Source organism: Impatiens glandulifera, chromosome 6 (assembly GCF_907164915.1).
Source record: "Impatiens glandulifera chromosome 6, dImpGla2.1, whole genome shotgun sequence".
Classification (NCBI taxonomy): Eukaryota; Viridiplantae; Streptophyta; class Magnoliopsida; order Ericales; family Balsaminaceae; genus Impatiens; species Impatiens glandulifera.
The window spans coordinates 5378530-5450618 of NC_061867.1; the positions used below are offsets into that span (position 1 = coordinate 5378530).

At 29.8% G+C, this 72089-nt stretch overlaps 6 protein-coding genes across 16 annotated transcripts; 3 read left to right on the forward strand and 3 right to left on the reverse strand.

Annotated features, from left to right (window-relative positions):
- The first annotated feature begins 15366 nt into the window (after positions 1–15366).
- LOC124941185 (pentatricopeptide repeat-containing protein At4g19440, chloroplastic-like) lies at positions 15367–18948 on the forward strand. Of its 4 annotated transcripts, none has more exons than XM_047481472.1 (3): positions 15367–18166; positions 18265–18376; positions 18453–18948. In XM_047481472.1, exon 1 carries the CDS (start codon positions 15554–15556, stop codon positions 18059–18061), a length of 2508 nt encoding a protein of 835 aa, XP_047337428.1. In that variant the 5' UTR covers positions 15367–15553; the 3' UTR covers positions 18062–18166; positions 18265–18376; positions 18453–18948. The 4 variants fall into 4 exon arrangements, with proteins under 4 accessions (XP_047337428.1, XP_047337427.1, XP_047337426.1 ...); XM_047481471.1 differs by having other exon boundaries at positions 18505–18948; XM_047481470.1 differs by having other exon boundaries at positions 18265–18367.
- Positions 18949–20278: 1330 nt separating this feature from the next.
- LOC124941423 (chaperone protein dnaJ GFA2, mitochondrial-like) lies at positions 20279–27373 on the reverse strand. The gene is made up of 18 exons (XM_047481749.1): positions 27120–27373; positions 26919–27027; positions 26780–26842; positions 26332–26417; positions 26163–26246; positions 26033–26071; positions 25321–25425; positions 24463–24504; positions 24286–24373; positions 23769–23833; positions 23605–23679; positions 23006–23078; positions 22435–22526; positions 22281–22352; positions 21652–21708; positions 21407–21455; positions 20711–20777; positions 20279–20508 (listed from the first exon to the last, which is right to left on the reverse strand). The coding sequence occupies exons 1-18, from the start codon at positions 27204–27206 to the stop codon at positions 20403–20405; spliced, it is 1359 nt and encodes a 452-aa protein (XP_047337705.1). The 5' UTR covers positions 27207–27373; the 3' UTR covers positions 20279–20402.
- Positions 27374–35079: 7706 nt separating this feature from the next.
- On the forward strand, positions 35080–37726 carry LOC124941609 (pectin acetylesterase 8-like). Of its 6 annotated transcripts, none has more exons than XR_007099641.1 (13): positions 35080–35192; positions 35400–35524; positions 35634–35716; positions 35795–35924; positions 36004–36083; positions 36161–36247; positions 36321–36445; positions 36530–36590; positions 36667–36720; positions 36803–36889; positions 36967–37072; positions 37206–37341; positions 37422–37563. XR_007099641.1 is itself a non-coding variant. In XM_047481951.1 (13 exons), the coding sequence occupies exons 2-13, from the start codon at positions 35480–35482 to the stop codon at positions 37560–37562; spliced, it is 1164 nt and encodes a 387-aa protein (XP_047337907.1). In that variant the 5' UTR covers positions 35080–35192; positions 35400–35479; the 3' UTR covers positions 37563–37726. The 6 variants fall into 6 exon arrangements, 5 of the variants coding, with proteins under 5 accessions (XP_047337907.1, XP_047337905.1, XP_047337906.1 ...); XM_047481951.1 differs by having other exon boundaries at positions 35612–35716; positions 37199–37341; positions 37422–37726; XM_047481949.1 differs by having other exon boundaries at positions 37199–37341; positions 37422–37726.
- A 3005-nt stretch (positions 37727–40731) lies between these two features.
- On the forward strand, positions 40732–48704 carry LOC124944089 (lysine-specific demethylase JMJ18-like). Of its 3 annotated transcripts, none has more exons than XR_007099798.1 (13): positions 40732–41023; positions 41848–41906; positions 42110–42181; positions 42258–42335; positions 42418–42897; positions 42973–43200; positions 43960–44121; positions 44231–44599; positions 44677–45319; positions 45402–45526; positions 45839–46033; positions 46132–46462; positions 48420–48704. XR_007099798.1 is itself a non-coding variant. In XM_047484552.1 (13 exons), exons 3-13 carry the CDS (start codon positions 41898–41900, stop codon positions 46405–46407), a joined length of 2637 nt encoding a protein of 878 aa, XP_047340508.1. In that variant the 5' UTR covers positions 40732–41023; positions 41659–41718; positions 41848–41897; the 3' UTR covers positions 46408–46668. The 3 variants fall into 3 exon arrangements, 2 of the variants coding, with proteins under 2 accessions (XP_047340508.1, XP_047340507.1); XM_047484552.1 differs by lacking the exon at positions 48420–48704 and adding an exon at positions 41659–41718 and having other exon boundaries at positions 46132–46668; XM_047484551.1 differs by lacking the exon at positions 48420–48704 and having other exon boundaries at positions 46132–46668.
- A 10182-nt stretch (positions 48705–58886) lies between these two features.
- On the reverse strand, positions 58887–60442 carry LOC124943000 (F-box protein CPR1-like). Its single transcript, XM_047483568.1, has 2 exons — positions 59228–60442; positions 58887–58910 (listed from the first exon to the last, which is right to left on the reverse strand). Exons 1-2 carry the CDS (start codon positions 60440–60442, stop codon positions 58887–58889), a joined length of 1239 nt encoding a protein of 412 aa, XP_047339524.1.
- Positions 60443–67044: 6602 nt separating this feature from the next.
- LOC124943001 (F-box protein CPR1-like) lies at positions 67045–68637 on the reverse strand. The gene is made up of 2 exons (XM_047483569.1): positions 67405–68637; positions 67045–67068 (listed from the first exon to the last, which is right to left on the reverse strand). Exons 1-2 carry the CDS (start codon positions 68635–68637, stop codon positions 67045–67047), a joined length of 1257 nt encoding a protein of 418 aa, XP_047339525.1.
- Positions 68638–72089: the final 3452 nt, after the last annotated feature.

A 72089-nucleotide genomic window follows, 5' to 3' on the forward strand; every position in this document is an offset into this window, starting at 1 on the left:
CTAAAACAACAACAAGGTTATTACTCATCCATCTCCTCATTTTTTTTTTTATAGATGTTGTGTGTTTGTGTTGTACCCCTATAATCATCTATGCGATAAATAATTGTAATTTTGAAAGAGATAAAAATCTACCATAGTTATATAGTTAAAATGTAAATAATATGATAGACATTACAAGATATAAAATATGATATCGTAATACAAAATTCGTAATATGGTTGAATCGGCCGACTATACAGGACTTACACCAAAACGACGATTATTCCCTTAGTGAGAATGAATTGAGAGTGATAATAAATGCAATTGTATTTGAAGACGAAATCAGTTTATTAGTCAAAATAATTTTTAATCCAAATCTAAAAAACATAACCTAATTTGAACCTTAAGCGATCGAGAGTTTGAAATTAGTTATCAAGAGTATTCAAATTTCGACCCTAAAATAAGAATTGTTTATACTTTGAGTTAGGTTTTCGCCTTCTACTACTTGAAATATTCAAATCATTTCAAACAAAATAAATATAGTAAGGAGCAATTTCAAATAAAATAAATATATAAGGATCAATTTAAACCAAAATCATGTATAGGGAGATGTTTAAATTTTAGTTGAATGTAAAAAAAGCATTATACATATATTAGCCCCTTATATATATTGAATTTATGCTAAAATAAAGAGACAATAAAGAGGTGCTCAATTAATTAATTTGGTTCCTATTGGCTATTGAGTGTGAATGATACAATGATAATTGTTGTTTTATAAAATGTAAATATAAAAGTAATTGTACATGTTATAAAAAAAATTATGATTGAATTTGCATTAAGAGGTAAATCAAGGTTAACTTATTTTTCATATTAATACAAATTTCATCTATGAGTTCCATTGAATACAGAACTTGGGTCAGCCTTAATTATTTTTGTTGGTTGAAAAGGGCAGTTGAAAAATAATTATTTAACTTGTATACTGAATTGAAAATATATAATAATTTTGTATTAAAATGACAAAGTATAAAACAATTTTTAAATTTTTATTTTTTAAAGTAAAATACTCTGGGCCGCTCAGCCAAAATTGTAAAATGGGAAAAATACTTGATTTTTACATTTCAATTAAATTCATATGAATTGTTAGAAAAAGAATTACTTGAATTTTACAAATGAGCTAAATTCTTATGAATTATTTGCGTTGAGGAAGCGATTATGAGTAAGTTTATTTATAGTATCTGTAATTACAATTTTACTTTGTATACTTGTATAAACAAAAATAATAATAATTTCGTTTTACTCAGAAAATGTATTAAGAATGAATTTATCTACGATTTTAACAATTCACGCAACTATTCAATACAATCGTTTGACATCATTGAGAAACAAATGAAAAAAAAAAGTCTAAGATGAAGAACCACGTGACTCATCAAATGAGAGTAAACGAGAAACGAAAGAAAACACTTTCTAACAAACACGTATAGATGAACTTTCATTAGGGTGACCGGTAAAAAGAGATATTAATCGTCTTAAAGTTATAATTTCCGCGAGCCCAACACAAAACCTCAATTCCTAAATTCGTCGTTCCTGGGTACTTGGCCAACAAACCGGTCGACTCGATAAGTTAATTCATATGATTTTGGAAGCCCTATGTATTAAGTTGTATTATAAGTTTAAGGGCTTATTTGAAGATGTTTCAATATTTAAGAGCAATTTTTTAATTAAAAGTGGGAATGGGACCTATATATGATATGATGCATATGAGAAAATATGGTTGTGGTGAAATGAAAAATATTCTGATTTCTGAATATTGATTGATACGAATACAGCTCAATTCAAATCAAACATAATTAAATTAATAACCTACATATACACTTTTTTTTTTCAATATTTTCTGTATTACATTAACAAAATTTCAATGATAAAAAAACTATTTTAAATTAGTGTCAACATTTTGAGGAAATAATGATTAACTTAGTCTACATAAATATTTTTTTTTACATTTAATTAGAAATGAGCACAAAATTACAATGATAAAAAATATATATTATTAAAACTACTAATAGATGAATTTTAGTCTTTCTTTTTCGAATAAAGGTTCTTGTAAATTTTTTATTTTAGAAAATTAATACAACTAACATGTATCCCGTGCATTTGCACGAGTAATAATAATATAAAAAATTGTAAAAAAAATATTACGGTAAAATTTTTATGGACGGGTCAACCCACAATCCGACCCAAGTATCCATTCACTCTCACATATATCCAAATTAACCACAGATCTCGACCCGGCAATTCGGACACATTAAAAATTAAGCATCATTATATATATATATATTAGTTAATTAAAAAGTTAAACTTATATTATTAAAATGTCACGCGTTTATAAATTTTGGGTTGAATTTAAAATATAAAGTATTATTAGCGTATTTGGTTAAAAGGTTGTACTTGTTTTGTTAGGTTGCAAATTCGAACCATACCTACAACATTTTTAATTTTATTTTTAACCGTTTTAAGTTTATGGGTGGGTCAACCCACAATCCGATCCAAGTATCCATTTACTCTCACATATATCCAAATTAACCACAGCTATCGACCCGGCAATTCGGACACATTAAAAATTAAGCATCATTATATATATATATAGATTAGTTAATTAAAAAGTTAAACTTATATTATTAAAATGTCACACGTTTATCAAATTTGGGGTTGAATTTAAAATATAAAGTATTATTAGCATAGTTGGTTAAAATGTTGTACTTGTTTTGTTAGGTTGCAAATTCGAACCATACCTACAACATTTTTAATTTTATTTTTAACCGTTTTAAGTTTATGGGCGGGTCAACCCACAATTCGACCCAAGTATCCATTTACTCTCACATATATTCAAATTAATCACACAACATTTTTAATTTTATTTTTAACCGTTTTAAGTTTATGGGCGGGTCAACCCACAATCCGACCCAAGTATCCATTTACTCTCACATATATCCAAATTAATCACAGCTCTCGACCCGGCAATTCGGACACTTTAAAAATTAAGCATCATTATATATATATATATATATATATATATATAGATTTAATGAAGAAGCTAAATAACTTAAATAAAGAGTAACAAAAAAAAAGAATAAATAGAAAACAATAACAACAAATTAATAAAAAAAAATATATTCATTTATACGTTTCATTTTAATTAATTAATCTTGTGACGGTTTAAAAAATAATTTGAGTTTATATATATATATAAAAAAAGTAAAGGCTTGACAAAATAAACACACGTGTATCTTACTGTTAATTATGATATTGGGGATCAATGATTATGTTTAAAAAAAATTATATATTTATTAAAAATAAAAAATAAAAATCGTCAAAACAACACTAAAACATAACATGAATAGAAAAAAAATAAAATAAAAAATAAGAAAAAGCGATTCTTAATAATTAAACTTGTAATTCCTGAATTTCCTGAATTAATCTCAGAAATAATAATAATAATAATAATAATAATAATATTAATATTAGGAATGATATTGTATCGGACGGATCATCAATGATTATTAAACGGACAATTAATCCATAACAATATTGAAAGTATGAATCAAACCCCTCTTAATAGTGGTAATTATTTTTAACATTTTTAGTTGGTTTGATTATAGGATTTCTAGAAAATTTTATGATTTAAAAAAAAAATTGTTTGATAACAAAAATAGGATTGTTTTGGATAAATTATTAAAATGTTCTTTTTTTTTGTTTAAAATTTAAATTCAATAAAAATAAATTAAAAATATTTTATTTATTAAATGAAGTAATTTGATAGGTAGGATATAATTTTTTGTTGTGTGATAATTTTAAAAAAAAATTCAAAAAGCAAAAATCTAAAACTCACACATGGAATGGAATCTTCAATTATTTCACTATTTAAGAAATAATTGAAGATTAAGTATTCTAAGCAGCATTAATTTTCAAAATAATTGATTAAGTGCACAAATTTCTAATGAGTAACTAGGAATTAGAAAATAATTATTTTTTAAAAGTAGAAATTTATGTCTAATCCAAAAATATTTTAAACTCACCACAACTCTAATTTTTGGATCATCATTGTTAATGTTTGTTTCCTTTACCCAATTGATGGATACTATATTTGAGTTATAATAATTGGCCTAAATTAAAGAAATAAATCATCCAATTTCTTTAAAAGTCTTTCAAAATTATAAAAAAAAACAATTTTAAAATACTTCCTTTTGTAGTACTAAATGGCTTATGAAGAAAATTATAAAACATTGTCACACCCTTCAAAATATATATGAGTTTATGATTTTTTACCAAGTGATTAGCATACCCCTTCACAATAATATCCTTATTTTATATCAGCCTATTTTTTTTTAATAGTGAAAATCAAATATAAAACATGTGATATCTTTCTCAAAATAAGCTACAAATATTTATTTATTTTTTCAAGAATAATTTTGAGTACTAAGTAGATTCCATTTGAATCATACATTTTCCCTAAATTATCATAAATGAGAAAAATCCAGAGAATATGTGAAGAAAAAACTATTTCTCTAATCTGATGGAGCATCAATGATCAATGTTGCATGGCCCAACCTTTTTGAACCTTTAAAAGCATCCCACGTATCACATAGTCAAAAAAATGAGAAATTATTGAATCCCAATAACTCTTCATGTTTACATTAATGTTTCATATTGTTCATTTAGTCCTTATTGTCTACAATTTATTAAAGTTTTTCACAAATTTTACTAACAAAAAGCTCTTTGTAACATGTTATGAACCAGCGGAAAGGCTCTCTAAAGCGGGCGCACCAAGCCAACGGCTATCTTGCAAAGATTAATTGAAATTTTCACAAACTAGTCAAACACTCAGGTTGTCTGCTCCCGATCCTTCTCTGCTACCCTGTTCCCTTTCATAGGATGGGCAAAAGCGTAAATAAATAATTTTAAAATGACTGTTTTGTCCCTCCTTTTTAGATGGAACAAGAGGAGCAAAGAGAATTTGAGAGCCGAATAACCCCTAGCGAAGACATTCTAATTATGAAAATGAATCCTATATTAGGTTAATTGGTCTAATTTTTTTTTTCAAATTTCATAAGTTGGTCTTATATATATTTTGATAATAAACTTAAATAATGTCAAATTTTACAACTTTGAGATACCAATCAAAAATGTAAAAAAAAAAAAATTAGTTTATCCAAATTAGAAGTATATGTAAGCAAAGCCATGGATGAAACCTAATAGCCTAATTATTTGAAATAACATTGATTTTGTTTTCTTGTGAATACTGAAACAAGCATTCCCCATAAATAATGTGTTAATCGCGGTTCTGGCCAGGGTGCGGGGGGCCTAAATGGTGAAGGACCGTGGCAAGAATTATCATCATAGGGTCTGTGGCGGGGTTCTTGCACGTTTCCAGATGCCCCGCTCTCAAGGGCCGCCATTCTTTCTTCAGCAACATCAAATCTACGGTCTATGGCAGCTTGCATTGCTGCTGTTTGCTGGGACAAGTTTTCAATCAGGGCCTTGAGCGCATCCATTTCCGATTGCTGGCGAGTTTCTACCATGTTGAGAATCGGCCAGCTCTGATACCAAGATGTTAGGATTTTTAATTATGGCCGAGCCTTTCAAGTTTTTTAATTCAAGAAACGGGTTCTTGATGATGGAATTCAACACTCTAGCGCAGCGGATATAGAATTAGAGGAGAATTCGAGGTTAGGGAGAGAAGAGCCGAGGGGGAGGAGAGAAATACCACTAGATCACACCTAGCGGTCCAAGAAGGAGGAGGAGGGCCGAGAGATAACTTAAACACCAAGTTCCAAAATGTTCAATTCATAGCCCCAAAAAGTGGGGTGAGCATCACCATTTAAAGAGGCTGATTTACCCAAGAGTATTCGGTTACAACAAACTTCCAACATAACAGAATTCGGTTTCAAAGAAAGATAAAAGAGAAAGTAAACAAAACAGAATTATTCCATAAAAAACATAAACGGGCCCGTATAGACACTTGGGCCGAGAGACGGATGAATAAAATATTTTAGGACCGAGGTTTTTGATGAGCAGCCCGTAACATAATGACTTCTCTTTTATTTAAAACGCTTAAAATTAAAATCGAACCCGTAATGTTTGTTTTTTTAATCTCACAATATTCTTAAAAAAATGTGTAATGTTTGAGTCCTAGATTGAAATAAAAGGTATTTAATTGAGGTATTGTAGTATTGATTATAATAATACTAGAAGTAGAAATATGTTATTTTTTTTGTGTTATGCTTAATTTGACCTGTTGCTAGCATATTTAAATTGTATAACATATTTAATTACAATCAAAGTTTTTTTTTTGTAAAATGGATTGACCAATGGGATTGGTCTGTTCACACAAATAATTCATAAAATAAGTAGCACAAGAACTCTAATAATGACCATAATTTGTTTCATACTTAAATCAAATATATTAAATGAATTGAACTTGAGATTAGCTGCTTTATACAATCTTTTTCTTTCTTAAAAAGTGTATTATATATGTATCAAGAGAATAGACTCTAACCAAACAAGCCCTAACAAAAAAAATCATGTAACACGATATGATTTGGTTGTACTTGAGGGACCAATCTACTATATATCAATGTTTTCACATCTTCTAGGCCTCTCCATAAATAATAATTTTTCACATTTTCTTTCATCAAATCTTCTTATTTAGGTTTAAAATTTAGTTTATTATCTGATTATAACTTTTAAATTAGAGCGGTAAATAGTCAGTTCATCTAGGATAAAATTACTTTAAAATTTCTAATTCTTCTATCGTTACCCCAAAAACGAGAGGGTTCCTTTCGTTGCGACACCTTACGACACGGACTAACAACCACCATTTACTCGAACACATAAATAATTTTAAATTTCAAAATTACTCTTTTGAATCATTCAAATTAATTAAACAAGCTCTTACCTTAGTTGATTTTTGTTATTAAAAATTATTTTAGAAAAAAAAATTAATTTTCATTATTTCAAATAAAGAGTTACTTATCGAAAGTTAAATTGAAAAATAATGTTAACAAAATCAAAACAGTAAAATACAAATCAAAGTATTAAATAATATGTCATATTTACACTAATTAAGAATCTAATGAAGTCGTCAGAAATTTTTTCACAAATATACTAAGTAACATTAAAAATTGTCCATGACCGAGGTTGGTTATTAGGATTTTGAATTTAATGTTAACCTATTATATTATATATATAATGTTGCTTATAAAAATAGATTACCTCTATTGTTTTGTAACTTATTAAGTCTGTTTATAAGTAATTTTAGAAACTATTAGTTATTATAGATGAAAATAATATGTCAGATTAAATTTAAAAGCAATACTTACAAACAAAATTTTTTTAATATTTTCTTTTATATTTTATTTTCATTAAAATCTTTTAATTAATTGTTTTAATAATAATCCATCGCATATATATTAATCTGTAGTTTTATACCACAATTAAGTTAATCAAATGGAATAATTAATTGTTCATATTAAAAATGCTATGCGTTCTTAAATTATATACAAATGAATCCAAAGTTTGTCTCATATTAATTATTAGTTAACCATTCGTCAGTGGGCCTAACGATTTTACTGGGGAATTTGATGAAATAACCCTAGAAGGTTATTACCATATTTAACATGGTCTTACTAATTTTTTTATATATAACCTTTTGTCAGGGCAAAATGTCTCTTTTGCCCTTTAAATTTTTTTTTTAAAAAAATTCATTTTCTTTTCTTTATTTTCCCTTTTCCCCCGTTTTCCCTCCTTCTCCTTCTCCTTCTCCCTCTGTTCAACTCCCCCCTACACCGAAGACGACCGGTCAGCCATCCTCTCCCCCGAACCCCGAAACATCGACGACGATTCAAACCCTTCCTCTCCCCCGAACCCCGACGAGCCCCCAACGACAAATAAGAGCCCCCGACAAGAAACAGAACTACAAAACGGCGAAGGTGAGTTTATCTTCCATGTTTTTCCCGTTTCCTATCCGAGTTTTTCCGTTTTCTATCGTTTATATTCCATGCATGCTGAAATGGAAGAATGGTTTAGTGTTTATTGTTTAGGTTTAGGTTTATTGGCTGACTGAATCGTTTTGGGTGTAAAATGCATCTGTCGAAGGCTGTTGCAGGTTGTCGAAGGCGAATGCGCATCTGTCGCAGACGAATGCGCATCTGTCGCAGACGAATGCGCATTCGTCTGCGATGTTTACGATATGTATCTCTCAATCTCCATTTTATGTTTTGCTTACTGGTCTATGCATGTGTTATTTTGATGTCTATAATCAATGAATGAGCATAACTTCACTAGCCTGTACGTTTGAATGCTTTTGAGGCACACAGAATGGGCGTTGAGGATGGAGTCCGAATGAAATGGGTAATAATAACAATGGGTGGGCACACAGAATGGGCGTTGAGGATGGAGGGAGCCCGAATGAAATGGGTAATAATAACAATGGGTGTGGAGAGGTGAATGCACAAAGGGATGATCAGAGAGAACCTTCAGAGTATTTTCTGAACGACGAGGAGACTTATAATGGGCAAAACGATTGGCGTGATGGAGGGGTTGAGTTTGATTTAAATGCTAAGTAAAATAGGAACAATTCTAAATTTGAATACAAAGAATGATATTTTGATTGATTGATATGTTTGTGAATTAGAAGGGTTTTATTTTCATCACTGAGTGGTGGTGTTTGTTGTTGCAGTTTTTTTTTTGTCATAATCATTTATATTGAAATCATATTACTATAAATGATGTTTAATTGTTGATATATGCGTTGAGAAATTAAGTTTTATTTAAATCAATCAGACATGTCATGATATTGATAATTAATAATTTACTGTCCAATCTAATAATCATTAATCAAAATATTTATATTATTGATGTTTTGTACATAAAATGAGTATTATTTGAAAACAATCAATTGGAGCTGGGTACTAAGATTTAATCATTCTCATCATTATTTAAATTATCACCATGTATCATTTATTGTAAGACACTTAATTTGAATGTTCTACACAATTGTAAAAATATCTTTGTTTTCTGACAAAGTCTTCGCCATCAAATGAACATCGCTCTTTTCATCGTTATACTGCATTGCATTGTCGAACACTAGCCTCATATCAGCAAAAATGTCACGGACATTCTTATAACCAGTTCCATCTTTGCCTCCATTTGATTCTTTATAGTACTGAAGTACATAGGTCTGTCAATAACCTATACACACTTTCCAACATTAAAATCAATAGAAATGTAAACCAGAAAAGAAAAAAGTACATTAACTCATAGTAGTCATTCAACCCAAGACCTTCAATATTAACATACTATATAAAGGGTCATTCCCACTTATGCTGAGATATCTGATAAGTAAATCACAATGTTAGAAAGCAAACTAACATTGTTTGTACAAACAATCAAGTAACCAAAATGTCGCAGGCGAAAAATGCATTGGCGAAAAATCCATCTGTCGTAGGCGAATGCGCATTTGTCGTAGGCGAATGCGCATCTGTCGGCGACAGATGCGCATTCGCCTGCAACAGATGCGAATTCGCCTGCGACAGATGCGCATTCGCCTGCGACAGATGCACATTCGCCTGCGACAACCTGTAACAGTCTTCGACAGATGCATTTTAAACCCAAAACGATTCAGTCAGCCAATAAACATAAACCCAAACCTAAACAATAAACACTAAACCATTCTTCTATTTCAGCATGCATGGAATATAAACGATAGAAAACGGGAAAAATCGGATAGAAAACGGGAAAACATGGAAGATAAACTCACATTTGTCGTTCTGGAGTTCTGCTTCTCGTCGGGGGCTCTTATTTGTCGTCGGGGCTCGTCGGGGTTCGGGGGAGAGGAAGGATTTGAATCGTCGTCGATGTTTCGGGGTTCGGGGGAGAGGATCGTTGATCGGTCGTTTTCGGTGTAGGGGGAGTTGAACAGATAGAGAGGGAGGGAAAACGGGGAGAAGGGAAAAGAATGAAAAAAAAATGAATTTTTTTAAAAAAAAATAAAGGGCAAAAGAGACATTTTGCCCTAACAAAAGGTTATATATGAAAAAATTAGTAAGGCTATGTTAAATATGTTAATAACCCTCTCTTATGAGAGTTATTTCATTAAATTTCCCATTTTACTGCACTGAGCAATTCATATATTTTTTAATATATTTACTTAAATGAAATTATAAATATAAATTTATTTATTTTGAAAAGGGCCATTTATATTAAAAATGTTAAAAAGAAAAAAATTATAAATATGTATTATTCTAACAATTTTTTTTTTTAATTTTATTCTAGCAAGTTGTAAATGAAATATTTTTGAAAAATAATTTGAAAGTCTTCCCTAATGAATAAAATATCTTAGAGTTAATTTTCAGCAAAAATAAAAATAAAAAATTAAATTGAATTCTTTCGTATCATATAAAATTGTTTCAACATTCTAAACTAATATATATATATATATATTCTTTTTCTTTGCAATATGGGTGAAATTTGAAAGGTTGATTTCTCAGAAGTATTTTAAAAATACAGTCAAAATTTTCTATTATTAAGACGAATAGGTAAGGAGATATAGAGTCTCCTTACCTTACTTCCTTTCACCCTTGAAAAAGCTTTAAGAATACCATTCACGTTCACAACAAAGTGAGGAGTGAAAACACATTGCATAATCCAATCAATGAAAATAATTGAAAAATATGCAGGAAAGAGGAATTCGTGGATTGATCTCCATCTTCATCGAAGAAAATGTGAAAATGTGATGAAAAAACTATTTCTCTAATTTGATGGAGCATTAATAATCAATGTTGCATGGCACAACCTTTTTTAACTTTTAAAAGCATTCCACATATGTCAAATAATGAGAAATTATTGAATCTCAATAACTCTTCATGTTTACATTGTTCCATATTATTCATTTAGTCCTTATTGTCTGCACAATTTATTAAGTTTGTCACAAATTTTACTAACAAAAGCTCTTTGTAACATGTTATGCTATTATCTTGCAAAGATTAATTGAAACTTCCACAAGCTAGTCAAAGACACTCTAATTATGTAAAAGAATCATATATTAGGTTAATTGGTCTAAAAAATTGTTGTCAAATTTCATAAGTTGGTCTTATTCTTGTTGTTGATATTATATATATATATTGATAATCCACTTATATAATATGTCAATTTTTACAACTTTAAAATACTAATCAAAATTATAAAAAAAAATAGTTTTTTTATATATATTTTATTTATCTACATTAGAAGTATATGTAAGCAAAGCTATGTAATTAAGCAAAGCCATGGATGATGCCTAATTAATTTAATTAACATTGATTTTGTTTTTGTTTTTGTTTTTGTTGTGAATACTTGAAATAAGCATTCACCCCTAATTAATTATTTCAACTTCTATTTAAGGCGCTTCAAATTAGAATTGAACCCGTGGTGTTTACTATTTTAAAGATTGAAATAAAAGGTATTTATAAGTTATAATCAAAATAAGCAAATAACTGATCATGTATTGTAGAATTGATTATAATAAACTCAAAGTTGAAATATGTTATTTTTCGTGTTATGCTTAATTTGACCCTTTGCCAGCATATTTAAATTGTATAACATATTTAATTACAATCAAAGTTTTTTTTAAAAATGGATTGACCAATGGGATTGGTCTGTTCACACAAATAATTCATAAAATAAGTAGCACAAGAACTCTAATAATGACCATAATATTTTTCATACTTCAATCAAATATATTAAATGAATTGAACTTGAGATTAGTGCTTTATACAATCTTTTTCTTTCTTAAAAAGTGTATCAAGAGAATAGACTCCAACCAATTACAAACCCTAAAGAAAATCATGTAACACGATATGGTTGTACTTGGGGACCAATCTACTATCAATGTTTTGGCACCAACAAATTTGGATCTAAATCTAACCCAACAAATAATTTTCACATCTTCTAGGCGTCTCCATAAATAATTGTTTTTCACATTTTTTGATCAAATATTCTTATTTGGGTTTAAAATTTAGTTTATTATCTGAATATCTTTTAAACTAAAAACGGTAATTAGTCAGTTCATCAAAATAAAAAAATATGTATATTATGATAAAATTACTTTAAAATTTATGCTTCTTTCTTCCACCTATGAATGTCTACCCAAAAAAACGGAAGGGTTTCGCTCGTTGTGGGACTTAAACCAATACCTTACCACACGAGCTAACGTCAACCATTCACCACATTTATTCCGAGCACATAAAAAAAATTAATTTTCAAAATTACTCTTTTGAAACATTCAAAATTAAACAAGCTCTTACCTTAGTTGATTTTGTTATTAGAATTTTTTTTTAGAAGAATTTTTTTTTCATTATTTCAAATAAAGAGTTACTTATCGAAAATTATATTGAAAAATATTGTTAACAAAATCAAAAACAACTAAATACAAATCAAAATTAAAGTGTTAAATAATATGACATATTTACAATAATTAAAATTCTAATAAAGTCTAGTAATTTATTTCAGGGTGACTTTAAAGATATATAACGATAAGTGATGGAATAAAACAAACCGAACAAACTAATCAAACGGTGTCAGAAAGAAAATTGTTCATAACCGAGGTTGGTTATTAGTATTTGAATTTAATGTTAACCTATTATATTATATATAATGTTAATATATAATATGTTGCTTCTAAAAATAGATTACCTCTATTGTTTTGTAACTTATTAGATTGGTTTATAAGTAATTTTATAAACTATTAATTATTATAGATAAAAATAATGTCAGATTAAATTTAAAAGCAATACTTTCAAACAAAAAAATACTAATATTTTCTTTTATATTCTAGCTATTTCCATTAAAATCGTTTAAATTAATTGTTTTAATAATAATCCATGGCATATATATTAATCTATAGTTTTATACCACAAGTTAATCAAATGGAATAATTAATTGCTTATATTAAAAATGTGTTCTTATATTATATACAAATGAATACAAATTTTGTCTTTTTCAATATATTTATACTTAAATAAAACTATAAATATGTATTTATTTATTTATTTATTTAATTATTTATTTATTTTGAAAAGAGTCCATTTATATTAAAATAATGTAAAAAGAAAAAATTATAAATATGTATATATATTCTAGCAAGTTTATTTTTTTCTTATTCTAGCAAGTTGTAATAGAAATATTTTTTTTGAAAAACAATTTGGATATCTTCCCTAATGAATAAAATATCTTAGAGTTTATTAAAAAAAACAATTTAAGTTAATTCTTTCATATATGTTAAACAAAATGGTAATAATTTTAAAAAAAAAATCAATATTTTACGTACCCTATCTGTGAGGAGGAACAAGATGACATCTATAGTATAAGATGTGCTCAATTAATTAATTTGGTTCCTATTACTGTTGAGTGTAAATGATGTGATTTCACAACCATGATACTTGTTGTTTTATAAAAAGTAAATATAAAAGTAATTGTACATGCATGTTATAAAAATTATGATTGAATTTGCATTAAGAGGTAAAACAAGGTAACTTCTTTTTCATATGAATACTAATTTCATAAATGAGTTCCATTGAATAACATCTTCTCTTGTCGGTCGAAAAAGGCATACGCTAATAATTTCGTTTAACCACCAATCCATCATTGAGAAACAAATGAAAAATAGAGTCTGAGATGATGAACCACTTGATTCATCAAATGAGAAATGAAAGAAAACACTCTATATATATATATAAACACATGTAGATAACCTTTCATATTCAAGTTATCATCTCTGTGATCCCTCTTGCTCAAAGGATATAAAGTCCAAGATTTGCAATCTTTCGCAGACAAATGAAGTAAACATTTCTCCGCCGTTTGACTTGGACTTGACGACATTCATACAAAGAGTGTATGTCTCTAAGTGTCTTCGAGATGAATTTCGTTGATAAAAATTATAGGAATGATAAGAATGTAGTTTCTAGATTATATAATTATGAATATTTCAAAACGTTGTTCGTGATCGAACATTTCTGTATCGGATTATGATAAAAAATTATTTACGGGGAAAATGAAAGGTATAATGATAATATGACTTGATTAAGAAGGGCTACAAAATTTTGAAAAGAAAAAAATCACTCATGCTCAAGGAAGATTTTTTATCCTCAACCAACTAGGGATTTTATATATTATGATAAATTCAAATTGTAATTAATATCTACCCTTTCAAAAATAAAACAAATGGTAATTATTATCTAAACATTTCACTATCATATAGGGGGATCCCCATATAGGCCCATAGATGTTGCCTAATATCTATAAGACAAATAATCATACTTGTACAAATTTGGTCCATATAATTTTTGCCATTTCCCTATTCTAACAAATCTATGAATATCTCTATTTCTAATTTTATTCAATTAAATTTATTTTCTCAAAAATGGAAATTCCATTAAATATCAAATAATTAGAATCATTTCAGTTTTTCATTGACATCACATCCATCTAGTTGGCCGAAGAATTCATTTATCATTCTCATTCTCGTCCCGTTTTACTTTGACATTTTAATACCATCTTCGTTCCGTTCGATTTTGAAAAATCCCCTTAGGCACCGTTTATGACTGCAAATGAGTCAAGCAGCTTGTGAGCCGGTCGCGAGTCGCTCGATCAAAACTCGACTTGAGATCGAGTCGACTCGTTTAATATTCGAATCGAGCTCGAACTCATATAATACTTGCTCGATTACTTGTCGAGTTTTTTCGAGCAGGATAATAAATAATATATTTATTTATTTATTAATATTGCAGCTTAAAATTTAAATTAAATATTTTTTCTTCATAAATATTTGAAATTTTAATTTTAGTTCACTTTTTTCGAGCCGGGCTTGTAGATAAATAGTCGAGTCGAACTCGAGCTCAATTTTATAAACTCGTTCGAGCTCGAGTTCAAGCTAAAAAACATACTTAATCGAGTCGAGTTAAAGCTCAATCTGACTTGAGCTCGGTTTGACTCGTTTGCAGCCCTATTACTGTTTATATCATATTTTTCATAATATGATATATATATATAGTAATATATTAAAAATTGATAATTTTATAAATAAATAAATTTAAAATTCTTATAAAAGTCTGAAAATAAATAAATATATTGATAAATTTATATATGTAATTATGTTTATAATATTCTGGACAGTATCGTGAAAAAGACACAAATATCGTCCCGTCTCATCCCACTCTCGTAACGAGACAATTCGAATTGAAACCCGATACTGGTCTTTCCAACTTCCATCTTAAAAGCCCAATTGTTGAGCTCATCAGAAAACCAAGCCCATTAACAACAGGGTTTAACAACCCAACACCAAAATTGATCAATTCTTCTCTTCTCTTACCCGCCCACAACCAAACCAGAGAAAAGTCAAGTTTCTTCTTCGTGGCTCATTTTGCTCCTTTCAGCAGATTCATATTCATGGCGTCGCCAAGGCGACTACATGAAAACCTCAAAACGAACTCAATCGTATAACTAGAAAACCCACCCGAGATTATCTATCCTTACATATGCATCAATGAATATTAGAAGGCTGTCGATCACTAAACAGACATCGTTCTTTTCTCACATCACAAATACATTAGCTTCCTTCACTTACACACCCAATCAACAATACCAGCCGCCTCAACCGCCCGGAAGATGCGAACAACAGCCGTCGTCTTCATTGCAGCAATCCCAATCGCAATCTCAATCGCTTGATCTGGGTTTTCTTAACTGGGTAACTTCAATCCTATCAAATAGATCCTTAGATAGCTCCAATTGTCAAAAAATTCTTACCCGTTTATCTCCATTACAATTCGATACCATTTTCCTTGACATTTTTTATACTGTCAATCCCAAGACAGTTTTAAATTTCTTTCATTTAGCATCAGATTCTTATGGGTTTCGCTTCACTTTGAGATCCTACTGCCTTTTGATTCGATTGCTTATTTTTTCCAATTTGAACGACCCAGCTCGATTACTTTTGATTCGGTTAATTGATCGAAAGCTTCCAGTTTTATTCAGTAATACCGATGACATACACATTGAGTTAGCTACCACATTTGCTGATATGGGTTTGATGAATGAAAACTCACTCAGTGTAAAGACTTGTGATTTATTGATACATGTTTATTGCACCCAATTCAGAGGTGTAGGATTCGATACAGCAGTTAGTGTATTTGAATTATTGGTCAATAAGTGTATGTTCCCTACAGCAAAGACATGCAGTTTCCTTTTGAATTCTCTTGTAAAGGCGAATCAACTTGAGAAGAGTTATCGTGTATTTGAGTTAACTTGCCGAGGAGTTTCGCCAGATGTGTTCTTATTTAGTACTGCAATAAATGCATATTGTAAGGGTGGTGAATTAAGTCATGCTTTACGTTTGCTTTCAAGGATGGAAGAGATGAACATTGCACCAAATGCTATTACTTATAACACTGTTATAAATGGTCTATGCAAGAACGGGGAACTAGACGAGGCCTTGAGACTGAAAAGGAAAATGTCTAGTGAAAAGATCAAACCGACTCTTGTAACATACGGAGTTCTTATTAATGGATTCGTCAAAATGGGAAAGCTTGAAGAAACTGATATTATTTTGGATGAATTGTCGACAAATGGCTTTACAGCAAATGAAGTGATCTACAATACGTTGATAGATGGATATTGTAAAGTGGGTAACATGAATAAGTCGTTGGAGTTAATGAATGCGATGGTCTTGAACGGGTTATCTCCAAATTCGGTGACGTTAAATTCACTCATCAAAGGATATTGCAAGTGCAATTCGTTAGAAGAAGCCGAGAACCTTTTAAAGAAGATGTTATTAGAAGGATTTGAGGTAAATCTCGGTTCGTTCAGTTCAGTCATTAATATTCTCTGTTCTAAGTTTAAATTCGAATCCGCGTTAAGATACATTCGGGAAATGTTGTTTAGAAACCTGAGGCCTAATGGAGGGTTAATGACCTTAATCATTTGTGGGCTTTGTAAAGAAGGGAAGAATTCAGAAGCTATTGAAATCTGGTTCGATCTTCTTGATAAAGGATTTGCTCCAAATAAAGAAACGTCAAATGCCCTTATCCATGGAGTATGTGAAGCTAGAAACATGCCAGAGGCAATTAGAATTCTGAAGAAGATGATTGAATGTGATTTGGAATTCGACAGGATCACATACAACACGATTATTTTAGGTTGCTCGAAAGAAGGGAGAATGGAGGAAGGTTTTAAGCTAAAGGAAGAAATGTTAAGGAAAGGCTTTCAACCCGACATGTTTACCTACAATATACTTATATACGGCCTTTGTAATGCAGGCAAGATTGATGAAGCTATTTCGGTTTGGAATGAATGCAGAAAGATTCATCTAAACATCGACATTCGTACTTATTCCGTTATGATATTCGCTTATTGCAAATTCGAGAGAATCGAAGAGGCTAGACTACTTTTTGACGAGCTTTTGATGAAGAATCTTGAACTGAATGCGGTTGTGTACAATACGATAATTAAGGGTTATTGTAAAATTGGTAATATGATAGAAGCTAACAAACTTTTCGATGATATGAGACGAAAAGGGATTGTTCCTACCCTTTTTACGTATTCTTCGTTGATTAATGGATTTTGTGATGTTGGAAAGGTTGAAGATGCGGAGAATGTACTCGTGGGAATGAGGAATGAAGGAATTTTGCCAAATGTGGTTTGTTATACGGCTCTTATAGGAGGTTATTGTAAGTTGGGACTGATGGATAATGTGAGAAATGTTTTGGTCGAGATGCAGTTGTATGAGATTCCTCCGAATGAAATCACTTATACTGTTGTGATCGATGGGTATTGCAAATTGGGCGATATGAGAGAAGCAGGAAGATTTCTTGCTCAAATGTTGGTCAAGGGAATTGCCCCCGATAGTGTTACTTGTAATGTATTGGCTGATGGGTTTTGCAAGGAAGGAAATGTAGAACACGGATTTAAAGTGACTGATCAGATGTCTCTGATGGGTGTTATGTCAGATGAAATCACATACACAACGTTGATTGATGGATGGAAGCTTCGGGAATGATTTGCATTTCTGATGTTTGTCGTGTTTTGTCCAAATTTCATATGAATTTGGATCCATACGATAAATCGCAGATAAATCTGTTTCCAAATGAAGGCTAATGAACAGGTTATATATGTTGCTGAAATTTTGTCATTCATGTGATTTCGTAACACAATTGATTACTAGAATTTAGAAATATAAACAAAATATTCTGTATGAATCAGGCTATGTTACCTAAAGGAGAAAACAGAGAAAAAGATCCTTTGATGGATTGATGATTATGGTTACTACATCAAACATCAGTGGTCTAGGAAACAGCAAGAAGAGGTCAATTTAGTAAGATTAAATTTATATTTTTTTATTGTTGCCTTGTTTGGGGAGTTGAATTTCATTTCCATTGCTATTCATCCAGGGTGTCATGCATTGTTCTAACCATTTTCTTTGGCAAAACTGTTTGTAACAAGGCTCATTCGTCGAGAAAAAGAAAGGTTCAAGACAGGTAGGCTTGTGAAAAAGAAAATAAACTAGCACATTTACAGAGTAGATGGGCCAGTTGTCCCTAAGGTGCTTGTGATGAACTTGGTTTGGGGCTTGACGAATGCTGAAGGCAGGCTTTCGAGGATGATGCAAATCCTTTATGGAAAACACTATTGATGAATTCAATACAAGTAACTGAGTCAAAAATAACCATGACATGGTCAAAAAAGGACTATTGATTGTTTCTAAAAATGTTGAGTCATACTATTTTTGTTTCATTGTCAACAATAAATCTCATTGTAGCTATTGTTTTGTATCCACAAACTTGTGGCTTGTAAATGAATTATGTAGCCATATCAATCTCACAAAGAAAAAGTTTCCAAATTAGAAACTGAGAATTAAATTTCCTTTTATAGATGTTGGCTCTTGCATTTTTTGTTAGTTTTTGGAGGCATGTCTTGTTTTAGTGCAATAATTTGGAAACTTGACGATAAAAGCATAAGTTGAAGATTAAGACAGTCTTATTGTTACATGCTTAGATTAGATAGGTTCATTTCAGCTAAAATTTATATTTACCCAACAAAGGGTTGGTTAAGGACAGGGCCATCGGGGCAGTGATCATTCGACGTAAACAAGAGAACCCTTTTGCAGCAATTGATTGTTGGGAAATCTGTACGAATAGGAAATATCCAAGCTGTGACAAAAGGGTTGTCATTCTCTATTATTATCTTTGCTTTGGTTGCATTTGTTCCTTTAAGTTCAGGCCACTCCACTTTATACCCTGCAAATGATCAACCAACTAATTAGTCTCTGAATTTGCAGCTGAAGCATCAAATAAGTTCTTAAAACATATACACATTGAGCCAATTTTAGGTCTAATTACAAGGTTTACTAAAAACACTTCAATTAAAGTAAAATAGAGATAAACCTGGATACAAATTAGGGCAAGTTCTGCCGGTGCAGTTGCATAAGGCACAATCGCCTCTGCACCGACAAAGGCTTTCTTGACTTGTATTTCTCATCATTATTCTTCTTGGATGGTTAATAATTGTTCACAAATCTCCTTTTATATACATTTAAAATCTCAAAGTCCGGCAAGGAATTATATTCAACATTATTATTATGTCTTTTACTATCATGACTAAAAATCTTTCTAATTGTTTAATAGATCATGTGACTCTATCTCCTCAATTAAACAAATAGGCAATGTAGGAAAATGTTAAAAATCCGACATTTGTTTGTTTTTATTAACAATTTACACCAACTACAAATCTTTTTCACAAATTTATTTGTATTTGAAAAGGGTATATAAAAGAAATTTTATAATGAAAGAAATTAACCTCTTAGTTTAAAAAAATAGTTTTCTTTAGTTTTATATTTTATAAAGGTAGTGCTTTTTTAGTAGAAATGCACCACTAAAATAATTCCTTGAATTTAATATACATGTGACATAACTAAAAGAAAAATTATAGAGCACCAAAAGCTTATATACATATACTAATTGACTAGAATAATGAAACTAAAAATGTATGAAGTTAATTTTACAAGTGAAACATTCACTTTTCTAATGTAGATCTCTTTACCGTACTAAATATGAGAATAAATAAAGATGCAAAGTTGCGGTTGAGTTCCATTTATGAACTAATGCAAGAAATCTCAAGTCCTGCTTGATCAAACAAACAAAAGAGGGAAAGAAAGATGGTAAAAAAACCACCCAAACAGGCCTTTTAGGGAGGGGAATAGAACTTGGGACTAAAATAAGAACAAAACTTTTTGAGATTCAAGGAATCTGGCATCCAAAATAATAGTAGTTGTATTGTTTATCTTTTTCCTTCGAATTTATTCCTATGGCATCTGCTTATAGTTGTACAAACTAGGGCTTATTTCAGACATTTGATCCGGCTGCAGCAACTTTTTCTACCTTTTCTTCTTCCTCTCGATCATCTTTGCCAAACTCTTCAATTATCTCACGCTGTCGTGGAGACAAAGTCCTGAGAAATAATGTTCAAGCAATTCAGTGTTGAAACAGCTAGCTACATGCAAAATCATAGATTACTGAAGGAATTCGATGAATTGATCAGATTTCTATTTAGTGTTTATGCTTGTGGCACTGAACTTTACGTCATTAAACTAAATTTTTTATTAGATTTTCTTCATGCAAAATATGCCGAGAGCAGAAAAATGGTAACCTACGTAGGAATGCTGATGTTGAAGTGCACATATTGATCTCCAAATGAATAAGAGTTCCTTCCTTTTATCCCTGTAAAATGAGAAAGAAAATTATGCAAGCATAAGAAAATGTCAAAGAAAAGGTAATGAAACACATTTGAATATTAAGAAGCATGTAATGAAACAGTAGTTTATTCTGGAAATGATAATTGAATTGGGTTATTAAGAAAATTCAAGCTTGCCTATAAACCAGAACTTGATTATAATCCCGAAAAATCACATGTGTTAGAAAATAATCTTGATCTCGATCTTATATCAATCAAAACAAAACAAAAAAAAAATTCTGAATTTTAGGAACCTAGAGCCCGATGTCCACAGTAATGTCCCCCCACTTCAACTTAAGAGTTTTTGTAGTGGGAATCAAAACTGAAACTTTTGATCTTTTAGACAAGACTCTTTCCACTTGAGCTACCATAATGGGTTACAAGAAAAAAAAAACACCTTCAGTTTGAAGTGACCGAGATCATGACAAAATAGCAGTTTCCAAATAGGCTCCACTCTATATAGTCCATGCTAGTGTAGATTAATAAGTTGGTAGCATTGATATTTAAGCCTTAAAAGTTGGTGATGAAAAAGTGCAGCAAATTGTGTGACTTGTAGCTCACTAAAATTTCTAGTTCTAGTGTGGAAGTAAATATAAGTAATGAAAATAGTCCTCACCTTTTCCTTTCAAAACCACCTTCTGACCAGGTTGAGTGCCAGGTCGAACCTGCAAATAACAAGATTATGTTACTATTATTGTAGCAGAGAAAAATGCATGATATATTCCTAAAACTAAACAAGACTGCATTTCACCAGCCATACACATGATTTTCTTGACAGAAAATTAGTGCCTCACTCATTCCGAACATCACGTATAGGTCAGGATAATTTCCCAAAAGAAACAAATAATGTTTGAAACAAACCTTTAGAACAACATCTCCTGTAAGAGTTGGGACCTGGATAGTTCCTCCCAGAGTTGCCTGCAATAGCATCGGTGAAAAACATTCAGAATCAGTTTTAGCCACTGATCATTCAATTATGTATAAGCCTAGTACAAGTAATTTTAAAAATACTAGTAACTGCTCTGAGTATATATTGTACTGACAACATTCTTTAACTTAACAGTCATATTATCTTGTAAGTGCAAAGACGGTTCCAAAATTAGTCTTTTCAAGAACTCTAGGTTCCAAAATAAAAGGTTATTGAAGTAGTATTTTTAGTTTGATAATGATTTACCGATGTTGGAAACACTTTTATTTTTTGTCCCTATACACGTCTTAAAACTAAACTTAGTAACACAATTCAGAAATTGATTGGATGTTTCTCAAAAAATTATAAGTGTTTTCAAATATGTCGCTTTTTCCACGTTACTATATTTTGCTATCAGACATACATAAGGAGGTAGCATGTTCAAAGGCTAAAAATGACATAGTGAAAGTTTTGTCATGTAGTTTAAGATTTATCAAAGTAAACCAATAATCAATAGTAGAATAGTGTTGTATTCACAAACTGGAAATTAAATGAAATACCACAGATTTAATTGCTATGGTACCTGACTGATACTTAGTACAGCATCAACATGAAGATGCTTCCCCTCTCTTCGGAATACAGGGTCTTTCTGGACCTGAAACATGTTTTAGACATAAATTTTGAGTAAACAAAAAGAGCAGCTGAAACAGCAAAAGGGCAAAAGCAGTTATATTTACCCTGACAGTAACATAAAGATCTCCCGGTTTATTGCCTTCAGGATCTGCTCCACCACTCCTATATACCTTCAGAGTTTCACTGTCATCAATACCTGAAAAATACACCTCAATGAGTACAGAAGCACAATATAAGGAAGCGGTTAATCATGTCAAAGTAAAACAGTTGCATTAAGATATTACTGTAATAAAAAAAAACTTTAGCTTGTTTTGTCATTGTAGGTCTTTTCATTTTTAAAATATTTTTCATATACTAAAGAAATTTATTTAGCTCTTAGTATTGGTGTTCTAACCATCAGTTGCTATTTAAAACTTTAAAAAATAGAAAATGATCATTGGAAAACTAAAACAATTACATGTCACTATGTAACATATTAAATGAATCGAGTTGCAGTTATTATCATAAATTTTGCTTTCATTTATGATACCAATATCATTATCAATGTTTTCTTCTGTATAAAAGCGGCATCATAAAAAATAGGTTGACTGACCACCATATTTATTATGAAAACAGAAGCCAGAACGTGTAAAAGAAACTCTAAAAAGTCAATTTCATTGAGATCCTCGTATGTACCTGCCATGATATCTAATTTGACCGTCTTTGATCCTTTAACAACTTTCTGCCCACCACAAGACTTGCAGAAGTTCTGTAACAAAAAGGAGTAATGTCCAAATTGATCAATGGGCAAAGGGAACTACTGCTTACACTTAATTTATAGCACTAATATAACCATGATAACTACTTCAACTGGAAAATTTTACCTGAAATTCATCAGTATCTTAGCACAATCAAATTAATTTTATAACATTGCCAGTCCTTGTTTACTGTTGTACTGAAGACATGTTTGTTTAGTGCCATTTTCAAACCATTTCTTTTTTCAAGAGATTTTCACTAAAGGGTACAAAACAGTGGTAATGATAGTAAGTGTAAAAATTATTCACCAGTTTGCCAAACAAAATGCCTAGTCCGATTTTCTAGAGATTTTCACTAAAGGATCCGAAATTTGAGTCACTCAGTGCTCTAATCATTCCATTCTGACTAAGAGCTTTTGGGCATCATGTTTAGGATGGTGTAGAGATCAATTCTATCAATGTAAACACACTGAATCCAGTTTTCATAGAATAAGAATTAAGAAAAGTAGAGACAAAAGCTACTATAAAACAGATGAAGACCTTAACAAGCTTTCCACTTCCGTGACAATAAGAACAGGTAACCTGCATCCTGAATGGGCCAGTAACCTGGTTGATCTGAAGATTATACATGAATAAAGATGTTATTGAACAATATATTAAGAATCACTTGATCAAAATTATGAGCAAAATATTAGAAAACATACCACTCCTGAGCCTTTGCAGGTACGACAAGTTTCTGGCCTAGTACCAGGAGGTACACCACTTCCACCTGAAGAAGAGGAAAAACATTTCAACATAGATACTAAGCTGTTTTGTTTCCATTATTTTATCATCATGATCTTAAAAATCTACACTTGTTTGTTATGTTTGTCAAAAATCACAATGATATAAAAAATAATTGATCATGAACAAGAAGAAAATCTTTGTTCCAAATGAAGCAAAAAAATAAATTATAATTTGCATCAAATATAACGAAAATAATTTGTATATCAAATGAAACGACAAAAATTACACTAGATTTGTATCATGATAAAAAAAATAATATAAAAAGTTTTCAACTTTGACCATTGTGATAAATACTAGTTGTCAAATAGGCTGACTATAATAAATAAGATGGAATAAATAAACTGAAAATGTCCTGAAATCCATGTCAGTACAATCTAAAGCCAACAAAGGATGGAAAAAAGCATTAAATTCAATAGACTTAATATACTGACTTACCACAACTTTCACAAGCTAGTTCAGTTTGGAAAGTCAAAGTTTTAGTGCATCCTTGAACAGCTTCCATGAAGGATATACTAACCGAATCCTGGACAAGGGATTAGTGTCAATTGGGTACTCAACAGAAAGAAAAACTATTCATCCAAAGACAGAAGAAGGGATAGACAGGATTATAACCTTGATATCTTTGCCACCCATGCTTCCGAAAGGTGAAAAGATCTATCCGTTGAAGAAAGGTGTCACCACATTCACATGACAAAACATAAATTAGTTCCCACAAGCATTAGTGAACTCTATTGCAAAAATATTGAACAAGAACTGTAATTAATCATTGCAAAGTTCATAGATATTGACTTCATGCAAAGGTCATACATATTGGCTTCATTTAGTAACAACATTTCTGCCAAGTTTCTCATCCACATGTATGTAGATCTAGATGGGATTACATTTGGAAAGAATGTGTATTTGAATTAGTGACTCAGATTCAAACAATTTCTGAGTCAAATCAAGATTTGGATTCAGAAACATAAGTGTTTCCAAATAAAATCCATGAGTGTTGGACATGACAATAAAGGCTACAACTCAAATGCTAGCATGTTGATGCATGAATATCAGTTGCCATATTTAGATTTAGTTATAAATTACAGTATCATATTCCAAGAGCAAACCCTACTGTGAAGAATGAAAAAGACCCAGGACATAACTACTATATATCCAACCAATGTTTCATGTATTTAGTGTAAGATGTCGTTTTGTGGCAGTCACATGTCTTGACGATTCAATATACGCAAGTTCTAACTAATCAAAATAAATATATATCCAACCATAATTTTGAAAGTAAAAAGTAAGACCAAGGAAGTTTATCTGATAATATTACACCAAAATTTTCAAAACTGAATTAGAGTTTAGGGACACAACCACATGTCATGCAACCACAAGTGCAAACTAAAAGAAGTTTCACAAATACAAAATAGAATAAATTACATAAATACCATAGATAAAAGCTACAAGATGATAACTGAACTAAAAACTCACATCTGGATTCATGTTGAAGATATCAAATGGATTAAACCCTGGGTCCCACTGGGAACCACCCGAACCATCACCATTAGCTACCCGTTCATATGCATCATGGCCAACCTATATGGTTTGATGAATGAACAAGGGAAGGAACACCACAAACAATTAATGTCAAATAGAACAGAAAATGCTGAAACAAAAAGCTCTATAGACTATTTATGAAAAAATTGTACTGTCATCCTAAAAAAATATATGTTATAATCCTCGTTAAAAATGTATGAATATAGAAAACAATGACAAAAATGGTACTGTCTTCAGTTTTTCATCCTATTCAAGTTACTAATTTGCTAAAAGAAAACAATGTTTTGGAATGGCTCTTTTTTCTTTCATGCCTTCAGTTTATTTGTATCATTGAACGCTACTCGAGTTCCATTTTTTAATATTTATAAAAAAGTTTACATTTTCTTCAAAAAGAATTTGTTTTGGAATGGCTCTAAATCCAAAAATGTAGAGCAATTCCACAACAGTGTATTCTTTTAGCAAAATAATGGCTAACATAGGTTCCCCTGTGTTTCCATGCTTTTAGGCTTCGATTACACAATCGGGTGATGGATCAAAGTAAAAATTTTATTGGTAGACTCAAAGTTATGTTTGATAAAATTCCCACAACACATCCTATATAGACTTTTCTTACTCAAACCAAGCATATTCAACTACAAATATTAACCTGGTCATATTGTGCCCGCTTTTCTTCATCCTTTAAGACCTAAGAAACAGAAAGATATAAAAGAAACTTAATAAAAAGAAAATCTGAATATCAATGATCCAATACCATAGATATCAGAAACTATCGGTACCTCATATGCTCTTTGGACTTCTTGAAATTTCTTTTCTGCTTCTGGATCGTTTTTATTTGTATCAGGATGTAACTGTTTTGCAAGCTGGAGAAGAACAATAAACAGGCAATTAGCATATATCGAACGAAAATATAAATATATGTCCAGAATATGATGAAGGAAGACATACCCCATAATAAGCTTTCTTGATCTCAGATGCAGGGGCCTTTTTACTTACATTAAGTAATTCATAATAATCTCTAGAAGCCAAAGGTGCTGAACAAAAGATAGTTATCAAAGTCAGTAACATTTATATAATTGATGACACACAAGATTAAAAAATTTTAAATTGAAAAACTTAATCTCAATCCAAAAGTTAATAAAGGCAAATTGTTTGAATCAAGAAAAGAGGCAAACTATGTGGCTCAGTTGCATTGCCCGAGTATTACAACAAACAAATGAGACAAAAGATCCTAAAAAGGAAATCAACTTATAGTCAAGTACCACCATTCTCTCCATCATTAACTAATCATAAAGAGTCTTTCTCAACCCCTTCTTCAAGAAAAGATTTTCATTCAGTTTTCTTTGAAAACTTTAACTCCTATTTCATAAACATGATAAAAAAATGAAATCAGTACCAGTTCCATGAATGAATCTCGTATTTCTAATTCCCAAGTTATGCAATCCATTTCTCTGCTTACCTGCAATTCAATTAGAAAACAATAAAAAAGACAGCTTTTTTCCCAAGGAAATGATAGAGTAAGTTCCAAGAAATACATGTATTTCTAACTCCATTTCTGCAAATGAAACTAGCAAAAACCCATGGTTCATTGCAGCCAACCGAGCTAAATCTTCTACACCCGCCTAGTAATATTGACCCACAAACCTATAAACATTAAACTCCATCAACTGACACATACAAAATGATGTATACATGAAATAAGAGTACAAAAATATGAACTTTATTGTAAAACATACAGAGTCTGAAGATTCCTCAATTACATCACGTAAGAGAAAGCGGCCAGACCAAGAACGAACCAATCTAGACCCAGTTGAACGTGCCATTTGATGAAACTGATGGGTATTGAAAATCTAATCAAATTTAGGTGTTTCTTCTTACGGTCCCTAAAACCCAGTATTAAACCCTCACTGGGCGTAGAAGAGAAGAACAGTTGCCCTTTCTTCCTTCACAAACTTGTAGATTTCTAGTGAAATGTTGACATTTAGACGAAAGAAGCCCTTTTTACGCCCCGTCAGAGTGGAGGCTGTGATTGTAAGAAGGGTCCAGGGAAGCTGGAACATGAATTCGGGTCATGGTATGGATTCTTGATATTGGATTTCAACCCGATTGTTTAAGGCCCAAAATAGACTTCCATTACTGATTTTTTTTTTCATGTTTTTTTTTTTTTTTTTGATTTTTCAGTAATTTGATTCAATTGAGTGGTTAAAAAATCGGTTAGGTGAAATCGATTTTATACCTAAATTTTTTTTTTTGAAAATGGTCAATACAAAATAACATAAATCAGAGTCCATAAATCAAAGTCGTTTAAGTTCAACGATAAAAAAATTACAAGTATTTATAAATTGATTTAACATAAAAAAAACAAAAAAAAATTATGGGATAAATTATATGCGTGGCCTTCTTCCAATTAATCAGATCGTTACTTTTAGTTCTCAAATTATTTTATAACACAAAATTGCCCCTCAAACTTTCGGAGAGGGTCATCAACGACACCTCTAGCAAATATTATCCGGCTCTAACTAAAAACTCCATCCCACCACAGCCGACAAGATATTTGAAGGAAGATCTCCCATGCCGAACATTACAAAGCTCTACTCAATGGAATAGGTTGCAGTCGCACAACACAATATCAAAGAGGGTTGTTGGATCGTCATTGACGATAATGTATCTACATCCTCCTCGTTAACTTAAAAACAATAATAGATTTGTATGTATTCAATATTTCTCAATTAGATCTTTTATATATCTTAGCTAAATCGCATAATTTGCAGAATATAAACTCCGCATGCACTCTTAATCTTGAAAACATAACAATTGTCTTCACTGTAGTATCTATTAGGTTAATGTATTTAAATAACTATAGTTTTGAACCATGGTTAATGTATCTTAATCTCTATTACTGTTGCTTCTTACTTTGCAACGAACCTGCCGACCCTATATGACACTATTGAATTTGACTATTTACTTGATGGTAGTTTATGGCATTGATTCATGAATTAACTAGTCGAACCATGGTTTATATTTACACAATATGAATAACTTAAAAGAGTAACTCATCTTTATGACAAGTATACGAGGTATCATCATACTTGGATGAACACCCTGATGGAGATGATGTGATCCTCCAGGCAATTGGTATGTGTTGTTTGTTCATTTGTTCTGTTGATGAATTGAAAATATAAAAACTGTGAATTTGCATGTGTTTAACTACAAGAAAAGATGCAACAGATGAATTTAAAAATGCAAGGCACAACAAAGAAGCAAGAGAGGAATTGGAAGTGTTATGCAGGGAGCTTAACCAAACCGTCCCGCAATATCGGAAATGACTTTAGTTAGAATCGGTATGTTTAACTAAAAAAATCACAAAAATATCATTGGTGACCCTTTTTGAAAGTTTAAAGGTAGTTCATTATAAAAAAAATAATTTAAAAACTATAAGTAAGTGATTGAATTAATTGTAGGCCACTCAAATAATTTTTCCAAATTTTACAAACCAAAAAGAAAGAACTTTTACTATGATTATTAATTTTTTAAACAATTAGTTTAAAATATTTAAAAACTTAATTATTATAAGAGAAATTAGTTATAAACTCTTCCGCAAATGGGTACTATCGGCTGAGGTGAATTCAATAATAGACGCCTGTTGGCATTTCAGTCTTCCTTCTCCTTTCAGGGTCTATCCGAAGGAGAATCCAGTACTTCTTGGTCGTGAATATCTGAACGGGTTGTTCGATTTCTTGTTTAGACAGTTCATAGTGTTTTGATCTAAAATTTCAATCCTTCCATGTTTCAGCAGTAGCATAGTATATTGTTTCATGGAGTGGAAGAAAGAAGTGTTTCCATGACTATACGTTGCAAAGAAATGAAGGATTTTTAAAATATAATTATCTGAAATTTCTTTTTTTTTAGAATACATTTAACTAATTAACAAATCAAGTTCAAATTTATCCAAACTCAATACTTGGGGCTAGGAATATTCAACTAACTTCGCAACTAAACTAGAAAAGAGAGAATTAGTTAAGTGAGAATTATTTAGAAACACTTAAAGATGCAGTGAAATTGAGTTTGAACGGACAAATATTATTAAATTTTATAAATATATATATCAAATTAAAATAAAATATATTATATTATTTTATTTAAATCAATATCTAATAAAATATTTTTAAAAATCAATAAATTAAAAAAAAAAAGTCAAATTCGTTTTCAAATTGGGTCATGTGTTAAACCATTAACAGAAATGGAGAATAATTAAGAGCTTTAGAGATTAAGTTTTAAGATATTATAAAAACCCAAACTTAATTTTTTTTTTTTTTTTTTAGAGTTTTCTCATTATAAATACTAACAAAATAAACAAACAAATCCTTAAAGTTATGAGGTAAATAAAAAATATAAATGATAAAAACAATAATAATAAAACAGTAATAATTCTTTACATTATGCTATATTTAAAAACAACTTCTATTCATCTATGAAGCGTTTCAAATTGGGCCTGGTCTATTCATTTATGAAGCATTTCAAATTGGGCCTGGTCTAATTAAAATTCCTTTATATTAACTTGAAAATACTTAACAACTTTTATTAATGTATGTATGATACACATTAACATCATAGTTAGCCACAATCTTATGTTACTAGACAAGTTGATTACAACTTGTAGATGAAGTGGACGAAGTTTAAATTTCAATTTAATTATTAAAAATTTATAATTTAATGATTTAAAAAAAGTTTTAACTGTTATAGTTTATATAAAATTTTAAATTAGTAAAATTCTTACAAATGTAAATTTATAATTTTAAGATTTTAGAAGTTAATAAATTATTTCAATTTTATAATTTTATACAATTTTCCAAAATTAAAGTAAATTTATATTTGTTTATTAAAATTATTACTTATTTAAATAAATGAACTTATTAATTAATTTTGTGATTATAATATTTTGTAAGGTGATATATTTATTATTATATTTTAAATTAATTATATATAAAAATAATAATATATAACTAATGATATTTTTAATAAACTCTTAATATTTTAATTGCATGTAAACATAGTTTATAAATTTTTTAAATATTCAACAATTTTAAATTTGAATGATATCTTGCAAGTCAATTAATAGTAGTGGGTCTAATTGTGAAACTAGTTTGGTAGTATCTGGAAAAAATAACAAATTGCGATTTGTCATTTTTTGGTTGAATTGGAGAGGAACGGGTCACCTTTGAAATCAAAACCAAAGCTTGTATTTCAAACCTTTGGTTTTTATTGGAATTGCTTGATTTATGATTTGATTGGAATATTGATTCAATTCAATTATTATTTTTTATTCTTCTGCTAAATTATTTTAAAAATATTTTATTAGGTGGTGTTCAATATCTTGAAAAAATTGTGTTGTCCAATATATTTTTTTTTAAAGTGAGGTTATTGGACGGTAATGAATGGGTCTATCATAAACTCTACTCGAACCGGCCCTCGTGTGAGTCGACTCAATGTTTTATAGTTTATATAATTAATTAAGGTTGTCTTCATTTTACTAACCTATATCAACTGATTTAGAGTTGGGTTGGGCTAGAAAGAATTGAGGTAGGCTAAAAAAAATTAACGAGAAAATTTTGTATAAAACGAATGAATAAATATAAGTTTTATCATTTTTTTAATAATTAAATATACAGACAATGAATTATATTGATTTTTTTTAAAGAAATTAAGAACTAATGTCACAATTTTATTATAAAAAAATTTATTTTTCTTTTATTTATTTTTTTCAAGGTGGGTTACATATATTCGTCTCGCCCTCCTGAGTTGGTCATCAAGAATTACACACTAATTCGAAATTTGTCTCATGTCGAAATCAAAATTGAGAAGATTCTTTCATCTTGAAAATTTATTATTATTATTTTAAAAATAATTAAATATTTAATAAATGTGTGATAGAAAAAAGAAAGCTTATCAAACAAAACTAAGCAATGAAGGGTAATAATAATAAATCAGCCTTACATGATTAAGGCTCTAAATGATTAGAAGTTGATTACTAAATAGAAGAGAAATTGATTATAATTAAGTAATCTTTCAAATCAATTAAATTGATGACAGTCTACCACTCCTCTAACAGTTGTTAACACACTATATTAAATGATGTTTTAACAAACTATAACTATTTGATGTTCATAATGTTGTTATCCCAATATTAATTAGTGCATGTAGCATGTTTCTTGATTTGACACCATTTTCTAATTTACTACACTTTAGTTGGTATTGTTTGGTAAGTTTATTTGAATAATATTATTTAAATAACATATTTTCTTCTCACCTATCTTTATCTTTAACTAAATTAATCAATTTATCAACCAAATATTAAAATATATTTTAAACAATTTTTTTTTATTACCCTTTTAAAAAAATTTATTAATAACTCAACTTTTCATAATCGTATTAAACAAGATTATTTAGCTAACCAAAAATGAGTTATTTATAACTTGAATCCTTAATTTTCACTAATTAGCTAGCTCTTATTAAAATTCTCAAAGATTATGGATTATGATGATCTCAAAAAAAATATTTGGATATTTTAAATTGTTCCGACTTTTTCCATCTGAAATTAATACTTTAATAATTTTTAAATAATTCATAAGAAACTTACTATTTGATTTATTAGGGGGCGATTCTTAACTCTTAAAAGATATTATAATAGGTTTTTATACTTATTTTTTCTACAATAATCAAGTTATTAATAAAATTGGATTTCTCATTATAGTTAATCTATTTTGAAAAAGAAAATCGAATTCAAACAAAAACTTTTTATCAAGAGATTAAGTTTTAGATTTAATTTATGGCCATAATTATTATTATTTTTATCCTCTCTTTTAGCCTAGCATCAACAAAATATGGATATTCTCAACTTCATTGAGTTTATGAGTTTGAATTCGTTAAGCGACAAATTCGGTGTCTGGTTAAATAATTAAGTGTGTTTGCGGACTATATTTTTAACCCGCGAGAATTAGTCGCATCTCAATGAAAAAGCGGAACTCAACGTTCTCAACAAATATATATATATATATATATATATATATATATTATTATTTTTAACCAATGGTCAATTCTGTTGAAAATTGAAAAGCAAACCTAGTTAGGTGGGTTCTCTATAAGGCGCATTAAATCAGGTCCACAAGTATCATTTTCTAGACGACCACATGGTGGCTATGTAAGAAACTAATGACCGACAGACACGTGGCAACAATATAAGCATATGACAAGCTCACACTTGCATTTAACACATAATTTCAATCCCTTTATTTCAATCAACAACCTAATTACCATGACAATACAATAAGATTATTAAAATGTTGGGTTGTATCTTATATTAATAATTAAATTGAGTTTTGTTTGCTACTTAATTGGAAATTAAGATATTGTATTTGACTTCAATAGTACTTCAACAATATACTAGTTTTAATGGTTAATTGTGTTTTCAATAATAAACTTTAATTTATCAATCTTTAACCTTCTTTTTTCTTAATGTTTCACATAATTTTATCGCATCAAAAGTGAAAATTAATTTTTTTTAAGCAATCGATGTAGATATAAAAATTGTTTAAACATAACGACAAAACATTAAATAAAAATAAAAATAAAAAATCACAAAAACATGAAAATGTGAAAAAGAATAGAATCACTTCCCCATATATTATTGAGCTTTTCATATTCATTATTTTGACATCTACATTTTTTGGTCTTGCCCTAATCAGATAAATGTCAGTATAATTTGGTTCCAATTTAATTTATATTGAACTATGTTTTCGTGATCATAAGGTGTTGTTGGGCTATCTAATTTGTGATTTTCTTTTGAAAATAAGGAAAATTAATATGACACCTCACAATTAATGCCAACTCTTAAGTCGATTATTTTCACTTATCACCATGGTGGGGTTAAAATAATCATTCGTGGTTAATAATCCATAATTATACCCTGCAATGAGACCAATAGTAATAGTAGAGAATGAAGAATATAGAAAGAACCATGAATGATGCACAAACACATAAATTGAACCCATATCAATTATGACAAATTGTAGCTCAAAACTACCTTCAAAGAAAAAAAGTTAGCATATAAGAAGAAAAAACTTTTGGGAGTTAGCACAATTATGTAAATTCTTCGATACAAAATAATTTCAAATTTGACACAATATGTGGTTTGCAATGAGCGACATGTAACTACTTGCTCAATTTGACTATAAGTTCTAATTCCAATCAACATCAAGTTCAAATATATAAACATTTGTTGAGTGCTACAAATGAATATAATAATTGTGGTAGTATGAAGATGAAGATTTAAATAATTGTGAAGCTTTATCCATGAATGATTTGACCTAACAACAAGAACCATTTTAGTATTTTCCTTTTGTTAATCTGTTTATCTATCAAGAGTGTGACAGTTTTGTTATAATTAACTTTATATATTTATTTTTATTTAAATGAACCTCAAAAATTAATAAAAATGAACAAGAATCAAACCAGCTCAATGAAGACTAGCCGCATAAAGTTAATAATGAGTGTCGGTCGACCCTCGTGCTTTGGTCCCTCCATATTAGTAAACGTCACTTGTTAATTTATTATTAATAATAAATAATAATAATAATTTATAATATATGTTTAAATGGAAATTCAATATTAATAAATAAAAGTCACAATATTCCAGCTTGTATTTAGATGGAAACTCAATATGAACATTTCGTGGTACAGAAGTATATATGTAAATACTACTCGAGGTTCCTTTCACTTTAGCCTAAAGAAAGGGAATATAAAAAACTTATACTTTCGCCCAACCAACATCCATATATGTATTTTTATATTAAAGTGTTTTTGGGTATATTGCATGTGTAGACATCGATTAATCGAGACTAACACGATAATTTTATTGATTATGGTGGACCAATAAAATGTTTCGTGACCACTTGTCGACCGTTGTGTTTATTAACAATGTTGTTATTATGACAATAAAAAAATATTTTCGAGAAAATTGATGAATTCGGTCAGTGAATTTATTGATTTTTTCAATCTCCGAACTTGTTAAAACTAGTTTGTTTGTTGATGAACATTTTTTTGTTTGTTTATTTGTCAGTATTGTTCTTTAAATGGTTAATCTCTTTAGGTTTCAAGTGTATTAATCATCCATCTTGATTGATTTTTCCTACACAAATGTTATATTTTTGTCGTGGTACTTAAACGACTATTATTTTATAATATTATTGAACGAATTCCATTTAAAAAAAATATTAATCATACCCACAAAATATGTAATGATATATTTTAGAATAATTTTAATTGATTAATTTTTAGATTATAATTAGACACCACAACATGAATTTCAACTTCAACTTAAATTATTTTTTTTTAGTAAAAATTTAATCGGAATATTTAGTCTTTTAAATAAGGTTTTATTGATTATCACTAATAACATCTTAAGTTAAATCTTATGAATATGAGATATTGTTAGTTTACTAAATAATATATATATTTATATATAAAAGTAATAATAGTTTGTTTTAAAATTCCATTTCTATCTTATTTTTTATTAGCATGTGCATACAAATGATTTTTGAAACCAAACTATTAAATTTATTGATTATTTGTCGTCTATATCAATAAACAAAACTACATTCAAAGAATTCTGGTTAATCTGGGACCAGTACTTGTCTTTTCTGCTGAGTGCTTTGTATAAAAGGCGCCAACCATGTACACTCAATTGCGTTCTTCAATTGAATTCCATTGCAGAAGAAGAAGAACCAGCTAATCTTCCTGTAGATCCATACCAGGTGCCAATCTGAACTGCATTTACTGTTCTTCCCCTGTTTTCTACCTCTTAAAAAAAACCCATTTCAGGATTTCTATAATATTATATTCTAGATTAGATTTCAATAACAAATGATGCATGTTTGATTCATCATTCTAGCTTCTTCCCATATCTGTTCTTATCAATACTTCCAAATTCCTTTACCAAAATCATAGTTTAATTCTTGCAGCATGATGAGAATGAGAAGATTAGAGGTTTTAGGGATGGTGATCATTTGGATTCATGTAGTGATGAAAGTTCAAGGGTTTAATGTTGGAATCACTTATATTCAGAGTGCTGTTGCAAAGGGAGCAGGTGAAGAACAAGAAGAAGATTGTGATTGATTGATTAATGTTGCTTTGAATTCACCATATTCATATCCAGATTCATTCATTCATTCAGTTTAAGCAAATTTGGATTGCAGTTTGTTTGGATGGAAGCCCACCTGCCTATCACTTTGACAAAGGATTTGGAACAGGGATTAATAACTGGCTGGTTCATATTGAGGTAATTGTTACTAAATTCATGTCTATCTTCAAAATCTATCTGTCATTTCTCTAGTTTTTTGATTCATTTCACTTAAAGGGTGGAGGATGGTGCAATAATGTAACAACATGTCTAGCTCGTAAGAACACTCGTCTCGGTTCATCAAAGCAAATGGCGACTGAAATACCTTTCTCCGGGATCTTGAGTAAAAATTTGTCATATAATCCAGGTTATAAGCTGTTTATACTTATAACAAACTCATTTTCTTTTTTCTGTCATTTCATATATTAATTCAGAGATGCATTTAGATTTCTACAATTGGAATAGGATCAAGGTTCGATACTGCGATGGCTCGTCGTTCACAGGGGATGTTGAAGCTGTCAATAGGGTGTGTATTATAAATTTATAACTAGTTATGTTTGTATATAGAAGTGAAACCAAACCATATGTGTTTTCATTTGTTAGGCCACAAACCTTCATTTTCGCGGTGCCAGAGTTTTTGTTGCGGTTATTGAGGATTTATTAGCAAAAGGAATGAAGAATGCTGAAAATGTAAGATAATTGGTGTTTTATGTGCTTAGTTTAGTTCGGTTTTCAAATATGATCTCGTTTAAATCCATGTCAGGCTATTTTATCTGGATGTTCGGCTGGTGGATTAACCTCGCTCCTGCATTGCGATAAATTTCGCAATCTTACTTCATCATCCACGAATGTAAAATGCATTTCAGATGCGGGTTACTTCATCAATGTGTAGGTTATTTAAAAATGAACGTTTTGCAATAACTTGTTATTGTTATTAATTTCTTGTTTAATAATTTGTGGATGGTGTAACAGGAGGGACATTTCCTTGGTGCCATACATTCAATACTTCTTTAATGATGTAGTCATGACACATGTAATTAGTACTTTCTTTCACGTCTCAATGTGTTTGATAAGTCGCGTTTTTGATCTTCACATGTTGTAATTCGTAGGGATCGATAAAGAATTTGCCCGTTTCATGCACTTCAAAGATGATCCCGAGTTTCGTAAGCCTTCTAGGGTAGTTTATCACTTATACATTTCTTACTGTTTATAAATTTTGATTTAGTTTTCTCAAAATGTAAACAGAAATCGCTGTGCTTTTTCCCTCAGACATTCGTTAAACAGATTACAACTCCGTTTTTCTTGTTGAATGCGGCCTATGATTCGTGGCAGGTTTGATTTGGGAGCCGAGAAATGTTGTAAATGATTTGTTTTTTCGATGTTTTTACTCGAGTTTTAATCTGGATTAGATAAAGAACATATTGGCACCTGGTGTTGCTGATCCTAATGGAACATGGCATAGCTGCAAACTTGACATAACAATGTGCTCTGCCACTCTACTCCATACAATGCAAGGTTTTGTACCAAGATTTTTGTTTTTCAAATAATCCTACATTAAATAAGCTCTAATGCAAATACAACAACATTTTAATACTTTTTGTTATTAAGAACTTAAATAACCCATTTATTTTTCTTTGTTAGCCTTTAGGTTGCATTTCTTGAGTACACTAAATGGAGTGAGCAACCCTTCTAGGGGATTATTCATCAATTCTTGTTATGCCCATTGCCAAACTGAAAGGCAAGAAACATGGTTGAGGAATGACTCTCCCCAACTCGATGGAATGGTAAGCATTTTACGCGTGTTAACAGCTTATTCGAAACTACATTAATGCTTCTAATTTAGTTTCAATTATTTTTTTGGTAGACAATAGCCAAGGCTGTAGGTGATTGGTACCATGGCCGGAGATATATCGAGAAAAATGACTGTGCCTACCCTTGCGACAAGACTTGTCACAATCGCGTTTTTGACACCAATGGAAACACCCATGGACTTGAAGATACATAATATTCTTTATAGAATTTATACATAGAGAAGTCTATAAAATTCATAAAATAAGTGAGGGATCATCATTCATCAAGTGTATACAAAATTGTAGTAATTATTCATAAAATTATACTACAAATATATAAAGTCTTAAGTGGGATTTCATGGAATTTATTTATGTGGTCCCTTTAGTTTCTGATCCCCTCCTCTTTATACATTAATTCATAGTTCATATCAATAAGAGTGCCTGTATCAATGACATACTTGTGCAGTTGTGTCACAGGCATTTAACTAAGGCTTGTAATCATTTTTTTTGCATAGTCTAGCAAAGGCATTTGTGGTCGCATTTATTGAAGAACACATAATGTTAGAAGCTAAATAATAAGTCGAATTTGTTAAAGAACACAAAATAAAAATCGGTTACATTGTAAATAATTGAGGGTGTATTTACAAGATTACACAAAATCAATTTAAGAAATAGGTTACTAACTAGGGTTAGGTAAATGGGCTTAAGAACAAAGCCCAAAAACGTAAGCTAACCCTAATATTCTAACCGAATCGACCCGAACTTATTTCGTCGCCGTTTTAGGCAAATGATATTGCTCAAGTATGTAATATCTATTTTGTTAATATGAGTTTAGTTGTTATTGATGGTGTAATGTGTAGCCCAATTCATTTGAATTTCTTAGATTGATCATCTAAAATACATTTTTGAGATATAATTTGTATTGTAACTTTGTTTCACTACATTATTTTGATAGTGATTGAATTATAACATGTTTTTTTTTCAATTATTGAAGAATAAAGAAAATATTTAAATTTGGAGGTGAAGCTGTATTTGAAGAAAAAAACACTTTTGATAAATTTATTTTAGACTATGTTTGTTAAGCATCTCTAAAAAAATGTTTAATTGAGATATTAACTTTTTGATATTTTCTTTTATTATAGTTGTCAAAAACAAAATTGTAATATAATATTTTTATTTACGGTTATTCAATTTATTCGGATAAGTTTAAGATATTATTCTGCATTTTTTTTATAGAAAATTAGTATTGGATAACTTATATTTTTTAAAAGATCAATTTAATATAATACAGCGGATATGGAAGCGAGTTGTCGTCGGTCAATTCATGAGCACTCACAAGGTCCCATTCCGAGCAATCAAGGTCCTCCCTTTTCCGACAATGGAGCGAAATGAGACTAAAAAAGTTAAAGTCAACGACTTTGACTATTTCTTCCTCACTTTTGGCACGGAGCCCGAAGCCCAAGGCATTGCAGATTCAAATTTCACCTTCATGTTCAGCTTATGTTTCAAGCTCGCCAAATAGAATGAAGAAATGAATATCAATAGTACACCACCACAATCCGAACAAGTGTGGGTGAGACTGAGAAACATCCCACCGCACATTTATAATGCCAAAGGACTTGCCTACCTCGGCAGACTTATTGGAAAGTCACTTAAACTCGATCTCGACTTTGACTCGTTTGAACGGGTCACATTTACCCGCATTTGCATTGAGATCGACTCAACAAGTGCAAAATCGAAAAAATTCGAGCTAAGATGCCGGAATGAAAACATGACCACTATTGAGGCAATGTACGAGCAACCGAGAAAAGAGGATGGGAAAAACAAAAGAAGCCTGTGGCCACCTCCAAAGTCAGGAAATCCTATATCGAAGTCCTCAAGGCAAATGAAGGCCACAACCAACACGTGAATGAGAACCAAATCGATCTCGATCCCACCAAGCTTGAAACCAAGGTCCTTTTTCTCACTGATTAGGTTCGAAAAGCCCGACGTCGATGTGGATGATAGCGAAAGCCAAAGCATCTCGAAAACTACGAGCTCCGAAACCAAAGAAAGTCGCAACATTGTCAAAGAAACCACCTCAAAGGAAACAACTCATACTCCCAACTCCAAACCCAAGCCCCAAAGAAAAAAAGTGACAAGAAAAACTAGCGAAGACGAAGAAGTCGGTACTCTATCTGGAAATATATCCCCAAAAGACACAAGGGTGACAAAAAAAGAAGGAAAGAAAGAACAAGGCAAAAACAAGAGACGAGTTCGAGTAAATCAACCCCTATTGTTTTGTTTTACTTGATTGATTGTTAGTTTAATTCTTTATTCACTTTTATATTTTGATCTCATGTTTGTGTGCGTTTCTTAGGTCAACTGTGGATTCCTCATGGCTATCGTGTGTTGATTTTGAACAAACTATTGTAAGCTCAATTTTAACTCTTTTACTTTCTTTCGAGCTTTTTTAATTAATGATGTAAGTCATTTTAAAATAAAATAAAATAATAAATAATAATAATTATTTAAGTATAACGACAAAAACAATACAGAATACGACACGAGGTTCACCTTATCACAAAACTCATCCACCTCTTATTTAATGAATTATAAATTTTAATTTTTTTTGATATCATGCTTAGTTTCAATGTGTTTATTTTTTTTTATATAATATATGTATAATTTAAATTCAATAATCCAATTTTTTACTACTTAAATAATTCATTTTTTAATAATTTAATCTAGGCATGACAATGTACCGTTACAATGCACTCGCCTTTATGTCAGTTGGTCAATCAATAGGTGAAGAACTGAAGAATAAAGTATTTGATGTGGAAGCACCGTTATCTCTAAAAGTTAGGTATACTCCGAACAGATCGGGCTAAGCAATTCTCGCTTCTTTATACCAATTTAAAAAAAAATGAAATTGTTTATGATCAAATTTTATTATTTAAAAAAAAAACTTAAAACTCGTGTATAATATAAAAAATAAATAAATAAATAAATATATTAATAATGTTATATAGATAATCGTGTTTATTAGTGCTCAGTGGAGTCGAGACGTGACCCACATACCATCTATCTCGCCCTCGCCGATCAACTACAGATCAAATCTGAAAAAACCGTCATAAACATAATAATTCGGATCTTGATCCTTAATCTAATATAAAATAATTATTTAAAATAATCATCTTATTTTTACAAATAAAATTCAAATAACACATAAACAAATGATGAATAAGACTCATTTGAATTCAACAATCCAACTCATAACTAAATTATAAAAAAAATCAAATATATTAACATTCTAAAAATATGAAATATTAATAATATTTTAATTATTTAACATAAATAATTAATCATTTAATCAAATAAAACTCCAATTCAAACAATCCCATATGATATATATAAGAGAGCTGACGGTTTCAGTTAGGAACTGTGTGCTTTCTCTTCTTTTTCTCTCTTATTTCACCTCCATGTTTCTCTCTCCAGATCCATCTTCTTCCTATCAATTACTTATCCAAAACCTAAAAAAAAAACTAATATTTTCAACAAATACTGTTTTAATTTTGATTATATATTTCTTAGACTGTCATTTCAAATTAAGAAGGTAAAAGAAAATGAGAATATTTTTTAAGGCAATTTGTCTCCCATTACTTCGACGTGAAGTTCTTCAGCCCTTCGTCTTGAGGTGAAATTTCTCTTCTTAGTTGACAATTACATCTAATTTATAACCTAAATACAATATCTTTTTGAAGCATTGCCCTATTTACTACTCTGTTTGTTCATCATTTGATGTTATTATCAATACTAGATCAACTTTGATATGTTCTTAGCTATGCATTATATCCTCTATTGATCTGATTTTAATCATGTTCTCTTGATGGGTATATGAGGGTATATGAAAAAAAGAGAAATTTCCTTATTTGCATAATGTCTTGTTTGGTTTATTTTTTTTACATTTGATTTTGTCTTTTCTATGATTTTTACTTTGTGGACTATATATATGTATCATGCTAGATAAAAATCAGTGATTTTTCTAGGGTTTGTTTGTAATTTAAGATGGGGGCTGTATTTTGTTAATGTCTGAGGAGAGTAAGGTGAAGGAATTAGGGTTTTCAATTTCTTTTTCATTGATGGAATAGTTCTATTAGGTTTATGATTGTTTTTCATCTCCAGAATTCTGTATGATATTAGGTTTATCTTTGTTTAAGCATGCACATTGTTCTGATCAACGCCGATCTAGTCTTTTGTATCGGTTTAGTTAGCTATGTGTAGAGAGAAATGTGGGCTTTCAATGATATGTTTTCTTTGATTCTGAAACAGGTTGTTGATTTGAGATACAAATCGATTGTGTTTGATTTCTACGTCGAACAATGATATTAGGTTTATCTTTGTTTAAGCATGCACATTGTTCTGATCAACGCCGATCTAGTCTTTTGTATCGGTTTAGTTAGCTATGTGTAGAGAGAAATTTGGGCTTTCAATGATATGTTTTCTTTGATTCTGAAACAGGTTGTTGATTTGAGATACAAATCGATTGTGTTTGATTTCTACGTCAAACAATGATGAAGGTTTGTGCGATGATTTAGTATTTTATCTGTTGATTCTTAGCGATAATGATAAAGATGCAGATCTACGAATGTACCATTGTTCTCGTATCATTCAAGATTTACCATCTCCATCATACGTTTCTTAAATCGCATGATGCTTATTGACTTTCCTTTGGAGGATGGATTATGTGTTAAAACCATGACATTCTGTTTTTTTTTTTCAGGGAAAATTTTCTTTGCAAACTACTGAAAATGATAACAGCATGGAATCCATGAATAGTTTTCTGAATAAGAAGGTAAGAAAACAGATTATCAATGAATCTATTCACTTTTATTATTCCGATAGATCATTGGCTGATTTGTGGTAAACAGATATTAGCTAGATGGGAGCCTAATGAAGGTTGTAGGCCTATTGTTAATAATGCACCAGTCTTTTACCCCTCTATGGAGGTAACTTTATATATTTCTTTTTCCCACCACCATAATAGAGCACAAAGCTTATGTTTCTTTTCGTGATTGAATTGTTTATTAGGAATTTGAAGATCCTCTTGGTTACATAGCGAAAATACGTCCCAAAGCAGAACATTATGGTATTTGTAGGATTGTTCCTCCTTCTTTGTGGACTCCACCGTGCACTATAAAAGATGAGACATTCTGGCAAACTGCCAAGTTCAATACAAGGATACAGCAGCTGGATCTGCTTCAAAATAGGGAGCCTATGAAAAAGAAAAGAAGCCGGAAGAGAAAAAGAAGAAGGAATTCAGCGCCTTTGAAAGTAACTACCTCCGAATCTGAAGATATATTTGGATTCAATTCTGGTTCGGATTTTACATTGGAGAAGTTTCAAGAATTTGCTCGTAATTTCAAGGAATGTTATTTCAAGAGGAGTGATCGTATATGTGATTCAATTACTCCTAAGAAGATTAAGGTGACCCGGAAGTGGGAGCCTTCTGTGAAAGCTATTGAAGGTGAATATTGGAGGATTATCGAGCATCCTACAGATGAAGTTGAGGTAATTGGTTATAATATTTTTTTTTTTGTTTATTCAGAGAAATGGAAATTTGTTAATATGTTTGAGTTTTGACAGGTTTTATATGGAGCCGATCTGGAAACTGGTGCATTTGGAAGAGGGTTCCCAAAGGCATTAGCTTTGCTAAATGATAGCAGCAAATTGAATGAATATGTGATGTCGGGATGGAATTTGAACAACTTGCCCCGTCTATCTGGTTCTGTTCTTCGATTTGAAGAAAATGACATCTCTGGTGTCTTAGTGCCTTGGCTATACATTGGCATGTGCTTCTCATCATTTTGTTGGGTGAGTGAGAATTATGTACTTATTTATTTGATAATTTTGAATAGATCATATGTTTTTCTTGTTTAAATTAATATTTTGTCAAAGGAAATCTCAAATTCGTTTGTTTACATACTTCCATCGATTTTAAAGTGTTTTCAGAAGAAACTAGGGATAAAATGGTTTTATGGACCATTTGAAACACTTTCTAATATGGGAAACTGTCAATATATTTGTTTGAAACACTTTTTATGTCAAATATTTTGTCAGGATGTGGATCCAGACGAGATCAAGTTGGGAAACAAAACTTAGCCAGTCACAGATTTATAAATTTAATGACAGTTTCTCATCAAGTCCCGATCCAAACCATATCTTAAAGATTCCAAGTGGTCCCAATTATTTTCTCTCATGATTATGTTGGTCGTGTTTAAGAACCTTTGAATTATTTTCACAAGAAGTGAAACACTTTCTGGATATCAGTCTGAATCCAGATTTATATGAGAAGATGTCAATAAATTTGTTTGAAAACACTTTTTCATGTCAAATATCTCATCTGGATGTTGATCCAGATGAGGTCAAGGTTAGAAACAGTACTTAGTTAGACACAAGTTCAAAAATTTATTCATTGATCTTTCAGAAAGTTTCCAAATGGTCCATTATATCCTCTCATGATTATATTTTCCGTGTTTAAGAACCTTTCTAGTCTCATTAATTTCATTACTCTTCAATTTTCACGACGAACACTGATTTGACTTGTATTTCTCCTCTTTTTTATGAGAGCAGCATGTTGAGGACCACCATCTCTATTCATTGAACTATCTACATTGGGGTGAGCCAAAGGTATGGTATGGAGTTCCTGGAACCAAAGCTCCGGCTTTGGAAAAAGCCATGAGAAAGCATCTACCGGATCTCTTTGAAGAACATCCGGATTTACTTCATGAACTGGTATCAGCTTTCATGTAATCTACATTTCCATAAAAAAATATAAAGAAAACCAAGAGCATAACATGATTTTTTTTCATTCTTTTTTAACTTGGGTTATCAATTATAATAGGTGACACAGCTGTCTCCTTCGACATTGAAGTCTGAGGGAGTACCCGTTTATAGAGCTGTTCAGTATGCTGGGGAATTTGTTCTTACTTTCCCAAGAGCTTACCATTCTGGATTTAACTGTGGATTTAATTGTGCTGAAGCAGTTAATGTGGCCCCAGTCGATTGGTTAGAACACGGGCAAAGTGCGGTCGAGCTTTACAGTGTGCAATGTCGCAAAACATCAGTTTCGCATGACAAATTGTTACTTAAATCAGCTAAAGAAGCTATTCGAGCTCTTTTTGAGTTATATGTTCTTCAAAAGGAGGCTACTGAAAATTCAGGATGGATAGATTTTTGCGGGAAGGGTGGAAAACTTACAAATGCGGTTAAGGTGAATTTTTTTTAGCTACTCCTCCCCCCCCCCCCCCCCCCCCCCCTTTTTTTTACTTATTGTTTTCAAATTTACAGAGAAGGACTGTGATGGAGGAAGAAAGAGTGAATAATCTTCTGGGCTTCAGGACCGAAAGGATGAAAAGTGATTTTGATTCAGAAAGTGAGAGGGAGTGTTTTTCATGCTTTTACGACTTGCACCTTTCAGCAGCTGGCTGCAAGTGCTCTCCAAAGAAGTTTGCATGCCTTAAACATGCAAAAGAACTATGCTCGTGTAAATTGAACGATAAGTTTGTCCTCATTCGTTACAATATGGACGAATTAAGAACTCTGGTCCAAGCACTAGAGATGAATGTTGACGCCCTTAAAATATGGTCAGCTGAAGAAGGTAAAAATGATTTAGACTTAGATCTCGGTTCCAATTGGGATGATGAAAATTGTGGGGCAGGAACTTTGGTATCCTCAAAAGGAAATCTTTTTACAGAACATGGTTTTGGTGATGCTTCTGTTTTGGACGAATTAAAAAGTTCCCACTTGTCACTTGGTGTTGATCTTTCCGGTTTTATGTTAAAACCTGATGTTCCAATGAAACTGGGATTTGGCTTGGAACCGGTAACTTTTGGACCAATTCTGAAACCGGGCTTGTATGTGGAACCGATAACTTATGGGAAGGTGTTGTTTCGTAAGCTTTGGTGCAATAAACAAAACATTTTCCCGAAAGGTCGACTTCTGTCTGTCTCTCCGCATTTGATATACATAAAGGCTTTTGTGAAAATGAAATATTTCTTTTTTCTTATGTACAGGATTTAAAAGCCAGGTTAGGTTCATTAGTGTAGAAAACCCATCAGAAATGCGTATGTACACATCGGAAATCTTCGACACCTCGGATTTCTTCGGACAAGGGCCATTTAGACCACCATTATTTAAGGTAATGTAACCTACCACAATGTGGATTGGATCTCTTTCTTGATGATTTTATACTTTTAGACTGTTTGAAGACTGCAAATGTGTCATTCCTCACATTATTCATTAAACTTTTGCAGTTGACAGACAGTAAGCTATTTGTTTCATTAATGTATATTATAGATATTGTGATAATATTATGAACATATTGGTTCTTATTTGTAAACACTTTTGTTTCTTGAGTCTCATTAGAAATTACCAATAAATTTATGAATGTGCTAAACTAAGTTCAGAAAGCGAATTTTATTTACATGTTTTTTCATTTATAAATTTACAGGTTACCATGAAAGGGTATAAAGAAGTATGGCTTTCAACTGTTTCTGCTGATAGGTCATGGGAACTGGTTCTGGAGAGATTAAACCAGAAAATCGAAGATCATATAAAATGCGATAAGAGTTATCGATATTTACAGCCTCCAAAAACCCTCAACGGGCTTGACATGTTCGGTTTTCTTTCCCCTCCCACTGTGAAGGTGAAAAGTCTATTTCGCGGTAGCTTTTAGAAATAAATTCACATTTTTTTTAATTCTTGTTTTGGACTCTCATACTCTTCATATGCTCTATATTACAGGCTATTGAGAATCTTGATCCAAATCATCAATCTGAGGAATATTGGCATCACAAGCTTTCAGTTGAGAAGGACTCCTCAATTGGAGTCTCTATGTCGAGATTTGACCAATCTGAAATAAAAAATGAAGTGAAGAGGGGTGAATGTTTATTGGGTGATGGAGTGGGGAATTCGATGGAGGAAGCGATACAAATGTTGGGAAGAAATGGTTGTTATGCAACGAAATCTGGAAGACGAGTCAGAACGCACCGAGTAAAGGGAGGCTGGATGAGTTTGTAAATAAAAGAATGAGAGAAGAAGCTGGCAGATCCCCATAATTGTTTTCTTAGAACAGGTAACAAAATTTATAGGCTCATTAGTTCTAGTTAAAAAAACTTACAAAAGAAAATAATGACAGAATCTTGAGAAAAACTACAATTTTCTTTTGGATAATCAATCATATCTACTAATCCCCATGATAGGATTAGCTCTCCTTCTACATGACAGAATTTTCTGGATTTTATTTATTTATTTTAATATAACTATGCTAATTCTGGATTATTTGGTATTTTTTTCTGGATTATTTAGTATCTTTCACTTATTATGCTAATTTTGAATTTGTATAGATGTTGTGAGCCTTTTTGGTAGCTCTTTTTTTTACTTTGGCAAAAGGTTGTCAGTTTTTTTTTTTCTTTAATTATTTTTTTCCCTGTAACATGATCTATGTTTTTCTCTGTTTTTTCTTTTAATCTAATTCAGTTACACTTTTATACCAAATGTAAACAAAATCACTTTCATATTTTATTTTGACAAGTTTTGGTGATTTTGAGAAAATAACACTTTAATGTAATACTTGTTTATAAATGTCTTTGAATTACAAATGATTTTGAATTAGGAGAGTATTAATGTTTGAAGATTAAATTCCAAGAGTCAAAAAGAGGTCACAAAGAATGATTCCATTAGAAGACACAAGAGAGCTCTAGAATGCAACTTAACTAGGTTGGTTAGGAGAGTTTGTTGGAACCTAGATCGGGCAACCCTTCTTATTGAAGTTTTATGCTCTTTCAAGACAATGTACACCAAATGATGAGAGTTTTGAACCATTTCTTATCGAATCCAAATCGTTTGCCCCAAAACTTTAAGAATTTCATCAGATTCAATGTACTAAACTTAATGTCATGATTGGGAAAGGTTGTGTTTAGAAAGTTATGGATAGAGTTCTTAGAAATTTCTTGAATCAAGAGATTGTTTTCACCATTCTTTCCTTAGGTTGATTCCCCTCTTAGATGCCTGATTTCCTCTAGCTAGATGACCAATTTAGTGAAAGATCAAAACAAACGGAAAAAACGAAGGAAAGAAATCGAAACCTCTTAGGGTCAAACTTGTTCTGCTTGAGTTATCACTGGTGGGTAGCCGACTATTAAACATAGAGATTTTCCAAGGAATATGGTGATGCTGATTTTGACTTGAAAGGTGTGAAGGAGATAAATATGTTGCTTTAGGATATCAACAGTATATGTGCCTAATTTATTTGATTAGGGAATTTCATTTGGGATGGAGAAGAAGTAGTTGATTTATGTCATGAAAAAATCATTAAAATCACTTATTTCTCTTAGTAATTACTAAATTCTAGGGATTTAACTTGGATAACATTAATCCAAAACTCGATCCTTAGAATTTAGTGATTAACAAATTTAGTAAACTTTTGTTAAATAACTGTTCTGTAGAAAATTAAAGTTCTTTTCTTGGACACATTTCTTAAATCAATAAATTTGTATTTCTAAGTTCTAACATCATTAAACATAACATAATTTATTTATTTTCATATAATTCAAATGACAATGCAAAAGTAGGATAAAAAATCTGCGATGGATCACAAAAGTGATGTTTTTGGAGACATGAATGTGAGGCAATTAAATCACGGAGTTCCATATCCAAGCTATTAGAGACCAAGATGAAGAAAACCATATGATATTTGCAATTTTACATGAAAGCAATAGTTGTGAAATTGTTTCAATAATTGTGCCACAAAGTGGAAATGAAGTATTTAGACTATAAATAAAAGATTAACATTAAAGTATAGAAAGATTTGTATTTTTAATGAATTTGGATCAATGATGGAGAATTGTAACAAAAACTCGAAACTGGTGGATTTGAATGGAATTTCACCATATTTGGAGAACCTCAATAATATTTGATCATTATGGAGACATAAAGTTACAAACATTCCAAAATGTGCATTTTCAAGAGAGATTTAAAGACCTTTTTATTTGTTCATTCTTATTAAAATAAAAACATTTCCCTTTATGCAGGCAGCCATTGATCCGTCCGCATCTTTGTCCGTGTTTCCATGATGTCCAGAGATTCTTCCCCAAAAGAAACAGAGAGCCTCATGAGGAAAATTCTTTCTAACCAAAATCACCCGATCAATGCTTACCAAGATTCTCTTAAGAGATGATGGAGAATTTAGCAATCCAGGGATATTATAAAGATCAAAAACAGCATAAATTCCATCAAAAAGACACAAAAAAGCAAGTCAAGTTGCCAAAACCAAACTTTGTCTTGAAATTAAAATTAACCGTGTCTCAGTAATAAAAGGAAACAACTTGATTCAACTTTGCTAGGTAAAAAAGAAAAACCATGGGTCCCAAAAAAAGAAAATATGCTAATTAAGAATCTAGGGGCCACCCTCACATAGAAGAAGAAGCATGTGGACAAAGCTCAAGTGACAGGAAAGCTATCCAAATCCAATGATGACAAAAGCTTATTCTGGAAAATACATGAGACAGCAAAATATTAGTACTGTTCTTGTCTGGTAAAATAGTTAAAATGCCATTTCTATCACAAGTAAAAAAAAATATGAACTTGTTTAAAGTTTCACATTCCCATGTTATCATTGTCTAAAACAAACATAATTTTTTTATTTGCAGTAAACAAGTAGTAGGGATTTCTAGGCTTTAGACTCAAACTTCCAAAAACCTATCATGTTCATTTAAGAACCATCAAAAGATATATTCAAACATGAAAAACTATTCTGATGGCCTTAGTTCTACAACAAACTTTAATGAAAATAAAAAAAACATTTAACACAAAGAAATCAAAGGTTCTATATGATCAATTACAGAACCACCCTAGAGATACAATGATGACCCATAAGTGCTTTAGACAGATGCCTGTGTTGGTCACAAGATGATTCCTTTTCTTTATATATGTCCAATAATGTCATCATTCAGTGGGGTTTTTCTGTTTTTTCAAACTTTTATCTAATTGCCTAAAAGATAAAAGAGTACTAAAAGGTAATATATGTAAAAAGAAAAAGTTCATAATAGTGAACAGGATAAACAAAAACAAACCTCACTAGCAGATCAGATCAGATCCTAATTGGGATTTAAAGAACATTCAAATATATAAACACAACTGTTCATGTAGATCCTTTCATCATTTAACAAAACAACAAAAGATAAAAACTTTCAATTACCCATGCATCAATTCATCCATATCAAGATCGGGAAATCAAAAACAGTCAGATCTAGAAATCAAGCAATTACAACAATTAGCACACATAAATCTATTATCAAGTTGAACCCAATTCCACAAAATCAACTAATTCCAAGCATCATCATAAGATCTAGAAAAAGAAACCATAACACCAATCTGATAAGATTTGCAGCGGTCACCGATTCAGTTGGTGCAAGGCGGGAGCTAATTCAACAGTTATCACCATAACCGAGATCTTCAAGATCAATGGAGAAATAGTTCCCGACCTGCACCAAGCGAATTAGAGACTACCCACAATATATTTTCTGAAAATTTATTTGAAAATGATTGCTAAGAAGTGAGAGCTAGTATAGAGGAACCCTATCTATGAAAGGATAGGTATATTTATAGGAGAAATTAACGGATCTGATTAAGCCACGCCAGCCAGCAAAGATCCAAGCTAGATTGTTAAGGGCATATGAAATTCTTTTAACCCTTGACTATTAGCTTAATTTTAAATATTTTAATTTAATTTAAACAAAATTTTAAAAATTGATTTAATTATTTAATATATTATGAAGTATAAGTTTGAAAATAATTAAATTATATTAATATAAGATTTAAATAGCTGTAAGTAGTTTTTTGATGTTCAAATAAATAAAGTATTAAACAATGATTATCTACATATTTTAAAGATAAATTATTATTTTTATAACTTACTGTATTTTAGCTATTAAAATTTATTATTTGAAGAGATTAACATTATTTTATCAGTCATAAAATCCTCACTTAAATTAAAATTAAATTTAGTGATAATTCAACTTATTAACTATAAATTTTAAATTTTATTTTAAGTTTTTGTAAATTTATAAATAATAAGATAATTTAAATATTAGACATTTGATATTGAGTTTTTTGGAATTTTATTTAAAATCTAATATTTTTCTCTTTTACAGTCATATTATCCTTCTATTCAATTAAAATATCAAAATATCTTTATTTAATATTTTTCACTTTTTTATTTCTCATTTATTTAGAGGATAAAATGGTCATTATATATTTTTTTTTAAATTATTAAAAAAGGTGAAGATATTCGATTATTTGAGATTTTTTATGTTGGATTTAAAAATTAATATTATTTAATAAAAAAATATGCTATTTAAAATTTTAATTAATTGAACTATTATAATATTATTTTATTTTTAAATTTTATAAAAAGAAAATAAATATATTTTGATATGTAAGTCCTATACATTGAATATGATTTTAATAAAAAAATTCAAAAAACTCAACATCAACCAATAACTTATAAGGATGAATAAATAATTTGTTTGTTGAGCCATAATAAATTGATAAAAAAATGTCTTTAGATTTAGAATAATTGAATTGGGTTTCACATTTTTTACCAATTTTTTAATTAATTAATTAATTAATTAAAATATGAGTATCTTGTTATTATGAACATAAAAAATGGATTTTAGTATATGTTTGACAATCACAAGTCAAAAATGGTTGGCAGAAAAAATTAATTAGTGATTTAAGGGGTCATGTGTTTCTTCTGACAATTAAGCATCTTTTTCATTCCTTTTTATGGTGACCGTTACCATCACTTGAATTTCATGTCCTTCATTTACCTTTTCAAACTCTGGTAAAATTAAAATAATGTTCTATTTCCTGAATTTGAGTTGGATTAGAAATTATAAGTGTTAATTTAGATGAAATAATGTTCTGAATTATACGCATTAAGTATATATTAATAAATTTAAGAATATTTATTTGTTGTACTCCAATTTCATGTATTTATCATTATTAATTTATCTCAAAATTTGAAATTAAGATCCAATCATAAATTGTTTTCTTTTTAAGAACATAAAACTTAACTTAAACTATAAAAATACCAAAAACAAATAAAATAACATGAATTATTATTAAGTAAAAACAAGAAAAAGAAACATACAAATATAACAAAAACACCAAAAACAACTAAAACAACGTCAAAGCAAATGCCTATATCATCATACAATAATAAATTGTTTATTGAATCCGATTTTGTTGAGTTATGAAACCTACACTTATAATAAAGGGTTTGAGCTTGACCAAAAGTTATTTATGTTTTATTACCTGAATATTTACCGTATAAACATTTTATTATTAAGAGTTTACATTAAAAAAGACGGAATTTTAGAGAGATAAAATGTGAGGTAAAACTCTGTATTTCTTTTTTTTTTTATAATGAAATCGGGTGGCGGCTGAAGTAGACATAGCTCATTTGAGTGAACAACTATAAATCTGTGTCGGTTTGTATTCTTCTTTTTTGCGTTTTTACATATCGTTTCAATTAGGTCAGATTTGGGGATTCAATCCTAATCTTAACCGACGTAATCCAATAAATGTTAATTCTCTAATTTCGAGTTCCAAATTTTAAGTGTAAAACACACTTTGAGGAACAACTTTGAAACAACTTTTTCTTTGAAGCAAATGATCAATTTTTGAAGTAAAGGCTAGATGTGGTAAGTCTTATTATCGATTCTTTCAAGGGAAGTCGAGTCTGAACTTTTGGTGGGAGTTTGTGTGGAACATATGGACAACCTCCAATATGTCATTCTTTTATTGAGATTTTCACCGTCACGTCTTCCGTTTAATCATAGTATTCTTAGTGTGAATCAATACCATTTTTGTCACTTAAATTATTTCTTATAATGATGCATTATGAGTTTTTGTGAGACATCAATTTGAGTGTTGATTGAGTTGAGCCTATTTTCAATTCAAGTTTCATAGAGGCTTAGGTAATTTGGTGAAGAGGGGTTTCATGGAAAGGAAACACCTTGTATACCTATTATCGATTGGTAAATCATTTGAATAGAGAGGAAACCAAAGAATTTTTTGAGAGAAAAAGCCAAGTCCTTCCAATTTGATGAATTGGAATCATCCTCAAGTGCGATCAAAACCCTTGTTCAGTTTGGAGTTTTGTGGATGTTATTGATGATTTTTTTTAATGATTAAAGCTAGTCTAACCATCACAACCGTAACATTCATTTCAACTTAAACCATCACTTTAATTGAATTTTGCAGCTTTGATTCTATTTGGGTCCTGTCTTTTATTTCTTACGTCAATATTTTTTTTATGATTTTCTGAATTAAGACACGGAAGAACTCATGTGTTTAAGGTCAAATTTAGATCATAAAGATTCAATTTCACTTTTTATTTATATTTTTGAAAATGTAAAACAATGAATTAACTGTTCAAGTAATGGTCCCATTAAATTCAGACACTAACTAGCTACAATAATATTTGTAAATGTAGAGTAGGGTCATAATTTCTTAAGATTTTTACTTAGGGTGAATTATTAAATTTGATGAACAAATAAAATAAATAGGTAGGGGTCCCCTTAACTATAACATTTTATTTGTTTATTGAGATTGGAGAAATAATGAATGAAATGTTTTGAGTGGTCCATACTTCAGTTATATTTGTTTAGTTGTAATTGAATTTAAAATTGATTTTCTTTGTAATTATCAGAAAAGAAAAAATAAAAAGAAGCAAAATCTAAAGAAATCATTAACTGACTTTGCTATTTAGGATGAACTTGAAATTTTATGTTTCAAATTTTAAATTGTGTACTGTGATGATGAAATTTTAATTATCACAATTTTAGTAATTTAAAACTTCTTACCAACAAATATAAGACTGTATTATTATTTTAACATATTATTTTTTTCTTAATTAATTTATCACATTTGTAAAAATAAATTATTTTTTTTTAAAATTTTCTCACATTATACATTTTTTAAAGCACTCATATCGTATTCGACAATTTTAAACGCGAACATCTCAAAAATAAATATTTAATTTAAAAATAAACACGTCAAAATTAGTAAACTGCACATAAAATTACATCATTATGAAAATTTTGAAAAATAAATACAAAATTTATCTTTTTTCAAAATTTCTTATTTATTTCCTTATATTACACATTTTTTAGACACTCAAAATAATTTCAACAAATTAAAATGCGTAAACCATGAAAACAATTATTAATTTTAAAACGTCAAAAACGTATTTAAATATTATTTTATTTTTAATGTTAACCAACCAATATGGAGGATCACACCATCAAGAGCCCATGTTAACAATTATTCTTTTGAGATTCGAACTAAGGCTGTTATCTTCCAAAAGAATATGCCATAATTAATTTATAAACACAAATAAATTAAATAAAGAATCAAATTAAGCATCTTACACCCATTTGGAAAATTTGGACATTCTGATTCTCTTCCAAAAATATAGCGTATTTCCACAGCAAGATGATATTCTCACATTGATTATTATACTCACTCTCCCAATTAGACTTAGACTAGTTGGTTAATTATTATACTAAATTTTTAGGTTTTAGCACCGAGATTAGGATTAAAGTTAGGGTTAGAATCAGGAACGGACCCAGGATTTCGAACTGGGGTGGGCTTGAAAAAAATTTAGGGTGGACTTAAAATAATAACGAGAAAATTTTGAAAAAAATAAGTATATAAAAGTAAAGTTTTATCATTTTTTTAATAATTAAATAAAAAAACAATAAATTATATTAAATTTTTTTAAGAAATCAAGGGTAATGTCATATTTCTACCGTAAAAAATTTTTTTTTTTTTTTCCGGGGTAAGCTTCAACCCACCCGAGCCCCTACATAAATTCGTCCCTTGTTAGGATTAAGATACGAAGAACTTGGGGGTTGTGTGGTCCATAAGACCTTTAGACTCCCTTATGTGGGAGTTGAATGAAGTTTTAGTCTTTTCAAAGGTGAATTTATCTTTTTATTTATTTATAAAAAATCACCTAATTTCCACATTCACATCTACAATTGATTAACAAAAGGAAATCTCTAATCTTTCACCAAGAAATGTTCGACAACTATGGAGGCATATTGAAGTGATATTCAACCTTTAATCTTGAATTACTACGATGAGAAGTACCGGTCCAGAAACAATGTCATATTTATATATGTTAGGCTCAATTAGGCTTCAAACTAATTCGAAATATTTTTTTACAATATAAACGTGACACACACAAAAAAAAAAAAAAATGAAAAAATCACATTCATCCACCTATTTTATTCATAATTTTCCTTTAATTTTTTTAAATTCACTTCAAATGTTTTTCAAGCCCGCGCTAACTTTAATTCTTGGATTCTTCTATGTCCGAGACAAATTTATTTTAGGTTGAGGTGAACTTAAGTGTACCTTTTTTTTGGTACGTAGTAAAGTGACATGATTCTATAATTCCCTATAATTTTCCATTTATTTTTATTGTTAATGAAATATTCATTTAATATTCGATTGATTGTTCTAAGGTTATTAATAAATATAATTAATATATTAGTTTCCTTTGGTTTAGAGCAAGTGGTGCCCCTGCCTCGGATTCGGAACAATTGGTGACTCGGCTTTAGCTGCTTCCACACATTCCTTTGGAACACCTGGTGTCTCGGCTTCAGCCGCTTCCACACCTTCCTTTGGATTTGTCGCAACTGGAGCTTCTGCTCCTTTTAGATCTGGATTAACCAAAACAACGACTTCCACAACCTCCACTTCTTCATTAGGATTTGGATCAACTGTCACTAGTTCTTCGCCATATCCTCCTTTTGGAATGACAACTAGTGCATCGTCGTCTCCTTTTGGTGCATATACTTTCAGATCATTTGCGACCTTAGTAGCGCTTCGATCTTCATCTGCTGCTACTCTGACTGGAACACTTTCTTCGCCTTTGGCTGCTACACCATCGTTGTTTGGGTTTTTTGGGTTCTTTTTGAAGAGTTTCGATCCAATCTCAGCATACATCGTTTACCTGCTTCGATTGCGGGGGTGTAATAAATATAATTAATATAATATATTGGAAATATAATATAAAAATAATATATTTGTAAGATATTATCACAATATGATAAATTGTGATAATATCGATATTATATTATATTATATTAGTTTCCTTATAAGTTTAATTTAATGTCTATATAAGAGACATGTCTTACGTAATTGAGAGATCATTCAATAAAATCTTCTTTCAAAATCTTACATGGTATCAGAGCCAAAATTTTATCCTTGAGCACAAAATATAGTCTTCCGCTGCCTCCATCAATGGTTACTTTAAGTCATTGATGGAGGGCTCAAATAAACTCTATTACCTTATTATGTTTTTTATTACGTTTTTTATTTTTTTTAGTGTCATTCGCTTCCGTTAGTTCCTTTGGTTTGGAGCAAGTGGTGCCCCTGCCTCGGATTCGGAACAACTGGTGCCTCGGCTTTAGCTGCTTCCACACATTCCTTTGGAACACCTGGTGTCTCGGCTTCAGCCGCTTCCACACCTTCCTTTGGATTTGTCGCAACTGGAGCTTCTGCTCCTTTTAGATCTGAATTAACCAAAACAACGACTTCCACAACCTCCACTTCTTCATTAGGATTTGGATCAACTGTCACTAGTTCTTCGCCATATCCTTCTTTTGGAATGACAACTAGTGCATCGTCGTCTCCTTTTGGTGCATATACTTTCAGATCATTTGCGACCTCAGTAGCGCTTCGATCTTCATCTGCTGCTACTTTGACTGGAACACTTTCTTCGCCTTTGGCTGCTACACCATCGTTGTTTGGGTTTTTTTGGGTTCTTTTTGAAGAGTTTCGATTCAATCTCAGCATACATCGTTTACCTGCTTCGATTGCGGGGGTGTAATAAATATAATTAATATAATATATTGGAAATATAATATAAAAATAATATATTTGTAAGATATTATCCCAATATGATAAATTGTGATAATATCGATATTATATTATATTATATTAGTTTCCTTATAAGTTTAATTTAATGTCTATATAAGAGACATGCCTTACGTAATTGAGACATCATTAAATAAAATCTTCTTTCAAAATCTTACAGTTATCTTACATTTTTTTTTCCAAGTCACCTCTTTTTCCTCTTCATCTTCTTATGCACACCTTATTTTTACTTCAAGTTCATCGTAATTCTAATTTACGACAAATTCGTCGTCTAGATAATGCGAAACTTCATATGAAGACATGCGTTGGAAGGTAAACTTTTAATTCAGAGAACTCTTTTTGGAATTGAAACGAGTAAAAAATGATGATGATCATCTATGTATCAAGAGAAAAAAGATTAGGATAAATTAATATCTAAGTTTTTACTTGAATGCTTCAAGTGAAAACAAAACTTGGCTCTACTATTTTACACCCAGCAAATTTAAAAATAAAAAATATCTATCAGATTAAATATTGTGTTCGTTTTATTTTTTACTTTCTTATTATAATAAAAAATTGTGACTCTAATATTGTATCAATTTTCTGTAAAGAATCAATTTTAATTTTAAAAAAATTATGTTCATCTAATTTTTTATATTTAAATACACAATTTTAAAATAAACATAATACTTATTATACATACATATTTATTTTGTTGGATAGTAGATATTTTGGCCCTTATAAAATGAAATAAATTTAAAATATCCTCCTACACAATATTTTATTTCAAATTATTCCTTTTATATACATTTTAGTTTGATTTAACTCCTTCAACATTAAAGACAACTTCATATTTTATAACACTATCAAACAATGTTTATGTCAAATATTTATTTTTAATTTCAAAAAGAATAAACATAAACTTTAGCTTTTTTTTTTTCCTCCAGAGAGAGAATAAATTATAAGATGAAAGAGAAGTCGAGCGAAAGAGTTTCAAAGAATAAATTATAAGGAGTCGACCTAACTGTTGTAGCCGACAAAATTTTTTTTTTATCATAATTGTCAACTACTACCTCTAATATCTCGTTCTTCATTTCGCTAGCTAATGCTCGAAATAATATGTTGTGCTATTTGATTATCATACGAGTTTGGAAAGATTTATCAACCTAAGAACTCAATAATCCTGAAACTTGAAACGATTAATAATATAATAAAATAGTTCAAGCAAATTTGGAGTTATAATAAATCTTCCATCTCCATTATCATTATCATGCACATATTATAAGTGTATAAAATAATAAGGAGGTGTTTTTCCCACCCACTCCCCCACTCCTCAATTAATTCCAAAATTACTTATTTATCCCCATCACTTTTATATATTTATCTTTCTTATTTTATTTATTTTACTTATTTTATTTTATTTAATTATTAAGTTTTTTTATTAAATATAATTAATTAATTAATTTTTAATATGTTTTTTTTAACTTTATTTATTTAATTAAAAATATAAAATATTATTAATTTTATATTATAATTATTTAAAAATATATTAAATATTGAAATGTTTAATAATTTAATAAAATATAAATATTTAATATTTTATTATATTAATTATATATATATTTTTTAAAATACTTATAAAAATCAATTGTTTTGTAAATAAAATTATCTAACAAATAAATAAAGATAAAGTCTTTAATATATTATATATTAATAATTAGTCAAATTAAATATAATGTTTTATTTAATAATATATACGATAACAGATAATATTGCATAATATTTTTAATAATATTTTTTATTAAAATATTTCATATTTAACTTTTAAAAATATTTATTTATATAAAATTATTATTTTAATCATTCAACTATTATTTTTATAAGTATTTTAATATATATATATATAATTAATATAATAAAATATTAAATATTTATATTTTATTAAATCAAGACACACTTTAATATTTTATATATTTTAAACAATTATAATATAAAAATAATAATATTTTGTATTTTTAATTAAATAAATAAAATAGAAAAAAATATTAAAAATTAATTAATTAATTATAAAAAACTTAATAATTAAATAAAATAAAATAAAATAAGTAAAATAAGTAAAACAAGATAAAATAAGATAAGAAAAATAAATATATAAAAATGATAGGAATAGATAAGTAATTTTAAAATTAATTAAGGAGCTAGCAGGAGTGAGAAAAGCAATTTACAAAATAATATATATATATATATATATATATATATATATAAATTTAGATGTAATATGAATTATTATTAATTTAATATTAAACTTGAAAACCAACCAACCTGAATAATATTAATATAAATTGTCGTATGGAATTTGAGTGACCTCCTAAGCCAAGTATCTTATTTTCTTAGAAAAAAAAGCAAATAGATCTACTAGAAAGCATTCTAATTGATTTATTTTAATTTAAAATTAAATGTACACAGTTTTATTTGGTTTCTAAATCTAATATCTTGAAATATTCTTAAAACTCCACTCCAATTTTGACCCGATTCTTCGACAATCCGCGATTCTTGCATCGATTTTATACCACTTCCCATGTCACCATCTGTAAGAAAAAAACACCAAGTGAAAAAACATGTCAATAGGAATTAAGGACTTGTACAACACAACAAATAAGCATTTTCCAAATATGATCTCCTCAAGATAAATATATCAGAAAAAGTGTTTCAAAGAATGCATATTTCTCAAACATCCTCTTTAGATCAATCCACCATTGCAAAATATGAACTAATAGTAGTATTTTGAGAAAAATACATATATTTGAATAGGAATATTGTTCCTGCAAAACAAAAAAGATATGGAGATTAAAAAGAACTAATTTCCAATTTGTAAATCAAGCTTGACATATATTTGGTTACATACCGGTGCTACCGGAACATCGATAGAGACGAGACTTTCAAAGCAAGTATGTAGGGGACTAGTTAATTCTCTCTTACCATCTACCGTATTTTCCTCAACTAACTTCTGTTCTAAATTGTACAAAACAAGCCTCATTCTACCCATGTGTAACCATACTTTCTTACCGCACTTTGAATAAGCAATAGGTGTCACAGGGTGATAAATCTCAGAAGTAGTTGTTGGTGACAGTGTAATCAATCTCGACCAATGTTCATTCTTCTTACCATATTCCTTTAGTAAAAACACATCCACAATCGATGATTCGTATTTACAACTTAACGAAAGACATCCTCCAAAATTATCCAAATATAAATCGAAATGAGGACTACTGTACTCTGGCTGTGGAAGTACTCTGTATTTCTCCGTCCCAAAATCAAATGCAACAATCAAGCTTTCCCTTTTTAAATCTGATTTCACAGTTGAGATCCAATGCAGAGCTCTACCAACAATGATATTTCCAAAACTAATCCAATTAGGACAGTGAGAAAACTTCTCCGGCCTATGCCAGAAATTTGATCTCAAACTATAAACCTTAATCTCATAATCAATGATGATGTCTAAATGATAACTTATAAGTATCACAATTCTCACCACTTTGTAATCGTCATTGTTGTTATCGTAACCAATTCGATAACAACAATAAACATAGGCGTTTAATCTATCAGATTGGTTTGCGATTTCAATTGACGCGTAAGGAAGTTTTATAGACTTTCTTGTTGATGGATTCCATAAAAAGACATTCTCAATGGCACGGACCTTTGGCATGCAATACAAGCCATCAACAGAACAGTTAGGCCCATAATACCTTCTTGGTGAAGGATTACATAAAAGAACATTTTGAATGACACAGATAGTTGACATGCAAAGCAAGCCATCACAGGAACAATTAGGAACAAGTCCATATTTCCGAAACATCAATGGAATGGAATCGACCTTCACCATTTGAAGATCATTTCCTTCATAGAGGGAATTAAAATCCACCTGAAAGAGATCGTATCTCCATCGGAAGAGCCTAAGGTTGCTCTTGGTTTGGACTGATCGTTTCAAATGCAATTTGACGAAATAGGGGCTACTAATTATCGCTAGCCATGATTTAGATACACATCTTAAACGGAGTACACACTTAACTGGCAATAGGCAAATAATCTTTTCTAGAATCTCGTTTGGCAATTGCTCCATCTTCTATAGATTTGACAATGCAAAAAGAAAATGAAATAAGAGAAGAATAATTAACTTGTATCATTTATGCCATGTTAAAAAGAATTAAGAATATCACTTACAAGACTAGGGTTAATTTAATTTTTAATTTTATGGGATTGGGTCAATAGGAAACTTGGTCTGTACTCAAGACTAGGGGTTACATGGCTTACCTCAAGTCTCTCTTATCTAATTAATTAATTGTTTTATATTGTAAAATTTCAAATGTTAATTGTTCATTCAATATAATGAAATACAATTCTATCCAAATTGACATTCAATTATAATTTAATTTCTATATAGAAAAATTATAGAATTATTATTTAATTTTAATTTTATATTTGAAAAAGAATATATAATAAAAAAGAATTTGAATGTATATTATTGATATTGGGTTCACACAATTATAAATGATCATTAATGATCTACTTTGGTGTTAAATGTTCTCCGGGTATTTTTTGGTCAAATAGTCGATAAAAAATAATAAGAATAGTAGTTTTTGAGATTAAAATAAATAAAGTATTGAATTAAAATTGTCAGTTTTATAACTGACTGTATTTTACCCTTAAATATATTTTACTTTTTTAGCTATCAAAATTTATTCATTACAAGAGACTAACATAATCTTATCCACATAAAATCCTCACTTAAATTAAAAGTAATTTTAGTGATAATTCAACTTATTAATTAACTATAAATTTTATGTAATTCAAATACGAGTTTTTGTAAATCATAGATAATTTAGATATTAGACATTTGATATTGATTTTTTTTGGGATTTTTATTTAAAATCTAATATTTTTCTTTTTTACAATCATATTACTCTTTTTATTCAACTAAAATATCAAAATATCTTTATTTAATATTTTTCCCCTCTTTTTTTTTAATCTTATCTATTTAGAGGGTAAAATAGTTATTAAATTATAAAAACTATGTTTTTAAAAAATAAATAAAAGGATTTACCCAAAACCAAGATAAATTAAAAAAAACCCCAAAATCAAGCAAGCTCTATCAATATTGTCTAGATATTGGGTTATTTAAGATTTTTGTTGGATTTAAAAATTAATATTGTTTAATAAAAAACCATGTTATTTAAAATTATAATTAATTAAATTATTATAATATTATTTTGTGCTTAAATTTTATACAAGTAAAATAAATATATTTTGATATGTAAGTCCTATACATTGAAGAATATAAAATGTGATAAATATGATTTTAATAAAAAAAATTCAGAAAAACTCAACATCAACCAATAACTTAGTAAGGAAATGGTTGGCAGACAAAATTAATTAGTGATCATGTGTTTCTGACAATTAAGCATCTTTTTCATTCCTTTTTATGGTAACCGTTACCATCACTTGAATTTCGTGTCCTTCATTATCTTTTCAAACTGGTAAAATTAAAATAATCCCAACTTTTAAACATTTATTAATTTATCTCAAAATTTGAAATTAAGAACCAATAACAAATTGTTTCTTTCTAAGAACATAAAACTTAGTTTAAACCATAACAATGACCAAAAACAAATAAAATAACATGAATTATGATTAGGTGAAAACAAGCTAAAACATAACAATGAACCAACAACAACTAAAATAACACCAAAGCAAATGCCTATAACACCATACACTAAGAAATTGTTTATTGAACACCACATAATCCAATAACGCGTAAAAACGCGCAGTTTCAAATTTGAATTGCAAAATCACACTTGAGGGAACTTTTTTTAAGTAGATAAATTTTCAAAGTAGTTAAAACTAGTTGTTGTAAGCCTTATTATCGGTTATTTCAAAGGAATGTGAGTCTATACTTTTGGTGGGAGGAAGATATGGAAAAATCTCCAATATGTCATTCTTTAGTTGGAGTGTCAACCAGTGTCATTAATGTCTTATTGTTCATTTTTATTCGATTTATTCTCGAAGTGACATGACCCTGTTTAATAGAGTGTTCACTAGTAGAAAAATAGGTATCAGTAAGGGCGAAAACCGTTAATGAAATCATTGAAAACCGTTACTGAAACATAATTGTAACGACAAATAAAACCGTTACCAACTGTTACTGAAAAATACGTTACAGAAACTTCACAGGTATCAGTAACGGCATTCGAAAGCCGTTACTGATAGTCAATGAATAACAGTAGCGGTTCTAGCCAACTTAAAACCGTCACAGAAAATGACAGGTATCAGTAACGGCTTTCGAAAACCGTTACTGATATTGATGGAACAACAGTAACGGTTTTAGCCGGCTAAAAACCGTTACTAAAAGACATTTATACCAGTAACGGCTTTCGAAAGCCGTTACTGATACCTGTGAAGTTTCTGTGACGAGTTTTTATTTGTTAAACCGTTACAGGAGTTTTTAAGAGTAACGGTTTTTTAATTCATTAAACCGTTATTAAACCATAATCGTTTTTTTATTTTATTTTATTTTTTTCTACAAATATTTATGGTTTTTTATGCATGTAAAACTTTTTTTCCACTTGAAATACCATGATGAATTATGTGGAACATCACGTCGAGTATTTTGATTTAGTCAAACCTATTTTCACTTCAAGTTTCTAAGAGACTTAGGTAGGTTGGCGCAAAGGGCTTTCATTGAAAGGAAAATGCTTGTATTGGGTAGGTATATCATTTCAATATAGAGGAAACCAAATAATCTTCAATTTGATCAACCCCAATTCATTTAGTTTGGAGTTTTGTGGATGTTATTGATGATCCTATACCCCATTAATTGGCTTTTACAGCTGTGGTCCTATATGGGGCCTTTGTCTTTGTTTTTTCCTTTGCATGCATATTTTTTTTAATGGTTTTTTGAATTTTATTTGTTTACTGTATCATGTATCATTTATTTAATGATCTTTTTATTTTTTCATATTTTCAAAATCATAGATTATACTTTTCAAATTCAGATATCCCTCTGACAACAAGAAGCGAATATTTCCAGGCCTCCATGAGGTTCTGAGTTCGAGCCCGTCAGACGACAAGTTCTACGCCTGATTAAATGGTTAAGTGTGTTTGCGGGCTATGCGCTTAACTCGCGGGAATTAGTCGCACTTCATAGGAGCAGCGGAACTCAGTATTTTAAAAAAATATATAATAAAATTCAAACTATTTAATTTTTTTTTCACTTTTTATATATATTTTTAAAAGTGTAACACATGAATTAAGAGTTACAGTAATGGGCCCCAAATTCAGACACTAACTAACTATAATATTTGAAGATGTAGAGTAGGGATCATAATTTCTTAAAATTTTTACCACTTAGGTGAATAATTAATTTGATGAACAAATAAAATAAATAGGTAGGGGTCCTCTTATTTTATTACTATTTTTTATTTGTTTATTAAGATTGGAGAAATAATGAATGAAATGTTTTGAGTGGTCCATACCTAAAAAGTTCTTAGTCGATCTATAGTTAAAGTTATATTGTTTAACTTTAATGAATTTAAAAATAATTTTATTTGAAATTATCGGGTAAAATAGAAATAAAAATAAAAATAAATTATTATTAACACACAACCTAGAACCACACCATGAAGAGTCAAAAGAATATGCCATTAATTTAATAAACACAAATAAATTAAATAAGAATAAAAGCAAGCATCTTACACCCATTTGGAAAATTTTGACATTTTTATTCTCTTTCAGACATCTATATATAAATAAATATATATATATAGGCAAAAAGCCCGAGGAACTGGACTGTGACTCTTCTATTACATTACAGAGAAGTCCATTCTCGTCATGATCGATCCACGTCCTACCGTAGTGCCCGGAGAACCAGGCTTGCTTAGCAACCAAAGCTAGCTTACTAACGCGAAGGAATTGATCTAAGATTGCACAAAGCAAACCCCCCTTACTCACCTCTCTCTAAAGGTCTTTTCAAGTGCAATCCTACAAGTAAAGTCTCAGCAAGTGAGATTATTGATGGTAGAAATCCTTTCCTTTCAAGCAAGAAGAACTCGGCTTACTCACCAGGAATGCAACCTAAGGAATAGTTCCTGGGTTACTCTAAGCTAATAAGGAGATACTTATCAAACAAAACAAAGAAATTAGCTATAGTTGGAAGGAATCGCGCGCAGAGCTCCACAGCAAGATCATATTCTCTTATTGATTATTATACTCTGAATATATATAATTAAACTTAGACTAGACTGAAATTATTCCATTTTTATTTTAAGTCATAATTAATGTTAAGATAATATATTTTAAATATTTAAATTGAAACTATATAATTAGTTCAAAACTATTTAAACATTACATCTCCATGTGTATACAGTTTATAAATCACCCTAAATTAATGAAAGTTTTTTTTATTTTTTTCAGAAAATTAATAAATAATATTTAAAAACATTTTAAAAATGAATAAACAATTAAAAATATAAAAATAAATTCATGACCTTATTGGCTTATTGGCTTATTGGCTTGTGTTTTCTTTGGAAGAAAATTGTGGATTTTTTTTTTATACTCATCAAAACATTACATCTATCACTTAAAAATAGTTGTAATCGAGAAAGAATGTAATAACTTTGTTTGCAAGAAAATAAAAACCGCAAAAAGACACTAAAAATATAAGAGGAATTCAAGCGTGATTAAGATCTTGACTTCGAGAACAGATATATAATTTTTTTTTAGATTTACCAAAAAGTGTAAATTTTAATAAGAACAAATATATGATTTTAAATTTTACTTTTTTAAGTTTACCAAAAAAAAAAAGTTTTGAATTTTGATTATACCATTAAGATTTTGGAGAGAATAGTCAATTTCAATCATTATCATATTGATGAAGTTGATTGACGAGTCTTGAGATCGGGTCTGTCGACTCGAAGTTTTGGGTGCCTTAGGCGAAAAAATATTTGTTATTATTTTATATTAATTGGCTATATTTTATGTTATATTCCTAATATATAATAATTTTGTGTTGGTTTCTATCTGAAAACGCTTTGAATTTAAGCGGGGTATGACTGTGGGGTGTAATGTTAGTTCTCTTTTAATTCCTAAAAAATAATTTTGTATCGGTTAAAGTAATTTAAGCTAGTTCGTTAAGGAAATTAGGGTTAGGGTTATAAACTTGTTGTTGTGGTCCATTTGTTGTTTAAGAGGTACCCACATAAGACCTTTAGACTGCCCAGAAATGGAAGTTGACTGAAGGTTGTTAGTCTTTTTAAAGGTGAATTTATCTTTTTATAAAATATTCACGTAAATGCCACATTCACATTTACCATGGATTGACAAGAAAAAAGTAAACTTTAGGCATTTGAAAGGATAGAGCCTTTAATCTTGAATTACTGTGTTGAGAATTGGGACAAAATTTATATTAAGGCCGAGGTCGATTCAAGTCCACAATTTTTTAATTTATTTCATATAGTGTATGAATGTGACATTATTATCTAATTCTCTAATTTCTAAATCATAAAATAATGTACTTGAAGGTAAACTTTTGATAATAGAACTCTATTTCGAATTCAAATGGAATCAAGAATGATGACAAGATGAACTATGTATCAAGAGAAAAACATTGAGGATATATTATTATCTAAATAATATATATTTATACATTTCTATATAATAAAACTAAAATAAAATCATAAAACAAGAAACACTTCATAAAATAAATTTAGCCTTTAAACTATTTTAACATTTACTATTTGTCCTTTTATAATAAAATAATATTAATAAATTAATCTGAGATATTTTTTTTTGAATAAGGGATGGAACATGCCCCAAAATCATTACATCCACTTCAATTTAAGACGTTCTGAGTGAGAATCAAACATATTTAATCTCTTAGGAACCACTCTTACCACTTAAGCTACCTTAGTGAGTCAAATTAATCTTCTCATTTTTTATAATTAAATATTTTTTCTTACAAAATAAACACAATACTTGTTATACATACATATTTGTTTTTAGGATTTATAAGTATTTTGGTAGTTATAAATTGAAATAAATTTAAAATATCTCAATATACATTGTTTTGTTTTTTTTAGTTTAACAAAATAAATTACAAGAGGGCAGAGGAGTCTAACTATTGGAGGTAAGGTAGCCGATAACGGAGCTGCAATTTATCACCGAAAAAAAGATTTATTATAATTGTTACCGACAATCTCTAATATCTCGTTCTTCCTTCCGTGAACTAATGCTCGAAACGTACTATTAAAAATTGAGGAGCTAACTTCATTATGAAAACCTATTCAATCCACTCATATAAGATTTCTTATCGGTATATGCAATGATAAGTGGTTATCATATGAGTGAAAATATTTAACATATACAAGAACTCAATAATCATTTAATAATATAATAAAATATATGAAGCGGATGTGGAGGAGTTTAAATCTTTCATCTCCATTATCATTGACATATTATAATTGTATTAAACAATATATATTTATACATTCTATATGATATGAATTATTATTAATTTAATATTCAACTAGAAAACTAACATGAATACTACTAATATAAATTGTCCTATGTCCTATGGAATTTGAGTGACCTTCGGATTAGCTAAATATCTTATTTCTTAGAAAAAAAAACCAAATATATTTTCTTCGACAATCCGATTCTCGAAAAGCGATGTTACACCACTTCTCCCGTTTCCATCTGTAAAAAAAAACACAAATATTGAAATCAGAGTCAAATCAACACAAGTGAAAAAAACATATTAACACAGCAATAAATATATTTGGAAATCTTTTCTTTATGGATCAAGTTTTCAAATATGATCTCCTGAAAATAAATATGATAGAAAAAGTGTTTCAAAAAATGCAAATTTCTGATACATCCTCTTTAGATCAATCCACCATTGTAAAAAATATAAACAAATAGTAGTTTGTTGAGGAAAATACATATATTTGAATAGGAATATTGTTCCTGCATTAAGAGAAGCAATTTCCAATTTGTAAATCAAATTTGACATATACTTGGTATGTTACATACCGATGCTGCTGGAACATCGAGAGGGACGAGACTTTCAAGGCAATTGTATAGGATGCTAGTTAATCTTCTATCATCACCCCTAATCTTCTCAACTGATTTCTGTTCTAAATTATACAAAACAAGGCTCCCTGTTAACAGATTGCTGTTCATGAACCATACTTTCTTACCACACTTTGAATAAGCAATAGGTATGAAAGGTTGATAAATCTTGAAAGTAGTTGTTGGTGACAATGTTATTAATCTTGACCAATGTTCATTTTTCCCACCATATTCCTTCAGCAAAAACACATCCATAATTGATGATGATTCGTATTGACAACTTAACGAAAGACATCCTTCTAAATTATGCAAAAATAATTTGACATGAGGATTGCTGTACTCTGGTTGCGGAAGTACTCTGCATTTCTCTGTCCCAAGATCAAATGCAACAATCAATCTTTCACATTTTAAATTTGATTTCACAATTGAGATCCAATGCATAGCTCCACCAGAAATGGTATTTCCAAAGGTTTGCCAATCCGGACAGTAATGAAACTTCTCTAACCTATGCCAAGAATTTGATCCCAAACTATAAACCTTAACCTCATAATCGAGGAAGATGTTTGGAGGCCTACTTATGAGTAGAATAATTCTTACCACCTTGTAATCGTGGTTGATGTTATCGTAACCAATTCGATAATCATAATAAACACTGACAAAGTGAATACCAAGGGTTGCAATTTCAATTGATGCGTATGGAAGTTTTATAAACTTTTTGATTGAAGGATTCCATAAAAAGACATTCTCAGTGGCACGGACAAAAATCAAGCCATCACGTAAATAACAGTTAGGCTGTGGTCCATAATTCCTTACGGTATAATTAGAAATCAATTTACCAAGACGTTGAATGCCACGGATTTCTAACATGCAAATCAAGCCATCACAGGAACAACTAGGCTTAAGCCTATAATTTCGAAACATCAATGGAATGGAATCGACCTTTACCGTTTGAAGAACATTGCCGAGGGAATCGAAATCCTCACGAAAGAGATCATTGTTCCAAAGATCATTGTTCCTTTGGAAGAGCCTAAGGTTTCTCTTGGTTTGGATGGATCGGTTCAGATGTAATTTTGCGAAATTGGGGCTACTGATTATGGCCAACCATGATTTAGATACACATCTAAAACGTAGCAGACACTTAACAGATAATCGACAAAAAATCTCTTCTAGAATCACATCCGGCAATTGCACCATCTTCTATATGGACTGTACAATGCAAGAAAAAAAAGGAAATTAACTTAGGATCATAACATTCCTCACCAAACACAGGCATGCAAATAGGATTTATGCCATGTTAAAAAGAAGTATTTTATCTGAAGCAATAAACATTCCCATTTTTTACATTTAACCTAATTCCAAGTCCTAATTAAATAGATATGATTAGGGGTGGGATTACAAATGTTAGGCCTAATTGTATGAGATTGGGTCATTAAAAAACTTGGTCTTTACTCAAGACTAGGCTTACTTTGCTCTCTCTAATTCATTAATGAGTAATAATAGGGGATGAGAACATTTTTATATCATTCATTTTAAAGTTGATAATGCCTATATTTCTCTATCTATTTAATTTATTATATTTTAAAATTTATTTATTACAAAATTATATTACTTTTACTCTAAATTAAATTTTGTATATAATCTATTTGAAATTATATGAACTTTTGGATTAATTAATATATATAATTTAGAATATATATATATAAAAGAATGGAAGAAAAATAATATGGCAATAGTTTCAGGGTAATTTCAAAACATATATAATAAATTGACTAACGCTAAAGAATTGTTGTTGAGATACGCTTGTAATGGAATTATGCATGGTTTATCAATACCGGCGTATATTTGGCGACGAATATTTGCCAGGAGTTAGCTATATTTTGTTAGGGGTGTTCAAATGGGTAAACCTAACTCATATTTAACCCATATTAAATTTGATCAACCCAATGCATATAACTGAATAATATGAGTTGGGTTGGGTAACCCAAACTAAATTTTAGTTTGTAGCACATTTATTACGTTTTTTACCCGTGTAATATTTAACACGTTTTGTCATAAAATATTTTGATCCGTTTAATAATTATTTGATTCGTATTACCTAATTTAAAATGTTTTTTTTACTTATTCAACACGTTTTTGACTCGTTTATCTAATATTTGATTCGTCTGACCTGTTTTGACTCGCTTAATACGTTTTTAGTTTTAATAAATATGTAACTCATTTTAAACAATTTTACATGTTTTTGACACGCTTAGCACGTTTTTGGCATGTTTCACATGTTTAACACGTTTAACACGTTTTTGGCACGTTTTATACATGTTTGATATGTTTACACGTTTAACACGTTTAATACGATTTTCACATTTTTGACACGTTTAACACGTTTTAACATCTTTAACAATTTTTTCACATTTTTAACGCGTTTAATACGTTTTGACATATTTAACCCAAACCCAACCAAAATTGAACCAAACCAAAATTAGATCGAACTTATACTCAACCCAACCCAAATAAACTTACCCAAATTAATATTTTGGATTTGGGTTAGGGTTGGGGTTTGGGTCAAGCCAAGATATGTTCATCCATACTTTTTGTTACATTTTCTCAATTTGGAAGTATTTATAATTTAGATAGAAATTATATATTTCAGTTATCAACAATCATCACATTGATATGATCATGATTAACAAATAAACTGTAAAGAAATAAATTAAAATATATTTCATTATAATTGAAAATTTATAATTTATAATCACTTAGCAAAATTTAACAATTAATCAAAGATATATTTAATTTTGATAGTCTAAATTGATGTCTAACATCATTTTGAAACAAACTTGATTATTTGTTTCCTCTATAATGAAGTTTATTGATAAGCCATTTCTATTCTATAAAAAAAAAACAAATTGAAAACCATTAAATACATATTTTTTTCTTTTATAACTTGTAATGATGTAGCTAAATAATTACAAAGATGAAATAACATCTCTAATCGTGAATTAAAAATAATGTTACCACATCAACAAAAATTAATTGGAACTTGGAATATGAAACATAGTTTGTCGATATCTTCATAAAATTTTAGATTGTTTTTTAAATATTATGAAAGACAATTAAATGAGAAAACAAAGACAGTAGACCACACTAATACTAAGATATTAATGTGCACAAATATCTTCATAAAATGAAGATGAGCTCTCAAACCGATTCCATAACTTTTCAGAATGAATCTCAAATAGCGTTGGCGTCATAATGATGACAGTATTGTTGTACATCGGTCGAATACAGTCATTAAAAGTACGACAATTTCTTTTTAGCATAATAATTCATCAAAAGATATTAGGAATAATAACACAAGTATTTAGGCCAATCATATTTGCACCTCGATCTAAACCTTCCAACAACTACCGAGAGAATCAAACATCAACTATTGGGAAGTGATCTCACTGAATGATAGAGGTCTCTGATATCTTGATGGGTGACGCTCAATGTGGATGGATCAACAAACAAGCGCAAAATGTTATCTGTAGCGGGTGGCCTGATACGCAACTCAAACGGTATGTGGGTAGTAGGCTTCCCATCATCCCCGCCCTCACCAGACGAGAAGGCTTGATTACGTTAACTTCAACAAAATCAAAAAGATAGTGTGAGTTGGCTTGGATTACTTAGTGCTGCGAGCCTAGAGAGGGCAACACACTTTGGAATGATGATGACTGAGCACTCTCTTGAATCTCATGGTTTAAAGCAAGCTCCACAAAAACAAACGAAAGTCGTCTAAGGAAGTCATGCTTCAAAAGATTCTCAAAATCCCCATCACCCTACGAATATGTAGAAAAATGTGATACACGAATTCAACATTTATAAGACACATCCAACAACAACTAATCATAATACAACATTTTTGTATGAATCTCGTCTATCAAAATCCCTCCATTAGCACTCAAGCAAAAGAAGGAAACCATACAAAATCAAAAATAACTTCTTTTTTTATTCTTGCAAACTTGTATACTTACCACAATATATCATTAATGGTTAAAGGAATACAATCAGTTGTTCTATTTATTCTAAAGTGTAAACTATATATACAAGATTTTAACATTGAGATGCACTAATCTAGTCACTCATCTAGAGATCTCCAATATATTAATTAGGCCAACCATATATAGAAAACTCAAGATAACTATTAGTTGATTAAACTTATTACACCCTGAGATTGAATCGATTTTTAAAAAAAAGAACTCTCGGAAGCCTATTCACGAAGATATCCGCAAGTTGAAAGAGAGATAGAAGATGAATAACTCGAACCTGACCGCATGCAACCTTTTCACGAACAAAGTGAATATCCATCTCAATGTGTTTGGTCTGTTGGTGCTGAACGGGATTACTAGAGAAGTAGATCGTACTCATATTATCATAGTAAATAATAGTAGCGGTGGGAACCTGACAATGAGGTTTTAGGAGTAATTTCGTAGCCAACAAGTTTTCGAAACCACATTTGTAATCTCCCAATACTCATCCTTGACACTAGAATGGGATAAAGTAGTTTGGTGCTAAGCCGACCAATATATTATATTATCTCCCAAGAAGACACAATAGTCAAACGTCGAAAGACGTGTGTCCCGAAATCCAACCCAAACAACATTAGTGTA

Bases quoted from the DNA above. Each gene is read 5' to 3' on its own strand.
- LOC124941185 (XM_047481472.1), top strand. From the start codon at position 15,554: ATGAATATTAGAAGGCTGTCGATCACTAAACAGACATCGTTCTTTTCT.
- LOC124943000 (XM_047483568.1), bottom strand. From the start codon at position 60,442: ATGGAGCAATTGCCAAACGAGATTCTAGAAAAGATTATTTGCCTATTG. The intron at 58,911-59,227 runs GTATGTAACCAA...TTTTTCTTACAG, and splicing joins TCGATGTTCCGGTAGCACCG to ATGGTGACATGGGAAGTGGT.
- LOC124943001 (XM_047483569.1), bottom strand. From the start codon at position 68,637: ATGGTGCAATTGCCGGATGTGATTCTAGAAGAGATTTTTTGTCGATTA. The intron at 67,069-67,404 runs GTATGTAACATA...TTTTTTTTACAG, and splicing joins TCGATGTTCCAGCAGCATCG to ATGGAAACGGGAGAAGTGGT.
- LOC124944089 (XM_047484552.1), top strand. The intron at 42,182-42,257 runs GTAAGAAAACAG...TGTGGTAAACAG, and splicing joins ATAGTTTTCTGAATAAGAAG to ATATTAGCTAGATGGGAGCC. The intron at 45,527-45,838 runs GTAATGTAACCT...ATAAATTTACAG, and splicing joins TTAGACCACCATTATTTAAG to GTTACCATGAAAGGGTATAA.
- LOC124941423 (XM_047481749.1), bottom strand. From the start codon at position 27,206: ATGGCACGTTCAACTGGGTCTAGATTGGTTCGTTCTTGGTCTGGCCGC. The intron at 23,834-24,285 runs GTAAGTCAGTAT...CCTCTTCTTCAG, and splicing joins ACTAGCTTGTGAAAGTTGTG to GTGGAAGTGGTGTACCTCCT. The intron at 20,778-21,406 runs GTGAGGACTATT...CTCATTTTACAG, and splicing joins GGTGGTTTTGAAAGGAAAAG to GGATAAAAGGAAGGAACTCT.
- LOC124941609 (XM_047481949.1), top strand. From the start codon at position 35,401: ATGATGAGAATGAGAAGATTAGAGGTTTTAGGGATGGTGATCATTTGG. The intron at 35,717-35,794 runs GTAATTGTTACT...TTTCACTTAAAG, and splicing joins ACTGGCTGGTTCATATTGAG to GGTGGAGGATGGTGCAATAA. The intron at 36,446-36,529 runs GTAGGTTATTTA...ATGGTGTAACAG, and splicing joins GCGGGTTACTTCATCAATGT to GAGGGACATTTCCTTGGTGC.